Genomic DNA, 55,536 nt, shown 5'->3' with positions numbered 1-55,536 from the left:
CTATTTCGGTCTTAGTGCGTTTTTTTTTTTTTTTTTTTAAATTTTCCTCGAAATTTTAGTTTTTAAATTCTTTGTTTTTATTTTTTCATTTTAATTTTCTTTTTTTATTTTTAATTTCCATTTTTATTTTTTATACACGAAAAAAAAAGATTTACCTGGAACAGGGAAACGTTTCTCTACAGTAGCAAAAGTTTTAATTGTTTCAGTTAAATATTTCGCTATTCTAGTGAAAACTTTCGCTGTTTCAGGTAAATCATTTTTTTTCTGTGTATTTTTAATTACCCTTTTTTTCTATTTTATTTTTATATATTTAATTTTCTTTTCTTAATTTTCTATTTTTAATTTTTTCTTTTTTTAATTTTCTTTTTTCAATTTTTAATTTTCTTTTTTTATTTTTGATTTATCATTTTTTTTTATTACAATTGTACGTTTTTAATTTAATATTAATTCCCAAATATTTTTTGTGAATTTTTGATTTTACAAATTCTTGGGAAATTGAAATTTTAAAAAATGAGAAAAAAAGGAAATTAAAAAAAAAAGAGAAAACTAAAAATAAAAAAAGAAAATTGAAAATAAAATTGAAAATAAAAAAAATAAATTAAAAATAAAAACAGAAAATTAAAAATAACAAAAGAAAAATTAAATTTTGAATTAAAGAAAATATAAATATTTTTTTTCAATTTCCCCCCCCCCCCCCCCAAAAAAAAAAAACTAAAACGCACTGAGACTCGAAAATAAATACTGTCAACATTTAAACATATAAAAAAAAAATATTTATGTCTTGAAAATTAGACACGAAGACAAAGTATTGTATCCCCGTCTTCCTGAGAAAAGCCACGATACATTATATATTTTGACATTTCTTTTTCTTATAAAAAAAGAAAGCCTGTAAAACTAATTGTAAGTGAAAAAAAAAAATCTTCTGAGACGATTAAATTTCTATTTTTTTCCACACAATTTTCACTGATCGTGTTTTTTTTCAAATTTTAAAGTGAAACAGCAGGAAAAAAAAAGTCAAATAATCGTCTCATTGTGTGATTAAATTGAGTTTGGGAGAGGGAGGGGGTGTTGAAAAAAAAAATTCAAAAAGTAGAGAATGCCAAAACTCGTGTATACGTTCTTTGCTAGATTTTACGTTAGTCCTATTAGATTCGTCGTCCTATTTAATATTGTCATCTCTGCTTTTTGAATTACAACAACAGAACCGCCTTTGTGTATACAAATAAAAAAAATAAATAAAATAAATAAATAAATATAAAAACAAAAAATTCCGCCCGACAATAATTTAAATTTTTTTTTTTTTTTTTTTTTAAGCGCAGAAACAACTGTTTGTGAAGAATTATTTTTTTTTGCAACTTGTTGTTTTACACACTGAAATTGTCGACTATTTTTTACTTTTTATTTTTATTTTTTTTTTTTTGAAAGAAAAAAGGGCGCCTGAATTTTTTCTGAATTTTTAAATAAAATAATTTTTATTTTACCAAAAGTTCAATAAATAAAAATAACCATATTTTGGAGATTTTTTATTTCTCCTTTTTACCAATTGTAATAGTTGTTTTTTTTAATTCAATTATTTCAATCTATTCGTTTATTTATATTATAATTTTATTTATTATATTATATTATTTTTTATTTATTTACGTATTTTTTTCATTATTATTATTATTAATGGTTTATTTATTTTAATTTCTAGAGAATTAAATTGATGAATTTTTTTTTTTTATATAAATTACAGACAATTGAATATTTAAAAAAAAAAATTGAATTGAAAATTTTGTAAATTAGAATTGAAAACTTTTTTAAATAATTTTAATCAATAATTATTGAATTTTAGAGAATTTTGAATTAAATAATGTTTTAAAGAAATGAATTTTAAAAAGAATTTAATGAAAATTATTAAAAATAATAATTAAATTTTACAAATAATTTTTAGCTTCAAATTTTACAAATAATTGAATTTTTATATTGAAAATTTAGTAAATTAGGATTGAAAATTTAAAAAAAAAATTGAATCAATACTAATTGAATTTTGGAGAAATTTGAATTGAAAATTATTTTAAATAATTGAATATTTGAAAGAATCTCATGAAAATAATTGATAATAATTAGTTTCAAAAAGACTTTTTAATTTAAAATTTTTAGAATAATTGAATTTTAATTGAAAATTTCATAAATTCGAATTAACGACTTTTTTTTAAAAAGAATTTCATTAAAATTATTAAAAATAATTAATTTTGCAACAAAAAAAATTTCAAATTCAAATTTTCAAAATAATTGAATTTCAAAAGTTTTAAATTGATATTATTGTAAAATTCAATTGCTGAAAATATTATTTAAAAATTACAGACAACAATTATTGAATATTAAAAATTTTTTAATACTAATAATAATAATAATAATAACAAATATTTTTAAACTTCATTAAAAAATTCTTGAAAATAATTAATTTGGCAAAGAATTTATTAAATTCCCACTAGATTTTGTATTGAAAATTTTGTAAATTCGAATTTTGAAAACATTTTTAAAAGAATTTTAGTCAGATAATTGAATTTTAGAGATTTTTGAATTGAAAAATATTTTAAGTAATTGATATTTCAAAAGAACTTTATTAAAATTATTGAAAATAATAATAATAATAATAATAATAATAATAATAATTTCGTAAATTCGAATGAAAGACTTTTTAAAAAAAAGAATTTATGCAATAATTAAATTTTAAAGAATTTTGAATTGAAATATATTTTAAATAATTGAATTTTTAGAATAAAATCATGAAAATTAATGAAAATACTTAATTTTTCAAAAAAAAATTTAGATTTAAATTTTCAAAATAATTGAATTTTCGAAAATAAAAATTATTTCAATTGAAAGAAATTGATTAAAAATATTAAAAATTATTGATTTGTCAAAAGAATTTTCGATCATTTTAAAAATAATTGAATCTTCTTTGAAAGAAAATATTTAAGATTTTTTTTAGAAATAATTGAATTTCCAGAGATTTTGAATTGAAATTTTTGAAAAAATTACCTAAATTTTTTTTTCAAAAAAATTTTATTAAAATTTTTAAAAATAAAATTAATTTCCCAAAAACTTTTTAGATTTAAATTTTCAAAATAATTGAATTTTGAAAGAGCTACCGTTTGTACTTAAAAAAATAAAGTCGTAAATATTTTATTATTAATTTAATAAATTAATTTTTTAATCAAATCAAATTTACAAATAATTATTATAATAATATTATATATTTAAATTTACAAATAAATTTTAAATTTCAAATTTAAATTTATTTATAATATTTAACTATTATTATTTAAATTATTCGAATTTAATTTAAATAATTGAATTTTATTGTTTAATGAATTAATATTTTTTAATAAATGTTGAAATTTTATTTTTTTTAACCTGCCCATGATTACTGGCTTCCCTACATACACGAACGTAAATTAAATAGTCTACCAACAAAATCAACGAGAAACTATACTTTCGATAATATTTCCTCAGTTTTGTAAAAATACCCAAAAGGAATTGAAATTTTCTTTTTCTTTAAAATAATAAATTAATATTTCCGGAAAAAGAATCAAATAGCACACCTGATAATTCAATACATTTTTTTTTAATCATTTTTTTTGGAAAACATAAAAAATTCTATATTTTTCTGAAATAATTTTTGAAATCTACTTTATTGATAAAAATAAAAGTCATGTCTGAGGACAAATGGAGAGGTAAGCAAATAATATTTACGTTTTGAATTTAAATATTATTTTTCTTTAATGTTAGTATTCGTTTCAAAAATTCAAAAATTCTTTTTTCCAACGTTATTTTATTTATATAATTTTTTTTTTTTTTTTTAAAAAAGTGTATTTTCATTCCCCCTTGATCAAAAAATATTAATTTTTGATAAAATAAATAAAATAAATGAATTAATTTTTGTTTTAATTTCTCCTGGCTCCAAAAATATTAATTTTTAGTAAAATAAATAAATAAATTAATTTTTATATAAAAATTTTCAGCAAACAATAACGGGCCACTCAATCAGGATCAAATAAAAAATTTTAAAAAAGAATTAAAATTAATAGAAGACAAAGAAATTAAAACAGGAATAATTAATTGCAAAAAAGCCATTATCACAATTGAAAATCAAGAAATTGATCTCTACAATATCAACATTGAAACAATAAAAAAATTTAATGAATCCTCATCCAACGAAATTTACATCAACAAAGAAAATAATTTTCACGAAATAAAATCCACAATTACAAATTCAAAAATAATTTCAATATCTCTAAAAAATGTCAAAAGTCATTTTTTAAATTTTCTCGGTCATTCAATAATAACAAAACAATTGAATAACAAATATCAAGCAATACCTGATAAATTCTTAATTTATCAAGAAAATGATTTTCAATTACCCTGCGACAATAATATTAATAATCAAGAGGAAAATCTCAGTAAACTATTAATAATTCTCTGTCCAACCAATTGCAATGGAGGTGAAATTAATTTTCCATTAATGAAAAAAAAATTCACCCCTGAATCAACAACCAATGAAACATTGTGTTACATTCTTTTTGGAATTAATACACAGTATGAAATTAAAAAAATTATCAAAAATTTACGTTGTTTATTGGTGTATAAAATTTTTGAAAGTCCATTTAACATTGAATTAATTAATTTGACTGTGAGCGATACAAGAAGATTGAAAAATATATTAAAAAATATAACAGAAACAAATGTTTTAATACCAATAACAAAAGGGAATAATATTAAAAAAATTTGCGATAATATCAAAGTGAAATATCAACAAGTTTATTCAGCTAAGGAATGTCCAAAAATTGTTTACAGTGAATTAGATAGAAATGAAATGGAATTTTACTATAAAGGTTGGGAGGAATGTGATGTTGATTTTTATAGTTTAATTAAAAATTCAAAACGATTTACCGTGGGTTTGTATATTAATTTTTCAAAACCAGAAGTAATTAATGATATTGTTGTGAGATATAGAAAATATGGTACAGGTCCAGAAGAATCAAACTATGAAGTTGATTATTATTCATTTATATTGATAAATCCATGTGAAAATAAAATTTCCGAATCTGATTCTTCATCGCCTGATCCATCAGAATCAGATCCATCGGAAGAGGATCCAGTGGAAGATTTAGAGAATTATCAATAAGAAGACAACGATAACGACAACAGCAGAGAAAAATTTAGCTATGAAATTGTATTTCATTTTTTTTTGCCAAAAAAAGTTTTATCAAATTTTGTTTTTCATTAGAAAGAATGACAATAAAAAAACTGTTTTTTTTAAATTGATTAGCTAATTAATTAATAGTAATTATTATAAGTAATTATTATTATTAATTTTTATTAATTATTATTATAGAATTTTCATTTTATTGAATTTAATTTGCCATAATTATTTTTCAGCCGCATTTTTATTTGTTCGAATTAGAATTTTTGTAGAATTTTCATCAAAACGATTTTCTATATTACACAAATTTTTATATAACCGAAAATTCACTTCACAGAATTTTTATTTCTTCGAATTTTTATTTAACATAATAGGGCAATTTTTAAAGAATTTTTATAATCGGTAGAATTTAATTGCATAGAATTTTCATTTTATTTTTTCAGATGAATTTTCATTTGTCCGAAATTGCAAATGACCGAACAAACAATCGATTTTGGCGCGATTTTTAAAATCAACTAATCACAATTTTATGGATAATTTTTGATTAGTTGATTTTTTAAAATCGCGCCAAAATCGATTGTTTGTTCGGTCATTTGCAATTTCGGATAAATGAAAATTCTATCAAATTAGAAATTCTGTTAAATAATTTTTCAGTTAAGTAAAAATTCTTCAGAAAAATTGATTTTATCGAAATTCAATCAAATAATAATTCGAACAAATGAAAATTCATCTGAAAGAATAAAATAAAAATTCTATGCAATGAAATTCTACCAAATAAAAATTCTTTAAAATGTCCTATTACATAAAATGAAAATTCGAGCAAATAAATATTCTGATAAATAAAAATTCGAAGAAATAAAAATTCTATAAAGTGAATTTTCGATTAATATAAAAATTCAGTAATATAGAAAATCGTTTTGATGAAAATTCTATAAAATACTAATTCGAACAAATAAACAATTCGACTGAAATATAATTATGACAAATGAAATTTCATAAAATGAAAAATCTAACTAATTATTATTATTCTTAGAACATAATCATGCTTCCTTATTTATTTTGCAGAATGAAATGTGACATTTTAGGTTAAAATTAAAAAATTTATCATTATTAAATAACGAATTAAATTTTCGATCACATTCTAGTAGATTTGTGTTTGAAAAAAAAAATTCTTTGGGTTTAATTTTCAATAGCTCAGAAATTCACCCAAGAATACTTATTTTCTGCAATCGGCTGGAAAAATCAAAAGTTTTTAGATATTATATAAAAATTCTGTAATATAGAAAATTGTTTTTTGATGAAAAATTCTGCAAAAATCAATTAATTAAAATTTTTATTTTAAAGAATTTTAATTTTTATTTGATTAAAATAATATGAAAAAAAAATCGAAAAATTCGTACAATCCAAGGCCTGATGTATAAATAATTAGGAAAAATTAATTAGATGGCACCACAAATAAATACAAATTCTATATGTCAAATCCAAATCTATATATGTTTTTCATTATATATGATGGAAAAACAGACACAAAATTATTTACACACGTTTTTCCAAATTTCCAAATGAATTTTTAAATTTTATATTATATTAATCAACAAATAATCATGTCCACAGGAAAAAGAAAAAGTAAGCAAATAATATTTCAATTTTAATACTATTTTTCATTTCTAATTTTTAATTTTTTTTGTACTTTAAATTTCTTTTTTTTTCATTTTCTCTTTCCAAATTTTTTGAGGTTAAGATTTATTTCAGTAATTAATAATTAGTTAAATTGAATAAAAAAATAAAATTAATGAAATAAATAAAAAAAAAATTTTTTTTTTTTAAATTCATTTGAATAGAAATTTTTCTAAATATAAAAATTTATTAAAATCTTGCGCCTAAAATTATTTTTTAAAAAAAATTTTTCCAGCAAACGATCAAGTGTCACCAAATCAAAAACGAGTAAAATATTCCACCGAGGATTTAATTGATGAACTAAAAATACTCGAAAACGAAGAAATAAAAACAGGAATCATAAATTTTAACAGCAAAACAATTATTATGATTGACAATCAAGAAATTGATCTTCACAACATCAATTCTGATTTATCATCAAAATTAAATTTTATCCAATCATCTAATATTTCAACAACAATTGCCAACAATGATGAAATGAAAATTATTACTAATTCAAAAATTTTCCAACCACTCGAAAAACAATTAGAAAATGAAAATAGTCATTTATTAAATTTTCTTGGACAATCAATAACAACTGAACAACTTGGTAATAAATATCAAGCAATTCCTGAAAAATTTGTTATTTATCGTGAAAATGATTTTCGTTTACCTTGTAAAAATATTTCTGAATATAATCAAACAAATTTATTAATTATCATTTGTCCAACTGAATGTCAAGGTGGAAATATTTATTTTCCTCAAGTGAAAAAAAAATTTACACCACGAAAATCAGATAAAAAATTATTAAATTTCGTTCTATTTGGAATGAAGCAAGAATATAAAATTTCCAAAATTACTAAAGGATTACGCATTTTGATTGTGTATAAAATTTTTGAAAATTTTATCGATATTGGATTAGAGGATTTAACAATGATTGATAATGAAAATTTAAGAGAAATATTAAAAAATATTACTGAAAAAAATGTTTTAATTTCAATAGGAGAATGGAAAATAGTAAAAAAATTATGTGACGATATAAAAATTAATTATAAAGAAGTTTATTCAGATGATGATTGTCCAAAAATTGTTTACGATGAATTTGAAGACAATGAATATGAATATTATTTTTTGGGATGGCGTGATTCTGATGTTGATTTTGGAAATTTAATTGAAAATAAAATTGGTTATAATGTGGAAAAATTTATACATATATCAACGCCGAAACAAATATTTAAACCAGTTGTTAGATATTATTATCCTGGTTTTGGACCAAAGGAAACTTATTATGATATTGATTATTATCCATTTATATTAATTAATCCTTATAAAGATGTAGAACAAGAAATTGATAATTATGAAAATAGACAGTCAGATGATGAGGAATTAAATGCTGAAGTTTGGAGAATTAATAAATATTTCTCGACAATTCCGTTTTAAAGCAAAAAAAAAAAAAAAAATCGACGCATTAAAAATAATTATTATTTTGTAAATTTTTCCACATAAATTTGAAATTAATTTTTAAATTTGTCACTTTGTTCAAAAAACGAACAAACATTTTACGATTGTTATAAAGAACTATGTTTTTAAAGTTTAGACATAAGTGCCATATTATTTAACAATTTATTATTATAAAATTAAATGATTATTATTATTATTATTAGAAATTACTATTTATCACAAATATTTGTTACTATAATTTATTATTATTTTATTTAATAAGCATTATTACGACTTATTATTTCTAATTATTATTTGTTATTATAATTTATCATTATCATAAATAATAATTATAATAATAAAAAAAATGAAAATAATAAAAATAATAATAAAAATAATAATAAAAACAATATAATAACAATGATAATAAATATAGTAATAATAATAATTATTATTATTATAAAAACATTTGTACAATCGAAATAAAGATTTTATAATGATTTAAAAAATGAAAATGTATAAAAAAATGTATTGTTTTTTTAATAGAGAAATATGGTTTACATCTTTCTAAAAATAAGGACTCAAAAATTCAATAAAAAAATATTTTTATTAACATTTTTTTTTGTTTTCAATTTTTATCAAAAATCTGAATTGTAAATCTAGGAAAATTCAATAATTTTTAAAACAGGAGATCTAAAATTATTTGATAAATTATTTTCAATTCTGTATTTAATTATTTTCTAAAATTTACTAAAATGTTTTGAAATCCAATTATATACCAAAATTAAAATTTAAAAAAAATTTAATTATTTTTTAAAATTCCAATTGCAATTCAATTATTTTCAAAAATTTCAATTCATAATCAAGTAAAACTCAATTATTTTCCTAAATTTTAATTCAAAATCAACAAAAATTCAATTATTTTAAAAAATTTTAATTTAAAATCAACTAAAGTTCAATTATTTTTCAAAATTTTAATTCAAAATCAACGAAAATTCAATTATTTTATCTACATTCTAATTCAAAATCAACAAAAATTCAATTTTTTTCTAAAATTTCAACTGTAACTTGTTCAAAAGCAATTATATTCTAAAATTTAAATTCAATATTAACAAAAATTCCAATTGAAATTCAATTATTTTCCTAAATTTTAATTCAAAAGCAACTAAAATTCAATTATTTTTCAAAATTTTAATTCAAAATCAACTAAAGTTCAATTATTTTTCTACATTTTAATTCAAAATCAACAAAAATTCAATTATTTTCTAAAATTTCAACTGTAACTTGTTCAAAAGCAATTATTTTCTAAAATTTAAATTGAAAATCAACAAAAATTCCAATATTCAAATTAACAAAAATCTTTTGAAATTCAATTATTTAAAAAAGAAATTTTTATTTAAAAATCTGTAAAACTTGATTATGTATTGCCTGAATTTTTTTTGACCATCAAAATTAAAAACTATGACAAAATTTTAAATTCAAATAATTTGCTTAAATTAGACTTGAAAAAATTATAAAAATGAATTTTTAAGAATTTTTTTTTTAGAAATTTGTTCTACTTAAATAAAATTTTGAAAATTTGTCTTACAATTAGTTCGATTCTGAAATATTCGAAATAAATTTTCTTGATAATATTCATTATAGAATTATGTACTCATTACAGAATTAGTAAAATGAATTTAATATCTTATAACATTAGTTATTTAAATTAAAATATTTATTAACCAATTAAATATTTTGTTAAAATAAAAAAACTCGACTTTTTTCGGAATATAAATCGACTTTTTTTTTAGCCTTTAAGTCGATCCGAGACTTATGCAATATTTTACTTTATTTTTATTTCTCGATTAAATTTCGCGTAAAAAGTTTAAAAAATAATATTTTATTAGTAATTTATTAGTTGTTTTTAATGATTAGCATATATAACAGATATTTATAAATAACTATATTTATATATTTAATAACTTTTTTCTTGTTTATTTATATATTGTATAAATATGTCTCACATATTTTTTTCAATAGGAATAAAAATTAATGAGTTACTTTCGAGAAATAATTAATTATGTTATTTAGAATAAATAATTTATTTTATCAGAATAAATGAAAATAAATGAGTTACTCTCCAGAAATAATTTTTTGTGTTTTTAGAATCTATACATTGAACTCGTTTTCTTTTATTATTATCTTGTTATGCTAAAAATGGCATTAAAAACCATTAAATGTGTTCTTTGTTATTTTGATAAAAGTTCACGATTTTTATTTCTTTTTCTTAAATTTTTTCTTTTCTTTTCTTATAGTGTAAACAAACACTCCCTATATATATTTGCGTCTTTTTCGTTGTTAATAATAACAGAGTCTGTTCGCGTTCCTTCAAACAAACAAATAATAATAATCAATCAGTACTTTATAATACTGAAAGGTAATTAATTTTTTTTTTCATCATTATTTCAAAGTTGAAATTGCTCTAATTTGGTTATTGAAGATCATTTATTTTTATTGATGATTTTTTCATTGATTTATAACTAAAATTTAAATTAAAAAATTAAAATTATTATTTTTAGATGTCTACATTTTTTTATTTCATTTTTTTTATTTTATTTTTTTTCCTGTGAATATTAATTCGTAGGGGGATGAAGAAAAATTTAGATTTAAATTTGAATCGAATAAAAGTCAATTAAATAGCAAAATTTAAAAATTTGAACATATTGAAATTTGAATAAATTTAATTGTGTTAAAAAAAATTCTTTCTAAAGTAATAAATTATTTTTCATCATTTTTGAGATTAAATCAATATTTTTACATTGTAAATTTAATTACTTTTTTAAATATTACATTTCAGGATTGAAAGTTAATTACAAAAAAAAACATGGATCGAATCTCTTTAATTTTGTTAGTGGTAATGACGATTTTTATCGTCGGGGGATTGTCAGCAGTATGTGACATTAATTGTTGGCTAAATAATTGGATGTCTCGCGATGCATTTTGTGGTGATAAACCAAAATATTCTTATCCTGGACCCATACACGGCAGATGTTACTGTTGTGGTCAAATATAAAAAAAAAAGTTTTCTATCAATCAATAATTAAATACTGTATATAATTATAAAATAAAAATTCTTTTTTTTTAAATAAAATTCTAATAATTTATATACAAATTACACAAAGAAATATTTTATTTGAGGCTCAAGAATTTTCCATATAAAATATTTAATTAAAATATTAATTTTAAAGTATTTTATTAGAATTTATTTATTTTTTAGACGAATTTTCAATTTTCGAATTTAAATTTGACAGAATTTCCTTTTAATACAAATTTTTACTTAAAATTTTTAGCTGCCGAATTTTTGCCAGAATTTTTATTTGAGTCATTTTCTTTACATAAGAATTTTTTATTTAACAAAATTTTAATTTAATCGAATTTTAATTTAACAGAATTCTCATTCAATCGAATTTTATGTGATTCAAATTTTTAAATTGACAGAAATTTTAATTCACCGAATTTTAAATTTGTCCGAATTTTTAATTGATAGAATTTTTCAAGACGCCGAATTTTCATTTTGTCCGAAATTACAATTGACCGAACAAAAAATCAGAATGATTTCGGTGCAATTTTTGAAAATTGACCAATTAGTATTGATTTTTTAAAATTTTATTTATTATTCATCATTAATATTAAACAAACCTTGTTTTTTTCAAGAAGCCGAATTTTCACTTTGTCCGAAATTACAATTGACCAAACAATCAGACAGAATGATTTCTGCGCAATTTTTGAAAATTGACGTATTGTTTGTTATTCATCATTAATATTAAACAAACCTTGTTAAAAAAAAATATTATCATTCATTATGATAGATTGCTTTGTTTTTCTACTCTCGCAGTTTTAATTTTAAATAGTTTTTTAAAGGAATAATATGATTATTATTTCAATTAAATTCAATGTCGACTTTTAAATAAATTTCCCTTCATTTATAATAATCAGAGAAATGTAAACAATTGCTTTCTATAAATTTGTATTTTTCCTTCCTTTTCTTTTAATAAAGAATTATAATCGCTTTCAATTCTGTTACAATTTTTCTCATTTCAACAAAAATTGACAATTTTCATTGTAAGTCAAATTATATTATTATTTCAAACATATTATTGTTATTATAATATTTTTTAAGAAATTTCTCTTGTAAATTATTATTTCTATTATTATGGTATTATTATTATTATTTTCAAATTAAAATTTTATTACTGAAAAAATTAATGTATTAAATTAAAATATTCTTTCGTATTAAAATATTAAATAAATTTCTTTTTAATTCCATCTATTTTTAGAGAAAAAAAAATGAAAGGCGCCTATTTTATTGTTTTATTTGTCATGATGATTTTCATCGCAAAAGGAATATCGTCACCCATACAACTTGGATGTGATGTTAATTGTTGGTTAAATGATTGGCAAGCTCGTGATTATTTTTGTGGAAATGGACCAAAATATTCGTATAATGGACCATTACATGGAACTTGTTATTGTTGCAACGTACAACTCACGGGATAATGAATATTAAATTATCAATCATCATTAATTTGGATATTTTTCTTTTTTCAATGTCTATATTGTTGTTTTTAATTCAATCACGATTTGCAAAATAATTAAAAGATAAAATTTAATTAATAATTTGAAAAAATAAATAAAATTTTAAAATAAATATGAAATATCTTCGAAATTATCTTTTAATAGACTTCTCTTCCCTTTTTTTCTTTTTATTATTATTATTATTATTATTATTATTATTATTATTATTATTATTATTATTATTATTATTAAGTGGAGTGGGCAAAATGTTGCTCCCCTATATATTGTGATTTTTATCAATCATCGTCAGAGTGTAGCGAAAATTTGCAACAAACACAATTGAGTATAGAAAAAAAAATTTTATCATACTTTTAATGAGAAACTTTCGTAAGTAAATAGCGAAATCTCTTTTTAATTTGTAATTATTTATAAAAAAAATATATTTTATTCATTTCAATTTCAGGGTTTTTAAAAAATTTTCATTATAATTTTCCCTGACATTTTCCTGACTTCCAGAGACAATATTTTTTTTCTCTGATATTTTCGAATTTTATTATTATTTTTTTTTTTTTTATCAAATATGAATTCTATTTTTAAAAGAATTGCAATAAATGAAAATTCAATCAAATTAAAAAAATTAAATTATTTTTAAAACTTTCAATGAAATTTTAAGAAATTTCAATTACTTTTTAAGAATTGAAATTAAATTTCAATTATTTTAATTCAATATTTTGAAAAATTCAATTATTTTAAAAAATATAATTATAAAATTAAAAATTTCAAATTACAATTACTTTTGATTTAAAAATCTTTAGAAAAATTTCACAAATCGAAAATTTAATTTTTTTAAAACATTTTTCAATTTAAAATTCTCTAAACTTCTCTATAATTCAATTATTTCTAAAAATTGTATTTAAAATTCTTCGCCAAATTCCAAAAAAAAACTCGAACTCTTCCAAAGTCAATTAGTAATTGAATAATTAATTGAATGTAAATTCAATTGAAAATTTTTTTCCCCAAATTTTTATCTATATAATAATTCTTTGTTTAATTAATTATTTCAATAATTTTAATTTCAATTTTTCAAAAATTCAATTATTTAAATAATTTTTTAATTCTGTTTATATTTACAACAAAATTTATAATTTTTGAAATCTCAAAAAATGCAATTATTTCTAAAAATTTTAACTGTAACTCCATAAAAATTTAATTAAATTTATTATTTCAGTTGAAAATTCTCTAAAATTCAATTATTATCTGAAATTTGTAAATCTCCTGAAATTCAATTATTTCTCAAAATTTTAAATCAAATTCTTTCAAATTCAATTATTTTACAAATTTTCATTAAAAATTAATTTTTTTTCAATAATATTTTTTAATCAAATTCTTTGAAAATTTAATTAATTAAAACATTTTCCAAAATTCTGAATTAGAATAATGTGCATAAATCAGATTTGAATTTTCTTTTTTTTTTTTTTTTTTAAATGTAACTTTAAATTATTTTTCAAAAATTTATTCTGAAACTGAATTGAAATCTTGGAAATTTGTCTCAGTTTAATTCGGTGTTAAAAAAAAAAAATATTCTTGAAAATATTTCTGTGAAACATTTTTATTAAGAAATTAAAAAATTTTTTTTTTTAAATTTCTAATAACAAATTGTTGTAAGGATTATTAAATAAAACACTTAATCAACATTATGTAAGTTTATTGGTCGACTTCTTATTTTCGTGGTTCGCGTAAGACTGATCCTCAATCAGTCTCGTACATTTTCGCCAATTATAATCGGACACCTTCGTCATTAATCGTCATACATATACATTCTTACAAACTCGTCCATCCTGACTATTATGTTCGGCGCGAACTAGTCATTACTTTTATAATATTTTTATTATCTTACCATAAAATGTTCACAATACGCGTTACAAATCATATTTACGAAGTCGGTATGCCAAGGTCTCATATTACACGATTCCCAGGTTCCTGAATACGGTTTTTGTGTAAGTTGAAAGTTCTCTACATCTTCTAAAACATATCTATCGTTACGTAATATTTTTTTAACTTCATATGGACCTTTGAACCGTGGTATGAGCTTTTTTGGAGCCCCAGGAGTCGTGTCATAATTTCTTACCATGACATAGTCGCCGGATTGATACTTGCGCGGTTTCCTATGTTTCTTATCGTAATACTCTTTATTATAATTTTGTGATTTACTAATTTTCTCACTCGCTTCCAATCTCATCTCGTCAAGGTCACGAGAGTCATCACTATGCACAGCTTGCTTCAACAATTCCGCAACAGGGTCTAACACTTTACCTTTCTGCTCAATCCCGAATAATAATTTACTGGGGCTTATGCCCGTTGTACTATGTGCGGTATTGTTGAGTGCAAACTCGGCATCAGACAGCATTTTGTACCAGAGCTTACCGGTAACGGGTTCGGAAAGCTTTGCTAGCATTGGACTCAAGACTCGGTTCGTTCTCTCGACTTGCCCATTCGCTTTGGGTGACGCAGTTGCTATAAGAATGTGATTAACACCATTTTCCTCTAAGAAAGTTTTAAACTCTAGAGACGTAAAGCACGTACCGCGGTCGGATACTATATTTCGAGGTCTACTATAGTGCAAGAAGTAATCGTTGAGACAATTTATTGCTTCTTTGCTTTCCGTAGTTTTTACCGCATATAATTTTATAAATTTGGTAAATCCGTCTATTATTAAAAACACGTGTTGTTTACATGAGATACGCTTATCGAGGGGACCAAGGTGGTCAATATGTATTGTTTGAAACGGCAGAGTACCTTTCGGAATAGAATTAAGTTGACCCTCTCCCTTCCCGGTTGAAGGAGAGAACGCTATACACTTTAAACAATTCGCTACGTACAACTTTGCTTTCTCGCGCATTGATGGGAACCAGTAATTTTTTAAGATAGAACTAACAGTTTTTTCAGGGCCAAAATGGCCTAAGTCGTCGTGATATTTACGTAAAACGTGGTTCTCCATTTTTTCAGGCACATAAAATAGGATACCGTTATCGCGTTTTCTATATACTAAGCCATTTCGCATCTCGTATAACTTATCCTGCTCATTCTCGAGATTTCTTCGCAATTCCACTATTTTAGAATCAAGATTCTGACTGACTATTAGATTGTTCTCAAATGAGTTATCTTCCACGATCAAAACATTTGCGGAACGACTAAATGCATCGGCATGCTTCATTTTTTCTCCCGCTCTATGTTCGAATGACTTATCAAAATTTTCCATTTCAAGAGACCAACGCGAAATGCGCGGATTAATATCTTTTTTATCTAATGTCAATTTGAGCGCATTACAGTCAGTGACAATCTTAAATCTTATTCCCTGAAGATAAATTCTAAATCGTCTCAAAGCATATATCACGGCCAGAGCCTCCAATTCGAAACTATGATACTTGCTTTCGGTTTCTGTTGTTCGCTTTGAGAAGTAGAACACTGGATGAAATAGCCCGTCTGATTTTTTCTGTAACAGCACCGCGCCGAATCCGAGTTTGCTGGCGTCACAGTGGAGCTCAGTCTCGTCGTGTGGACTATAGATACTTAAGACCGGAAAGTTTATCAATTTTTCTTTAAGTGTCTCGAATGACTTAAGTTCGTCTGTACCGAATCTAAACAAAACATTTTTTTTCAGAAGGTCATGAAGAGGTTTAGCGAGTACGGAAAATCCCTGAATGAATTTTCGAAAATACGAGCAAAATCCGAGGAAACTTTGAATTTCTCGTATATTCTTCGGAATAGGAAAATTAGTTACAGCTTCTATCCCGCGATTTGTTGGACTAATACCCTGGGCAGAGACATTGTAACCTAAGTATTCGATCTTTGTTTGCAAAAATTTACATTTGTCGGGTCGCAACTCCAACTTATTTTTTACCATTAGTGCAAATACGCGCTTCACTATTTCGAGATGATGTTCCAGCGTTTCCGAAATTATCAAAATGTCATCCAGATAAATAGCTACTTCCCCCTTTCTAATCAATTCTTCGAAAATTTTGTTTATAAATCTTTGAAACCCAGCTGGAGCGGTTTTTAAACCATAAGGGACTTTTAAATACTCGTACTGGCCAATGGGAGTAACGATTGAAGTATATTTGACTGAATCTGCTGCCATATCCATATTGTGAAAACCGTCTTTCAAATCGAGTAGTGTAAAATAATTTTTCCCCCTTAATTTATCCAACAGGTCTTCAATTAAGGGGAGGGGATAATTATCTCTCAAAGTTACTTTATTTATTTTACGGTAATCTGCACATAGTCTATATTCTGAATTTTTTTTCTTTGTCATGACTACTGGCGCGGCATAATCCGAGTTACTTTCCCTAAGAATGCGACGTTTGCGTAAGTTATCGATAATTTTCACCAAGTGCTCTTTCTCCTCAAAGGACAATCGACGCGGCGCAAAATAGATCGGGCGGTCATCTGTCAGGCGCAATCCGAGCTCAAACCTGACGTCGGGAAACTCTGGTCGCTCACAATTTATATATTCTGTCAAAAATATTCTCCTCAATTCACATTGCGTTAGTTCATCAATTTCCGGATTAATTTCAAGAAAATCAATTATATTCTTCCGAGTTATATCTATATTAAAAATTTCTCTAATCGCTTTCGCCTCAATTTTTGACATTGCTTTCAAACCCAAGTTAAACACGCGCAGGGCATCGCGACCCAAAACAACAGAAGATAACATAGTGTGATCTGAAACGACTAACAATTTCAACTCGTGACCAACGCCATCTAAAGTCACTCTCGCGCTCGTCACGCCCACAAAATTTAAAGCACTATTATTTACACCATAATAATCATTACCTTCATATGTAGAAATACTTTCCCTGGGAACGAGGTGCTCCTTGATGAAACTAATTGGGCTTCCAGTATCCAGAAGAGTATCAAAAAATCGTGGTACATTTGCGTATGAGTCGAATTCGTAGGATGCAGTTTTAAAAACTTCGGAATCAAGAGGATTTTTGTTGGAGACGTCTGCAGACGACTGCTGCTCCTCCTGCCCCGACGCCACGTTGCTCACCTGCTGCTTCTCCTCATTTGTGTATTTCTTTTTGGGACAGTCCTTCCACTGATGCCCCACGTCGAAACACTTGAAGCAGCCGCCCTTTGGTCGGGTAGGTTGTCTGCATTCGGATGCAAGATGTCCATATCTGCTGCAGTTGAAACATCTAAGTTGGGTATTTCTCTTAATTATCTTAGAATCTTTCGACTCGCTTTCGGGATTTGATGTCGTTGCTGAAGTATTTTTTCTTTGATCGAAAATACTCTTACAGTCGTCCTTTAGTGTGATCCTCTCAAAAGCTTGTAATAAGTTATTTTTTTCTTTAAAACATTGGATACGGGCTTGATTTCTTAACGTTACTTCCGGTATCCCGTCAATGAGGTAATCAATATGGTCGGTTTCATCGATAGGCACAGAATTTGCTAATATTAGTTTATCGTGGAAGTAGTCACTAAATGACTCAGAAGATTTCCAAGTGCGATTTTCGAACTTCTTCCTCAAAGTCACTCTATCCTGGTGGTGATCAAACATAACTGTCAGTTCCCTAAGTAGATCGTCCACCGTCATCCTAATGAACTCCGGTTTAGAGTGGAACCATCTCAAGGCTTTACCTTTGAGTTTTGCTCCCATTAATAATTGCCCATGGTCGTCATCTAATTTATATGTGCTGCGTATTAACTGAAACTGCTCTTTCCACCTTCGTAGATCTGCGCCCGTGCCTTCAAAATCACTAAGCAAATCCTTAAGTGCGTTGATATTTGTCTGTCGAGTAGGTTGCTGAATTTCGGAATGACTCGGCGTGCGACGCAAAATCTCCACTTCCCTTCGTGCAAGTTCGAGTTCCCTCGCCATCAAGTCTCGTTCACGAAGCAAAAACTCGATCTCTCTCTCGTCAAATCGTCTTGTCTCGTTCACTCGATGATTGTTGGTGCCAGGAGCGTCTTGAGTATTCGAAGTTTCCCCGTTTTCACGGCCTTCAGTTTCTGAATACTCATTACTGGACGACTGAATTTTAATTGCTTCTTCCATCCAAGCATCCGACGGATCAACCTCTTGCAAGCGTCTGATGATTTCGGCCTTACTGCCATAACCTACCACTCCCCGCAATTTGGAGACTTCTTTAAGGGTCAACACTGTGAACTTGGTTGGGTCCATATTATCACACATTTTGCTTGCCAGAATTTCCAAAGGGGTTCACAAATTTTTCTTCCGCTTCCAAAGAAGTTATTAATCTCTCAGAAGATGATGATTATCAGAAGTTCAACACACAGAAATTACAGATTAATTCTCAGAAGTTAATCTGAACACTTCACTTCATCAGTATGGTGTTCTTCGTCTCACACAAGAGGACACATATATTCAACTTAAGTCGGAACCGCGCAATCACCAAAATTTTATTGCTTCACATGTATCTTCGCGAACCACAGCGACACTTAGCGTTCTTCTTACGAGTTATTACACGGCACCTTTGGAATCGCCATATTGCCACTTTCTGAAAGCGTCACTTCACATTTGAGCACATTAAGTTTTAATGACCACTACACATAATTGGGCCCTTTTTCATAGCTCACTGATGTCAACGAATTTTTCCCGAACAAATGATTTCACTTATATTCCACACAAAAGCGTAGTTCATTCAGGATCGTCGATTTTTCGATCGACCGCGTGGCGACTTGCGATCATCTGGTTTTTGCCGCTAAGATAAATCGATAAAATCGTCAAGGACGGTAAAACAATTAAAAAATAAATTTGCAATTCATTTGGGCGGATAATGAGTCAATCCCACTTCTGAATTGTAAGGATTATTAAATAAAACACTTAATCAACATTATGTAAGTTTATTGGTCGACTTCTTATTTTCGTGGTTCGCGTAAGACTGATCCTCAATCAGTCTCGTACATTTTCGCCAATTATAATCGGACACCTTCGTCATTAATCGTCATACATATACATTCTTACATTGTTAATAATAATAAAATATTTATCCAATTATTAAATTTATGGAAAACAAAAAAATTGAGTTTTTAGATTTTTCTTTTTCTAAAATAAATTTTTTTTTGTTTCAAAAGTCGATCCAAGGTCGACAATTATAAAAATATAAGACAATAATTTTTAGAAGCAAAAGTTTGAATTGAAAATTTCAAAAATTATAATTTTAGTAGCATTTTTAGAAATTTGATATTTTTTCCAGTACTTTTTATAAAATTCTCTGAATTTTCCCTAACTTTTCCATGATTTCCCTGAATTTATTAGAATTAAAAATTTTTTCATATTTTTTTCAGTTTTAATAGTCAAAAACAAAAATTTCTAACAATAATTAAGTTTTACTTTCATAACTTGTGGCAACCTTAAATTTCAATACATTATTTCTAATAAATTATAAGTTATTAGAAAATTTAATTTTATATTCGCATAAAATATATCAGATAAAAAATTGATAACCAGAGTCAAAAAATTTGAGAATATTTGAAAAAAAGAACATTTTTTTTTCAAAGCAATATAGGAAATAAAAAATATAACAAATATTATTTTCAGATTTCAAATAAGACGGAAAAAAATGAATCGTACCTGTTTAATTATATTCCTCGTTGCAATTTTCTCCTTATGTGGGATGTCAATTCCTCAGAATCTAGGATGTAATTCCAATTGTTGGCTCAATGATTGGAGAGCACGTGATAATATTTGTGGTAATAAACAAAAATATTCGTACGATGGTCCCATACATGGTAGATGTTACTGTTGTTCATTAGGTCTTGCTTAATTAAATTTAAAAAAAACTAATTAATCACAATAAATTAATTATATGGAATATGTATAAACAAAAAAAAATTTTTTTTTTCATTCCATTAATGCGATTTGATAAAAAAATATATATATGTATACATGTCCTCGATATTGAATTAAGAGATAAATTAAATTTTTTTCATAAATAATCAAAGAAAAATGTTTTACAGTAAATAAAAAATATATCTTTGAATGTGTCTTTAATTAGATATAACCTTTGCCCTTAATATTAATTTTTTTAAAAAAAAGTTCAATTATCTCTGTATATATAAGAATTTTTTTTAAAAACAAAATCATAAAAGATATAATAGTCTTCTTTTTCACTTTAAAATTTCATGACAAACTACTTTTGTAAGTTAATTTTTGTATGTCTATTTTACTTAAATTAATATAATTTTTTTATTTTACATAATTTCTCAAAACTAATTTTTCAATTTATTTGATTTTTGTTTTTTTTTTCTTCAAAATTTGATGCGAATAAGAATATAAAAACCGTTTTTCAAAATGATAAGTAATTTACCTAAATTTTTTGTGTTATTTTCAAAGATTTACAATTTAGATTTTTGTAAACAAGGTTTTTTTTTGATTAAAATTTTTTAATAATTTCTGTTTGCTAAAGATTTTTATTAGAAAATATAGACGTAAATAGAATTTCAAAATTTTTTTAATTGAAAAATATTTTAAATAATTCAATTTTTTGAGAATATTATGAAAATTATAAAAAAATTAATTTTATAAGAATTAAAATTAAAATTTTAAATTAAATTTCAAAAAAAAATTTCTTGAATTTTAGACAATAGTAAAATTAAACTTTACTGAATTGAAACAATTGAAAAAAATTTCTCAAATAATAATTTTAGTACAAATTTTTTAAAATTAATTGAATTTTAAGAGATTTTGTTAAATTTTAAATAATTTAATTAAACTTTACATAATTCCAAATATCAAATAAATATTTACTTGAATCAAATAATTTTTTTTTAATTTAAATTAAATTAATTGTATTTCGAATCAATAATAATTTCTGTATTTGAAACAAATATCATTTAATTTGCCTCAAATAATAATTATTTGATACAAATAAATATTTATTGAATACAAATAAATATTTAATTATTTATTTTTAATATTTATTATAATTAAATTTACTTTTTATTTTAATTCATATTTTCAGATTTCAAATTCCTATAAACAATGAATTATTACTGTTTAATTATTTTCATTGTTCTGACGATTTTTACAATTAAAATAATGTCATATCCAAGTTTCTGTGATATTAGTCGCAATTGTTGGCGTAACAATCAACAAGCAAGAGATTCTACCTGTCTTAATGATCCAGGAAAATATTCCTATCCCCTACCGTTTAATGAGGGCATTTGTTATTGTTGTCCATTAATTCCCACATACCTCAATTTATATAAATTATAACGTCGTATATATGATTGAAAAAATAGAAAAAAAAAAAAAATGACAAAACAAAATATATTTAAGGGGGTAGTCTGGTGTTTAGGCCTTTTTTTTGGGAGCTTATTTCAGAATTTATTTTTATTATAAAATAAAATAAAATCACACTAAACCTTTTTACATCGTTTTATTCTCCTTTTGAGGTGTTGAAAAAAATTATAATCGATTATTTTTTACTAGACATTGTTATTTATATTTAATATTAATGTTTATATCAAAAAAATGCTGGCGCAGGTGATTTACAAAAATCTGTTCGACCGATTGCTCCAATTTTTTTTTAGCTTATTTTACACAAATATGGCTGTGGCCCGTACTAGAATTACGCAATTTTAATGATAACTTTTTTTTATTTTTAACTTTTTGTCAATAAAAAAAGAGACAATTTTTGAATCTTTTTGCTTATATAGTCCGCTATTTTTTGTTATTTATTAACAAAAATGTTTTATTCTAGTACGGGACAGAGCCATGCTTGTGTAGAATAAGCTGTAAAAAAATTTGAGCAATCGGTCGGATAGATTTTTGTAAATCATCTGCGCCAGCATTTTTTTGTTATAAACATTAATATTAAATATAAATAACAAAATCTAGTAAAAAATAATCGATTATAATTTTTTTCAACACTTCGTGATTAGAATTAAAACGAAGTAAAAAGATTTGGTGTGATTATATTTTATTTTATAATAAAAAAAAAAAAAAACCTGAAATAAGCTCCCAAAAAGGCATCGAAACACCAGACTACCCCCTTAAAATTTGTTGATGATTATTATTTTACTCCGTTTTTAATTAACTTTGATTGAAAATTTTTTTTACGAGGCCTATTAAACGGTTATTATATTTGCTGTTTATTGAAAAATTTCTTAAATTATCAATTTTTTTTAATTGCTTGAAAAATTGTTAATTTAATAAATTTTCTTAATTGAATTTGAATATTTTCAAAAAGTAAATAAACACCAAATATAATAACCATTTAATAGGCCTCGTAAAAAATTTTTTCAATCAAAATATATTTTAGATAATTGATAAAAAAAACAAAAAAAAAAAAAAAAAATTAATCCTTTATTAAAAACGATGCTGAAGTAAATTCGTTATTTAACACGAAAAATTATAAAATCGTTTATCTAAAAAAATATATATATATTTTTTTTTATAATTTGTTGATTTTATTAATCAACAGTTTTTTTTTAATTAAACTACAAGAAATATTTTTCAGGCAAAAAATTAAAGAATTATTCATTATAAAAAATTATTTCTTTAAAAATCGTTTATTATAAACGTTATAATTTTCATCTAATTCTGTATAGTCTTCTTTTAAATTTGACTATTGTTAATATTTAGATCAACTTTTATTGAATTATGAAATAATTTGTCTTTCCATGTGAATATTAATTAACAATCATCATAAATTTGAATTTTTTTTTTTTGAATGTATTTTGTTGCTTAATTCCATTATGTACATAATTTTCAAAAAGAAGAGTATTTACAGCCTGATTAAAGATATGTAAATTTTTAAATATGCAATTCAAATGATAATTTGAAGAAAAAAAATAATTATATTTTAAAAGAAATAAGAAATATCTATGAATTAATTTTTAAATAGACTCCCCTTCTTTAGTTATTTTATTATTATTATTATTATTATTATTATTATTATTATTATTATTGTGAAGTGGGCAAAATTTTGCTATATATTGGAATTATTTTTATTAATTATCACTAGAGAGTAGCGGAATTTTGTACAACAATCACATATAATTGAATATAGAAAGAAGTTTTTCATACTCCAAAATTTTAAAAAGAAACTTTTTTGTAAGTAAATAGCAAAAATTTCTCTTAATTTAAATTATATATAATTATTTGCAAAAAAAAAAAAATTAATATTTCATTTCAATTTCTATATATTGTTTTTAGTATAATTTATAAGTTATTAGAAATTACAAATCTCCGAGATAACAATTTTGAGAATATGTTCAAAAAAGGAATTTTTTTTTCAAATAATAAGAAATAAAAAAACACAATATATTGTTTTCAGATTCCAAATAAGATAAGTAAAAAAAAAAAAAATAATGAATCGTACCTTTTTAATTATATTCATTGTTGTTGCAATTTTTTCTATTTATGGAATGTCAGCCCCTCAAGAAGATGATTGTACTTTTAATTGTTGGCTCAACGATTGGAAAGAACGTGATATGAGGTGTAATAATAATCCATTGAAATATTCGTATGGTATACCCAATAAAGGAATGTGTTACTGTTGTCCAACAAGTTATAAAAAATAAAACATTAATTTACCACACGATAGATAATAATAATTTATAAGAGAAAAATTTTATTAAATTTTTTTTTTTTTTTTTTTTTTTTAAATAATCAAATAAAAATATTCTACAGTAAATAAAATATATAACTTTGAATGTGTGTCTTTTAAATAGATATAACCTTTTTCCCAAAAAAAAAAAAAATAATTTTTCAATAAATATTCAAGTATAATGAAAAAAAAAAAAATTTATTTGATTCAAATAATTAGTTCAGGCCTTGGATCGACTTAAAGGCACAAAAAAAAGCCGTTTTAGTCGATTTATATTACGAAAAAGTCGAAAAAGTCGATTTTTTTTTTATTTTAACAAAAATATTTTACAAATTTTTAAATAAATTTTTTTTTTTTTGAAATTAATTGAACAAAAAATACAATAATTTGAAAAACATTTTTAAATGAAAAATAGTTTCAGATAGTTGAATTTTCAAAGAATATTATAAAACTAACTAAAAATAATTGAATTTCCTTAGAGTTATTATAATTGAAATTGTTAAATTTCAAAAAAAATTACGATGGAAAATTTTAGAAATAATTAAATTTTTGAAGCTTTTTAATTCAAAATTTTGGATAATAATTCAATTTTAGTTGATTTTGAATTAAAATTTTGGAAAATAATTGAATTTTCGTTGATTTTGAATTGAAATTTTAGAAAATAATTGAATTTTATTTGATTTTAAATTGAAAATTTGGAAAATAAATTATTTTAAGTTGATTTTGATTTGAAAATTTAAAAAAAAATTCAATTTTCTTAGATTTTGAATTGAAATTTTGGGAAATAATTGAATTTTAATTGAAATTTTGGGTAATAATTAAATTTTATTTGATTTTGGATTAAAATTTTTAAATATAATTGAATTTGAGTTGATTTTGAATTAAAATTTTTAAAAATAATTGAATTTTATTTGATTTTGAATTGATTTATTATTTTGAATTAAAATTTTTTTGGCAATTTTATTTGACATTTTTTGAAAATTATGAACAATTGTTAAATTTTATAAAAATTTTAATTAAATAATAATTTTGAAATAATTCAATTTTAAATGAAATTTTGTATAATAATTCAATTTTAATTGATTTTTGATTGAAAATTTTGATAATAATTAATTTTGAATTGAAATTTTTGTTGATTTGGAATTCAAACTTTGGAAAATAATTAAATTTTGAACAAGTTGCAGTTGAAATTTTAGAAAATAATTTAATTTTCTCTGATTTTGAATAAAATTTTGGAAAATAATTGAATTGCAGTTGATTTTGAATTGAAATTTTAGAAAATATTTTTTATTTTCGTTGATTTTGAATTAAAATTTTGGAAAATAATTGATATTTAGTTGATTTTGAATTGAAATTTTGGAAAATAATTGAACCTCACTTGGAATTTTAGAAATAATTGAATTTTTGTTGATTTGTAATTAAATTTTAGGAAAATAATTGAATTTCAATTAGAATTTTAGAAAGTAATTAATTTTCAATTGGAATTTTAGAAAATAATTCAATTTTATTTGATTTTAAATTGAAAATTTGGAAAATAATTGAAATTTAGTTTATTTTGATTTGAAAATTTTGAAAATAATTGAATTTTCTTTGATTTTGAATTGAAATTTTGGGAAATAATTGAATTTTAATTGAAATATTGGCTAATAATTTAATTTTAGTTGATTTTTGATTAAAAATTTTGATAATAATTAATTTTGAATTGAAATTTTAAATAATTATTTAATTTTTATTGATTTTAAATTGAAATTTTGGGTAATAATTAAATTTTATTTGGTTTGAATTAAAAATTTGGAAAATAATTAAATTTTAAAAGATTTTGAATTGAAATGTTGGGTAATAATTGAATGTTAATTGATTTTGAATTAAAATTTTTGAAAATGATTGAATTTTATTTTATTTTATTTATTTTATTTGTTTTATTTATTTTATTTATTTTATTTATTTTATTTATTTACGGGACTTCAAAAATAAAGTACCCTTTAAATACAAATTGTATAATATATATGTATAACACTGCTATTTAGGAAAGAAAGAAACTAATTGTTATTGTTAAAATTTTCAAAAATTTTAATTGAAAAATAATTTTGAAATAATTGAATTTTTTGATGAATTTTATTAAAGATTTTTAAAAATAATTAATTTTATTAAAGAATTTTAGTTAAAAATTTGTTAAATAATTGAAATAAAGAAGATCTGAAAAAGATTTGCATTTTATTCTAAAAAAAAATTTATTTTATTTAAAATTTTTTTTAAAAAATGTAAAAAAAGTCAAAATAGTCATATTTTATTAAAATAAGTTGAAAAAAGTCGTAATTTTGAAAAAAAAAATAGGAAATAGTCGACAAAGTCGTATAATCCGAGGCCTGTTGCTTACTTGACTATTATCAAATAAATATTTACTTAAATCAAATAATTTTCATTTGTAACAATTAAATCGTATTTACTTCAAATACAAAAGTTATTGGTTCAAATATATACACGTTTACAATTTAGAAAGAAAAAAAAGTTTGGAAATATTTTAATATTGTTTTAGAAAATAATAAAAATTTACAAAATTTTTAATTACGACTTTTAAAATTCATTTTATGAATTTTTAACACTTTTTTCAGACGAATTTCAAATTTTCTGAATTATTATTATTTAACAAAAGAAAAAAAAAATCGATTTAATCTAATTTGAATTTTAAATAATAATTATTTTGTTTTTGTAATTTTATTGCAAAGAATGGTGATTTAAAAAGAATTTTTATAATTTTATAATTTGTCATTTTATTTTTTATTAAAATTTATTTAAATTTATTTTTTATTAAAATTTATTTTTATTCTATTTTTCATTATAATTTATTTTAATTTAATTTTTCTTTTCATTTTTATCATTTGTTTGGAAAAATATATTTGGGAGCAAATTTTTGACTTTATTTTTTCTCGGACAAATAAAAATTGTAAAAAAATAAAAATTTGGCGTTTGAAAAAATTTTTTAATATTCTTTCGATAAAATGAATTTTTTTTAAGCGACTATTCAGTCTATATTAAAAATTAAAATAATAATATTTAAAAAAAACACACACACACATAAAAATCAAGTATAATGGAAATTAGTTTTGAGAAATTATATAAAAAAAAAAAGGTTAAAAAAGAAGTGTTGACAATTAGTTAAACTTAACAATTAATTTTTGCATATTTCACATAAAAGAAATTATAGTTAAACAATTATTAAAAGCAAACAATTTTTTAATTACATACCTTTATAGTTGAAATTATTCCCATCCATTCTCGATAATAAATTATTCTTTATAAAATGATTGCTTTTCACATTTTTTTTTTTTTCGTTTAATTTACTGTGCGAGCATTTTTTTGGTATAACGTACTTTTTTTTCTCCGAAAAAAGGAGGGAAGAAGTTACCAAAGTCCAATAATATCAGGTTACTTAGCAGGGATGAGTCGTTAAAATTTATATAAATTACCATCTCTTAACTAGTTACTTTTTTCCTAAAAAAAAAAAATTTCCCCAAAAAATTTCATTCACTTTCCTGTTTAAATCAAAATTTTGTAAAAAAAAAAAATTTCTTTTACACATCGAAATTATGTAAAAAAAAAATAAATAAATTTTATACCAAAATTATGTTAAAAAGAATTTTTTTCTCAATAGAAAATTATTTATGACAAAAATAATATAAAAATGTAAATAGTATTAAATATAAGGCAGAATAAATATAAATATATAAATTACATTTTTAGGTTATCACATGTAAAAAAAAAATTTCAAATTCTTATAATAATAATAACAAAAGAAAATTAATTAAAAGTTAAAGAAAAAATGAATACGAACCTTGAAAAATACCAAAAACTGAAGATATTTGATGTCAATTGAATAAATCTTTGTCACGTGATTGAAAAAATTGACGCTGTCTTTTTCTCACAACATTCCTGATAATTTAATTGAATTTTTTTGGAAAAAATCTTGATAAATTCTTGAAAATAACTTTATTCACACTATTTCACATAATTATTTTGTTTGTATTTATTTATTTTTACAATTGTTTAATCTTTTTTATCAAACTGAGTGACTGATGTGAATGCGACCATTTTATAACAGGGCGTGGAAGCTAAATTATCGTCTATTGTCACTTTGTTCAGGGTTGGGTTTCTAGTTTCAGTAAAACGTCTACAAATATGTATTACTCTTGTCCGATGTATTTCAATAGATAATTTTACTTATAGATAGATAAATAATAAATAGTTCATTATAATTTTTAATTATTTTTTGAAATCATATAAATTTTTTTAAATAAAAAAAAAATTAATTCTTAAACGGAAACGCAATCGTAAAGGCCAGAGCAGAATCGAAACGTCATCGGAATCATCATCGCAAACGTAATCGGAATCGTAATCGCAAACGCAACCGGAAGAATAAGTTAGAGAAGGATAGAAATATTGGTTGTTCTTCTCTAACTCATTATTCCGGTTGCGGTTACGATTCCGGTTACGTTTCGATTCTACGTTGGCCATGTACGGAATAATAAGTTAGAGAAGGACAAAGATATATGCTATCCTTCTCTAACACATTGTTTGTCTACAGCCAACGCAAAATAAAAAACGTAACCGGAATCGTAACCGCAACAGGAATAAGTTAGAGAAGGACAAACAATATGTCTATCCTTCTCTAATTCATTCTTCTGTTTGCGTTTGCGATTCCGATTACGTTTCTATTCTGCTTAGCCCTTTAGATTTCAATATTACGCCATGAACTAATAAAATTATTATAGAAATATTACGACTTTTTAAAATGCTGTCAAACCGGAAGGACGCAGCATTTATGTAATTGGGGGTATGTGAGTGAAAGAAACAAACATATATCACTATCTCTGTCACTCTTAAGCTGTCTTTACATTGCAAAGATAATAGAAAACACAGACGGTTGAAAAATCCTTGTATTTTCAAGCGCCTTGACGACAATTTGAAAAGTTGTGACACTTCTATAATAATTTTATTAGTTCATGGCCATATGGTGTTCACTCGTGGTCAGATATGCCTACACTTTTTTTGTCCTTTTCTAACGCACATGTTGTCATGGCAACACGTATGTAAGACAAGGACAAAAAAAAGGAAAGGATTCAATGACCTTGTGGTCATGTGTATGACCACTAATATTAGGGTGGTCCTTGTGTATGTATCGGTAACATTTTACGCCATAAAATAATAAAATTATTATAGAAGTGCCACAATTTTTTTAAAATGTTGTGCTAAATCAGAAGGACGCAGCATTTATGTAATTGTGTGTATAAGGCCAAAAGGTTGGATTTACATGTTGCGATGTAAATGCAGAATGCAAAACCGAAAATAATGAGAGTGAAAAGGACAGGGATATATCACTATCCTTTTCACTCACATTATTTTCGGTTTTGCATTCGGCATTTACATCAACATGTAACTCCTCCACTCTGATAATTTCTTAATTGGAACCATAAAGGCCTGAACAGAATAGAAATGAAATAGTAACCGGAATAATGAGTTAGAGAAGGATAAACAATATATCTATCGTTTTCTAACTCATTCCTCCGGTTACGATTATGTTTCTATTCTGCTTTAGATTTAAACGTGAACGTAAAGGACGGACAGATATATATATATATATATCTGTCTTTTTCCAACTAATTAGGTATTTCACTTTCAAATATGGCTGCCCGATCAGCTGGAAGCCTGGAGGGACAACAAATAATTTTACTATAGTCCATCTACAGTTGGTAACGTTGAAAACTTCAAAAACTTAACCTCAAAATCACTTGTTTGACAGTTCTTTATTGTTTTTTTCGTTTGTTGTCCCTCCAGGCTTCGACGTCATCAGCCTCTGACGTCACAAGGTAAAATGCCTAATTCTCAGAATTGCTACCAACTTTAAGCTGTGTTCACAATCAACGCACGTCTAAAGGTTGGTTTCCATTGTCCCACTTGCCATTTGTCATAATTGTGATCAACTACCGCACCCTGCTTTAGTAAAAAATTTAGTGACTTTATTGTAAATATTAAAAGTTACAATAAAATTACTAAATTTTTACTAGAGCAGGGTGCGGTAGTCAACGAGAACTATTATTATTATTAAATTATAATAATTATTATTATAGAAATTACTATTATTATTATTATTATTATTATTATTATTATTATTATTATTATTATTATTATTATTATTATTATTATTATTATTATTATTATTATTGATAGTAAAAATTTAGTGACTTTATTGTTCAAATTAAAAGTTACTAAATTTTCACTAGAACAGGGTGCGGTTGTTAAGGATAATTATGACAAAATAACAAGTGGGGACAATGGAAACCAACCCTAAATGCCTAAGTAGTAAACGCAATCGTAAGAATGAGATAGAAAAGGATGGGCAATTTTTTTGTCCTTCTCTAACTCATTCTTGCAATTACGATTCTAGTTACGTTTCTATTTTGCATTAACGCACACATTACAATAGAAAAACGTATTGTAATGTAAATACGTCATACGTGTGTATAGTTCCACTTTGGACAAACCCTAATATTAACGCATATGTTGTGAAACACATATGAGCTATATACATGGAATAAACCAAGTGCCGCCATCTCTATGTATTCACTTGAAACTCCTTATAAAACAATATGTTTATATCTCAATCGGAGTTGTGTTCTCGGTTTTTTGAAAATATATATTTTAAATAAAAATACAGTGCGTTGTGCCTTAAGTGAATGAGATATGCGGAGAGTGAGGTTTATAAACGAGAGTAGTGTGTTACAAAAGTTAAATTAAAAATGGCTGAAACAGTTGTTGCAAATATTGTGTCAAATGAAGATGAATCATTGGAACCGGAAAATAATCATCACCAACCGTCGGCGTTAGGATTATTGAATCGGAACTGCGAGACGCTTCCGTGCTCCACTGGTACGTAGTACTTCCGGTTTCATCCTTAACACACATACACATGCATATATCTTGCTCTAAATTAATAACCTCTAATAATTGAAATTTTTTTAGTACTCTATATATAAATTACAAAATATACCAAAAACGGGAATTTTTTTTCCTATTTTTCTTTCTTCCCCCCCCCACCCTTAAATTTCGATTTAAAAATAATCGAGAAATTATCTCGATTTATTTGGGATTATTTATGTATAACTGTATAAGTATATATATATATATATATTCATTGAGCACAACCGGTTAATACATGACCTAAAAATGAAGTAATCGACTTCTAATAAGATATTTATCGCAAGATATAAAAAAAAATGTGAGATACTTTTTGATAAGATACATATTATATATATATATATATTTTATTTTTTTTTCTCATAGTAAAATAGAAAATTATCTATTAGTAATTTTTATTATTTTATTAGAAATAATATAAATTCAAAATAAATTTATTTATAAATATTATTTTTAACAAGAAAAATTTTCTTTTTACTCGGGGAAATTTTTTTTTTTATATAATTTCTAAGAACTAGAAAATTGACCAGTGTGAAAACCGGTGAAAATTTTGTGTATTGTAAATTGCAATAATTTCCAACAGATGGCCTCACAGTCGATTTGAATAAAAGAAATTTGTATTTTTATGTTTTTCTTTTTTATTTAGAAAATAAAAATATAAAAAACGAATTTTTATTAATTTTCATAATTATTTATTATTATTATTATTATTATTATTATTATTATTATTATTATTATTATTTTTATTTTTATTTTTATTTTTATTATTATTTTTATTATTATTTTTATTATTATTATTATTATTATTATTATTATTATTAATATTTATTATTATTATTTTATGTTTTTTATTTTTTTTTATAATTTTATTTTTTAATTGCGAAATATTTATTTATTTATTGCGAAATCGAATTAGTTTGTATCGATTTTCAAATTATCTAGGGATATCGAATAATGCAGGGATCTTCCGAACCCTGACGTATCTTCTGAGCAGGGTTTGGAAACTGATGACACTCTACTTTCATGATAGTTACCGACGCAACCCTGCTTTGAAAGTAGAATTTGGCGGTTAGAGATGACGTTATTTTTCTTCGAGTACTTTTTTTCGTAAAAAAAAAAAAAAAAAAAAAATCTGTTTTCCATAACGACGTGTTTTGAGATTTAATTGATATAATAAAAAAGAAATTTTGCTGCTGTTTACCAACATAAAACAGAAATTAGTCATTAAAAGTGATATTAAAATATTATAGGTGAAAGTTTATGGATTTTTCGATACAGATCTGATGACGTTTTTTTTTTTTTTTTTTTTGGTTATAATAATAAATTTTTTTTTTCCATTATGTTGGGAACGCGAGTGGTAAAATGTGAGTTTTTTTTTTAGTTATTATTTATTTTCTTAGGAAATTGTATTAATTGTCAATTAATTAATTAATTGATTTATTAATTTTTAATTGGCAATTAGTAAATATATTTTTATTATTATATATTAAATTGTATTTATTATTTTCAGTTTAAAACCAAAATTAATTATATTTTACTTTTTTTTTTTAATTTTTCTTAATTTTTACTTGTTATTTAAGAAATTAATATTAATAATATTAATATTTGTTTTAATTATCATTTAATTATAATATTTAATTGTAAATTTTGTTTAAATATAATTTTTAAAAATTTTTAATGAAATTTTTCGAAAATTCAATTATTGCACTAAAATTTTATTAAAAAAATCATTAATTCGAAATTGCAAAAGTTTTCAATTCAAAAACAATTTTTTTTTCTTCGTCTAAGTTAATTATTTTTAATAATTTCAATAAAATTGAAAAATAATAAAAATTATTATTATTAATAATTAATTAATAATAATCTATTATTATTTTTATTATTTCTATTATTTATTATTATTAAAAAATATTTTTTAATTATTTAATTAGAATTTTTTTTTTTATTATTTAATTATTGTCAGAAATTTTAATTTCAATAATTTTTAATGAAATTCTTCAAAAATTCAATTTTTTAAAAATAATTTCAATTAAAAATTTATCTAAAATTTAATTATTGCCTCAAATTTTATAAAAAAAAGTCTTTCAATTCTAAATTGCAAAAATTTTCAATTCAAAATCAATTTTTTTTTCTTCGTCTAAGTTAATTATTTTTAATAATTTCAATAAAATTGAAAAATAATAAATAATAATATTAATAACAACAACAGTAATAATAAAAATAGTTAATAATAAGAATAATAATAATAAATAATTTTTTATTATTATTATTGAAAAATATTTTTTAATTATTTAATTAAATTTTTTGTATAATTTAATTTTATTAATAAAATTTTAAATTTACAAAAAAATTTCAATTTGAAATCAATTATTATTTTTTTTTTTAATTCTTTTTCTAATTAATTCTGACAAATGAAAATTAGAAAAAATAAAAATATTATAAAGTGAATTTTCGATTATTTAAAAATTCTGTAATATAGAAAATCGGTTTAATAAAAATTCAGTAAAATATTTATTCGAACAATTAAAATTCGGCTCAATGAAAAAGAAAATTTTTTTTTTTTTTTTAATTAAAATTTTTGAAAGATAATAAAAAATAATAAAAGATAATGAAAATTCTGATAATTGTATAATTAATATTAAAATAAAATTTAATTCAGTAATTAAAAAATATTTTTTCGTAATAATAATAATATTTTTTAACTTCGTTAAAATTATTAAAAATAATTAACTAAGCGAAGAATTTTAATTTAAAATTAAAAAAAAAATAATAATTTTAAAAAGAGCTGCTGTTCAAATTGTTAGAATTAATTTAAATTTCCAAAAATTTTGAATTGAAAACTTTGTAAATTCAAAATGGAGTTTTTTTTTCAAAAAATTTTTGTCAATAATTTGAATTTTAGAGAATTTTTAATTAAAAAATGTTTTAAATAATTTAATATTTGAAAATTTTTTTTTTTAAATTATTGAAAATAATTAATTTCACAAAGACTTTTTAGATTTAAATTTTCAAAATAATTGAATTTTTTTAAGAACTTAATAATAATTATTTGAATTATTTAAGATTTTTATAAATAATTAAATTTCCAGTGAATTTAATTGAAAATTTTTGTACTAAACAAAAATTATTTTGTTTTTAATTTAATAAACTAATATTTAATTCTATTTTTTTTAATTAACTTAATCACAATTTAATGAGTAATTTTTTGATTGGTTAATTTTAAAAATCGCGCCGTAATCTTTTTGTCGATTTTTTTTCGATGTAATTCCAATTTCGGACAAATTAAAATTCTATCAATTAGAAATTTTGTTACATGATTTTTCGGTTAAGTTAAAAATTCTGTTGAAAAAAAAAAATAAATAAAATGAAAATTTTACATTGAAAAAAAATTTATTTCATTCTAATAATCGGTTACTTAACAATAATTATCAAATAAATATTTATTTGTACCAAATAATTATACTTTGAGTCAATTAAAATTTGTTTCAAATACAGAAATTATTGCTTCAAATACAATTTAATTAATTCAAATAAAAATTATGTGGTTCAAGTAAATATATTTATTTATTAATAGTCAAGTAAGTATTTGAATCAAATAAATTTTTTTTTTCAGTGTATGCAATGAAATTCTAATAAAAATTCATTAAAATGGCTATTGTATGTTAAATGAAAATTTGAGCAAATAAAAATTCTGATAAATAAAAATCTGAACAAATAAAATTTCTATTAAGTGAATTTTCGGTTATTGAAAAATTTTCTAATATAGAAAATTCGAAAATTATATCTAATAAAATTTAAATGAAATTTCTAACAATAATTGATTTTTAGAACTTGCGTCTCATGAATTAATTAACTGTAAACAGAAATTAAATATCACTTAAGACAATAATTTAAATTTAAATAGCAATTTGCAATTTAAAAATATATACATTTCCTACGCTAAAAGCCCCACAATAAGTCGATAAACTTTCTCTCCCTTTAATAATTCTTTGAAGACTGCTTGGGATCTCTTTATAAATGACTCCTTTTATTTATATAGTCCACCTGCCATTCTGAAAGGGGTTAAAAGCCATATAATTATTTTTAGTAACAGAGTTGATTTTTAACACAAATTGTGCGAAGGGGAAAGTTGATCTTTTTTTTTTTTTTTTTTTTATTAAATTAATACTCATTTTTTTTTCTGTCAAATCAAGTATGTCTGAAAATAAATTCCAATGCATGTAGGTTAAAAGGCCTTTCTGGTTCGTTAGCTCGCGATCTAATTGATGTCGAACTTGGCCCTGTAAAGTCACTATCACTCTCAAGAGTTAGAGTGAGAGAGGAAAGGGACGCCTGGCACCCTTTCATCCCCCAAGTTTCTCGATGGGATCTTCCAATTCAGAACACGCCTGCATTAATACCCATGTCAGCATGACGTTTACCTAAATATTTTTTTGACAGATTTTTTTAAAATAAAAATCTTGATATGAAAAATATTTTATATATTAAATTTTTTATAACATACAAGTTTTGTCTATTTTTATAAAAAATAATTTTTTTGTTTTAAATTTTGCATCTCAGGAAAAATGATTGAAAGAAAAAAATTTTATTGAAGGAATTTTGCTTTTAATTTAAATGGAGATTTTCATATTTGGAAATTTTGACATTGATTTGTCCAGCAAATATTAATCGGAAAAAAATTATTTGAAAAACATTTTTCTATACATATAACAATTTATATACTGATTTTTATCCTCTGGAACCTCTAAATCAGATAAAAATTTTAACAAATTAAAATTCGAACAAATACAAATTCTGAAAAATGAAAATTTTAACAAAAATACAAAGAATAACTTAAAAGGTGGCATAATTTTATTTCGACCCCTTTCAATTTTCAACCACCTTTGTACGTTTTTAGGGTCAAAATTTAGATAAATAAAAATTCTAACAAATTAAAATTGAAAAAATTTAAATTCTGACAAAATAAAAATTTGGCACTTAAATTTTTAGATGATAATTTTAGTATTTTAATAGGAGAAAATAAACATAATACTAATAAGTGATTTTAAAAGTGAATATAATATAAAAAAAGGGACTTTAGAAAACCAAATCGTAATTACATGGAGATATAAAAGGCATTGAACCTTTTTATTATTAACCATAAACAATGAAAGAAATGAATATAAAAGTGAATATAATCTGATATATAATATAAAGAAATTACAACCAAAAATAATTTTTTTTTTGCAATTTTTACTGTAAATGAGTAGGAATTTTTTTCTTTTTTCAGTAGCATATAGTGTAGGCCTACAATATGTAATTCAAAAAAGAAAAAAATTAAACAAAGAATATGTTAAATATTCGAATTTATTCAAATAAGAAGCATTCCAAATTTTTAGAATTATTCAAAATTTTAAAAAAATTTTGTAAATTCGAATTCAAGAATTTTTTTGAAAAGATTTTTTAGCACTAATTAAATTTTAGAGAATTTTTAATTAAAAAATATTTTAAATAAATTATTTTTTGAGAAATTAAATTATAATTAATTGAAAATAATATTAATCTGTGAAAGAATTTTTAGATTTAAATTTTCAAAATAATTGTGAATTTTGGAAAAACTAAAGTATTGAGAAATAACAGGGCATTGAAACCTTTTTATTATTAGCCATAAACAATGAAAGAAATGAATATAAAAGTGAATATAATCTGATATAATATAAAAAGAAAAAATTACTACTTAGACCAAATAGTAATTTGAAGAAATATAAGGCATTGAACCTTTTTATTATTAACCATAAACAATGAAAGAAATGAATATAAGAATATAATTAATAGAAAAATATCTATTGAAGATGAAATAGTAGTTGCATGAAGAAATTGAATTTTATTTTTATTTCCCTCGGTTAAATTCAGTAGAAATTTATTTTGTATACTCAATTGTCACAATCTAATTGCCATCAGGCATTTTATGAAGCAGATGTAAATTAAAATTCGAATCCAGAAATTTTTACAAAAATTTGAACAAATTCAAATTCTGACAAAAATTCTGTAAAGTAAAAATTTGCTTAAAAATTTTTTTTCAAAAATAAAAATTCGTTTATAAAATAAATTGTAATCCGATAAAATTCTCTTTAAAAAAAGCACGTAGATAAAATTTTATACTAGTAATTTTCAAAATTAAAGGGAAACTGAAAAACTATTAGGTGGATAATTAATTTTTTATTTTGATCTTTAAAAAAAACAACTTAAAGTTGACTTTTAAAGGTATAGTTCATACGTGAAGTTAATATTGACTCTCTCCGTGAAATTGTCTCGTAAAAGGGGTATATATATATATATATATATGTAAATACATGTTATCTAAACTCTAAGGGAATATGTAAGAGATGAAATCCAAAATGTGTGCTCTAATTGTGTCTAGGAAACTAAAGAGAGAGAGAGAGAGAGAGAGGAGTTAGCCTGGCAGGCATATCGTGGTTCAGACACATCTTAAATGGGGTCACACCGAAAGTTGGGCTGGGGTTTTTCCAGGACGACCCTGGCAGAGTTAGAGAGTGGAAGCTCGATTCACATTTTGCTCGCATTCAGTCCGATATGCATTTTCCCAAAGCTAAGCTTGCGCCGTTTTGAGTTTGCCTTCTCTCTCTCTCTGTCTCTCGTTTCTCTCTCTCTCTCTCTCTCTCTCTCTACCTTTCTCTGGAGCAATGTGTAATTTCATCTCGTTTCTCTCTCTTCAATTTCTCTCTTCATCTCTCGTATACACGAGACGTCTCAGTATGCGCATCGAACCCGTCCTGGACGAAAGTCCTTCCCCGGCACGCGCTTTCCCGTTTGTCATTTTCCGCGAATTTTCCTATTTTTTTTTTTTTTTTAAACACCAAATAAAAATCAATTACGTGAAAAAAATTCTGTCTCCTTTTTCTCAAATAATCAAAATTTTCAATAAAATTCAATTTTCTACGATATATAATTTTTATTTTGAAAAAAAAAATAGAAATACAAAATTGTTTATGAATGAATGTTGAGATTTTAACGATTTAGAATGCTTTTACTTTTTTTTTTGATAAGAATGAAATATAATAGTTACTGAAAAGGTAATGGACCAATCCTAAACAACGATGGAACTTTTTGGTTAGAGAGACACTTTTGTGATGCAATATTTTTGAATTTTTGAAATAGAAAGTTTGAAAAAAAGGGTTAGGAGTTGATTCTGACAATCATTTGTAAATTTAAAAAAAAAAGTGTGTGAAGATTTTTTTTTTAGAGAAAAAAAAAAAATTATGGATGGATATTTTAAAAAGGAGAACGGATTTTATGAACTAAGTTTAAAGGGGTTTTTATTGAGTAAATTTAAAGAATTTTATGAACTACGTTTAGAGGATTTTATGAACTAAATTGAAAGTGATTTATGAATTGAATTCAAAGGATTTTACAAATTAAATTCAAAAGATTTTACTAACTGAATTCAAAGGATTTTGGAAACTAAATTCAAAACAATTTTTGAACTTGATTCAAAAAATTTTACGAACTAAATTCAAAGCAATATTTGAACTACATTAAAAGGATTTAATTAACTAAATTCCAAGCAATTTTTGGACTAAATTAAAAAGAATTAACGAATTAAATTCAAAGCAATTTGTAAATTAAAGTTAAAAGGATTTTCTGAACTATATAAATTAAAAAAATTTTACGGAACTAAATTCCTAGCGATTTTTGAATTTGATTCACAGGATTTTAGGAACTAAATTCAAAGGATTTTTATGAATTAAAAAGTAGAAAAGAATTTTATGAACTAAATTAAAAGGATTTTATGAATAAAAAAAAAGAAAAAGATTTTATGAACCCTAGAAAAGAATTTTACCAACAAAATTGAAAACAATTTTTGAACTTGATGCAAAGGATTTTACGAATTAAATTAACAAGGATTTTATGAACTAAAAAAGATAAAAGAAGGATTTTGTGAACTAAATTAAAAGGATTTTATTAATTAGAAACAGAAAAAGATTTTATGAACTAAAAACAGAAAAGGGATTTAACGAAACCCGCAGAAGAGAAATCTCGAGAAGACAATTATATAATTGATACTAGAAATGATTTCATTAATTCAATCCGCAAAAGATGATTAACTTTTTAAAAATTGATTAATTCTGGAAAATAATTTCATTACTCAAAAAGGAAAAAAAAAAAAAATTCTTTTTCCAATAAAGAACGATAATCTTGAAGCAAATTACAACCGGTGAGGATTGGATGCTGAAAAAACGTCGAGGACAATCGATCTTTTTTTTTTTGTAGAATTAAAGCTCCGTATCCTTGATATAATTCATCATTCCATGTGTCTGCAGACGACTTGCGGATGATAATAATCGATACAGACAAAGAAAAATAAAAAAAAAAAAAAAAATAGCAAAACATCAAAAATGGCCGAGGGGTGTTTAGTGTTTACGTCTGGCGAGAAAAACAAAAATCAGGATTTAATGCGAAATAGAAAATTATAGTGAATAAAAAAACAATATAATAAAATATAAATATTAATAATAATAATAATACCTACTACTACTAATAATAATACCTAATAATAATAATAATAATAATAATAATAATAATAATAATAATAATAATAATAATAATAATAATAGTCAAAATATTTAATTGTAGAACCAAAAAAATTTTTCGAAGATGTTTTGATATGACAAAACATTGTATAAATTAAAAGCTTTTCATTATGATGAAAAATGTGAAAAATTGATATTGAAAAAAATTGCCATTGGAAAAAATGAGATTGAAAAAAATTTATTAGTAATTATCAAGGATTATGTGTTGCAAATTTATAGAAAATTTAGAAATTACCTCGGGAGTGAAATTTAAAAATTAAAAAAATTTATGAATACGAGACAAAAATTTTAAATTTGTAATTAGGATATAAATTTTTTCACGAAAATAAAAAAAAAAAAAAAAGAAGCTTTGAAGAAGTGGTTCAAAGTGCCATTCATTCAAGTTAGAAACCAATAGTTGGGCTTAAACGGAGGTCGACAAGATCTTTGTTGAAACGACGGAGGTGAATCGGAAGTCAGCCTTCTGGGAGTTTAATTCTTCTGGAATGTTGACACATAGCCACAGCGATGGTGAATTCCCAATTTACTCCCAAGGTATATGATTATAACAATATATATTTATAAATTTCAGGGAAAAAAATTATTATTTTTTTTTTTTTTACCTAGAACAGCAATAAGTTTTACTGAAATAGCGATATATTTTACTATAAAGTAAGGAAAATTTTTTGTTATTCTAGAGAAATATATCGCTGTTTCAGATATAAAGATTTTTTTTCCGTATTGTCCCCCCCCCCGAAAAAAAATATATATATTTCTATTTGTCAGAATTTTCATTTAACAGAATTTTTGTTAAAATTTTCTTTTAAAAGAATTTTTATTTGTCAGAATTTGTATTTGATTGAATTTTTATTTATTAAAATTTTGTATTTGTTCGAATTATTTTAAATATATATTTGGGATTGCGTCCCTAACATAACCTCAAAACTGAAAAACAGTTTTTAACGCAAACAAAACTTCGATGAAAAATTTATATATTTTTTTTTTCATGTTTTGTTTGCCTTAAAAACCTTTTTTCAATTTTGAGGTTATGTTAGTAGGATTATTTAAATCTATTTGTATTTAATTAATTTAATTTGTTTAATCACTTCACTTTATTTTTTTTTCATTAATTTTTTGTTATTTAATATTTATTTAAATCGAGATTTTCAAATTTTATTTTACATTTTTTATTTGCCCTGCTATATGGTAATTAAACGGTTATATACATTTTTATTTTTTTAAGAGAAAAACTGTAAATTTTTTTTTTTACATTTTCAAATGAAATTTTTTTTATCTTTTTTATTTTATTAAACATTGTTTGATAAAAAAATATTATTTATTTTTTTTTCTTATTGTGGAAAGACATACACGCACATATGTTATGTAGTTGATGCTCAAGGGCTTTGCGTGTAAATGATTTAATGCAATTTCTGAAAGGTATACATATATATATATATATGGTATATCGCTTTGTTTCGACGTCGTCTCTGTTTATTTTACACACAAAAACTCAACTCCACCATATTGAATAATGAATAATTAAAATCTTCTAACGTATTTCCGGTGAGGCGCCGCACATACCATTTAATCACACTGTTCTTTTTATTTCTTACATGTCTATAGGCTATTATGATACTGATTTTTTACAAACAAAGAAAGTACTACTTTCTTTATTGTATTTTTATCAAAACAAGAAACATGTTGTTTTAACATCTTTTAATTAAAATTTCTATTTAGATTAAAATATAAAATTCTTAAAAAAATTATATTTTTTCATTTTTTGTTTCAAAATTATTAAATTTCTATATTTAGTATTTGTAAGTGGTTAAAATTTCAATAAATTATTGACTATTTTGCTATTGAAGTGATAGAAATTGTTAAATAGAATCTAGTATTGGTAATAATTTATGTTAACAAAAAGAAAAATGTTTTCGATAACAAGTATAATTTATTCTTCATCGATCAGTTATGTAATTCTTTCTGAGGTGAATTTATCAAGAGCCTCTTGTATATTTTGTATTGTGTATGATCTTCCTTGACAAAGCTTGAGATTACAATTTTAACCTCTTTAAACGTGGAAAGTGTGCTTTCCTTCTTTGTTAGATTTTTCTTGGATGATCTCTCCCCTTCATTGATATCACGTGCGCGGCTTATAGTCGATTTCAAGAAGCACTTTTAGGATAAAACGATCCATTAAACTAAATTTCATTTCCTCCCTTGGCAGTTTGGTAATTTTTCACATATACTCAATATTCGTTAGAAAATAAGGGCTATGGTCAAATTAAAATTAAGTATCGAGTATACCAAACTTTAAAGTACCAAAACTTTAAAAACAAAGATATTTTAATAGGCTAACAAATAAGGATAATAATAAGTGATTTTAAGTGAATATAATGTGAAAAAAAAATTATGTTAGAAAACCAAATCGTAATTACATGGAGAAATAAAAGGCAATGAACCTTTTTATTATTAACCATAAACAATGAAAGAAATGAATATAAAAGTGAATATAATCTGATATAATATAACAAAAATTACTATACTTAGACCAAATAGTAATTTGGAGAAATATAAGGCATTGAACCTTTTTACTATTAATCATAAACAATGAAAGAAATGAATATAAAAGTGAATTTATAATTAATAGAAAAATATTTGCACGGGGAAAAAAAATTTACCTGGAACAACGAAACGTTTCACTGCAATAGTAAAAATTTTACTTGTTTTCAATTATATTTTTCGCTATTCTAGCGAAACCTTTCGCCGTTTCTGGTAAATATTTTTTTTCGTGTGTGACGCTTATCGCGAAGAAAGATACCTTAGAAGCAAATGAATTATAGGTTATGTTTACGTCAGTTTCTTTTCGTTTCTGCAACATTAAAATCTGTTTTTATTAATTATTTTATATATGTAGAAAAGACTTAAACTTTGCTTAATCCTCATTGTGTATTTTCACTTTAAAATTTCAAAATATAACCTATAATTTTTTGTTTCTAAGGTCCCTTTCTTCGCGACGCGTCACATGAAATAGTAATTGCATATGTAGAAATTAAATTTTGTTTTATTTTATTTTTTTTATTTCCCTCAATTAAATTCAGTACAAATTGATTTTGTATAAATTTCAATTGTCACAATCTAACTGCCACCATCAGGCATTTTATAAGGCAGGTGTGAAGCAAAAAAAAAAGGGTCGCCGAGCCTAAATTTTTTTCTTAAAATAAGTAAAATATTTTTTTTAATATATTTTTTTTTCTATTAATATTAACCTTTTTACTATTTACTTATATATAATTTAAAAAAACAATAAAGATAAAGCAAATAATTTAATTAATATTACATATTCTAATTTCTAAAAATTCGAAAAATAATATAATCCTTAAACGATCCCCTTACGAAAAAGTACTACAGAGTGACTACAGCAAAATACTACAGGATTTACTACAAATGTACTACAGGTATACTATAAGTGTACTACAGGTATACCTGTAGTAAATTTAAAGTATATGTGTAGTATCCAGCTGTAGTATTTTCGTTGTAGACTTAGTGAGGAATAGTATCATGTGATAAATCTAAGAGAAAGTAGTTTTTGAGAAAATTTGATAGATGGCAGCACAAGGGTTTAAAAACAAACAGTCTTATTTTTCCCTTCACCATCAAGATGTACAGTTATGGTTCAGACTGACTGACTGTACATATTATACAATATGACGCGGGCGCTCGGACCCACTTTCGAATGGTAGTCAGGTAGCAGTGAGCAACAACGGCCCACCCACTGCTACTCGACTACCATCAAAACGTGCGTCCAGGCGCTTGACGGGTTATTGCATTGACACGTTCATTTTCATATATATCTCGAATACTAAAAGAGCTAAAGATATACATTTTTTTATAATTGTATAGGATATTTTTTCTTGCTCTCTCCTCTCTCTCTCTTTTTTATTCTCTGTCTCCCATACGTTATATTATATGATAGATAGGTAGCCGGGGAGGTACGAATTCAACACAAATAAACTCTACACAAGAAAATACTGCACCGTTAACTGTACACGAGTCAATTCTCCCCTAGTGAAAAAAATACGTATAATATAATATAATATACTAATAAACAAAAATATATTCCATATTTATATATTCCTAAATATTAAAAATTATAGACACGTATATTTATACGTATAATTCTTTTGTTTCAAATTCGTATGTCTTATTATACGTATAATAATACGTATAAAAGTACGTATTATTATACGTATATTTATACGTAATATTATTCGCATAATTATACGTGTTTTTTCAATAGGATCTACAAAATTAAATAAAAATTCTTCACAATTAAATATTACATCGAAAAACCCTACATAATAAACTATTTACTAGAAAATTATCTTCATAAACTCTACACAAATAAACTCAACACATTAAGATTTAGAATTAGAAAACTGTAAAATTTTTTTTTTATAATTCGACACAATTAAATTTTACACATGAAAATAATATTTTCTTTATTCCCGATTATTAATAAAATTCTACACAATTAAACTCAACATTTATAAATTCTACACAGCAAATAAAAACATTTTAATCCTACACAATAAAACTGTACACAACACATTAAATGAAAATAATTAAATTCAAAACGAGAAAACTCTACACAAGAAAATACTCCACCGCTAACTGTACACGAGTAAATTGTCAATAAGATAAAGTAAAAATATATTCTACACAATTGAATACTACATCAAAAAACCCTACACAATAAACTATTAACTAAAAAATAATCTCCATAAACTCTACACAAATAAACTCAACACATTAAGATTTAGAATTAGAAAAATAAAAATATTTTTTTTTATAATTCCACACAAATAAATATTACATTAGTAAATTCTACACAGCTATAAAAAATAATAAATTAAATTCGACACAAAAGGAAATATTATTTTCATGTGTTGTCAAATGGCTGTCACAATCAGTAAAATACTGTCGATATGTTATGTAAAAAAAAGTTCTTGTTATTTTCGTAATTGGTGAATCTTAGCTGGTGTATTTTTTTTAGTGTTTATTAATTCTCAAAATGAAAATTGCATTCTTGTTTGTTATTTCCGAAAAAATATTTTAAAAGTTTTCGCAAAAAAATATGCCCAAGTAGCATGTAATATTACTGTAATATTAAAATGTCCGCCTCATGGCAATATTACCGGTTAATATTATTGTATAATAATAAAGTAATATTACAGTGGTATTCCTGAAATATTGCAGTAATATTACAAAAAAATTTCAAAAAACACTTATATTTGACTGATTAATTCTTATCTTTTTGTGTTTTATCATATCACTTTGAAATTTTTATATACATATTTCAAATAAGCGTGTAATATTACTGTAATTTTACTGTAATATTGCCCGCTAATATTACCATAAGGCGAACATTTTAAAATTACTGTAATATTGCTACTTGGGTGCTCATATATTTAATTTATCGTCATTAATTCGTTTTCATTATTTTAACTCAAAAGTTTTAGCTGGGGTATTTCTTGACAATAATCAATTATCCTGAAGGGCAAAGCATTTTATTTTCTTCTTTTCATGAAAATACTGTAAAAAATTTTCGGAAAATTCAGTTTCGATAAATTGATGGTGCTACCTTACTAGGACCTACCCTTAATATTTTTCTGCCCATCCTGTTGTAAAAGGGTGTACTTTTAAATGAAAAAGTCGTTTTCAAAAAATTTTTTTCTAAAACATATTTCCTATTATATGAAAAGAATTGTAACATGTGTTGCTTTTCCTATAAGTAAAATCAAGCAAACATATTTAAAATTTGAGGGAACTGTGAGTCAGGTATTCAACTGGCGTTCCGAAGGGTCTTTTATGGTTTTATTAGCGCCTCCAAACTATTCTTTGTCCATTTAATTTAATTTTCAATTTATGTTTCATAATTTATTACAATTATTTTATTAAATATTAAAAAATATTGTTAACAAAATGCAAAAAGGCATGTAATTATAGAGAAAGTTTTAAACAGAAAAATAATAATCTATTTGTAAAATTTGTCTGAAGATAATAATAATTGTTAAATAATTTTTTTTACAAAGTAAAAACACTTTTTTATTCAAGATAATATTATTTTCATAATATTTTAATTCATTACAATTATTTTATTGTAATTTGATAAATTTCATTATTTTAAAAAAGTGCGCGCTATTTTATCTTGGGCCAATCAGGTGATTTCAACTAAATGTTGCAAAGTTCATTTTTTCTTACATTCGATTTTTTCGACCATCGAGATATTTCGATACATTTTCATGTGCTTTGCACGCACATTATATAATTATAATTTGCAAGGTACAGATTAAAACAATTACAACGGTATATGATTTTTTGCTAATACTAAAAAAATTTAAGTATTTACATATTATGTAAATCATGAAATCTAATTTATGAGAGATTAAGGGACCCGGCCTCCCGCGGTGCTAGTTCGCTCCGACACTCGAAGTCAGGCCCCTGTCCGCATAGTAGGGGAAGGTTACTTCCCCTCACGGGAGCGAATGGATGATCCCTTTACGTGCAGGAAACCATAAAAGGAGGCGTATATTATTTTCAGTTTCAGCAAAAGAGCTATCTCTTGCAAAATAAAAAGATATTTAAATCCAAAAAAATCATTTTTTAAATATTAAATTTGCCATTTGCAGATTTTGATGATTCCATAACGATATAAATTTACACGTCTTAACATTAAAATTTTCTTTTGGAGATGTTATATAATTTCATGATTTACATAATATGTAAATACACAAATTTTATAGTATCAGCAAAAAATCATATACCGTTGTAATTGTTTTAACCTGTACCTTGCAAATATAATTATTTAAATCATTATTTTTTCAAATTCACACAATTTTTAATTTTGCAATGAAAAGCTATAAAACTATAAAAGACCCTTCCGAACGCCAGTTGGATACCTGACTCACAGATCCCTCAAATTTTAAATAATTATGTTTGCTTGATTTTAGTTACAGAGTAAAAATTCCTGAAGTGGCCCTTCCTATTTTTATAAAGTTGCAAAATTTAAAATAAGTCTTTGTTTTTTCAAGTATTTGTATCTGGTAATATGTTCACGGAGTATTTTGAAAATATTCAAAATATTTATAATATTTATTGTTACTTGAAGATTTTTTTAACCCTTTTATTAAAATAGTTATAACTATTTGAATTTTTTCATAAATTAAACAAAATTTTATGGACTTTAATAATTTTTTTTAAAAACAATTGAAATTTTAAGTGCTTTCTACATGCGATTTAAAAAATTTTTTTTGCTACGTGTTCTTTAAAATGTAGTTAACCAAGATAAAAGACATTTTAGGGAAAATGAAACGGTTTTTTATAATTTGACTTTTTTCCGAGCACTGCATATTACGCGCAAGTACTCCCGCGGGAGAGCCACGCACGTTCAACGGCGCCCAATGTGTAATATTTAATTTTTATCTGGTATCAGTTAGGTTCGCCCAATTCTCGCAAAAGAGTGTTGATTTTTCTAATTTTTATATCATTATCTACTTTTTAACACTGAAAAGTTGGATCAGATTCGTCCTCCGTTTCATCATTTTCACTAAACTCTTCATCTTTTTCTTTGTCAAAAAGTAGATAATGAAATAAAAATTAGAAAAATCAACACTCTTTTGCGAGAATTGGGCGAACCAAAGATTAAAATGTCTCGATTTTTTTGTCAGGATGATCGGACGAATGTTTCTAATATTATAGAAAATATTATTATATTATATTATAAAATATTATAATAAGTATTAAAATATATTATTATAAAATATTATATAATAAAAATTGTATATTGTAAAAAATCTAACTGATACCAGAAAAAAATTAAATACTAAAGGTTGGGCGCCGTTGAACGTGCGTGGCTCTCGCGCGGCAGTAATTGCGCGTAATATGCAGTGCTCGGAAAAAAGTCAAATTATAAAAAAACCGTTTCATTTGCCCTAAAATGTCTTTCATCTTGGTTAACTACATTTTAAAGAACACGTAACAAAAAAAAATTGAAAAAATCGCGTGTAGAAAGCACTTAAAATTTCAATTGTTTATAAAAAAAATTATTAAAAATTTAAAAAAACAAATTTTTAAAAATTTTTATTTCATTACTTGAAAGTAAATTTTTTAGAAAAAAAGAATCTAGAAAACGCCTTTTTGACTTAAAAGTACATACACCCTTTTGGGGACGCATGATTATGTTCTAAAAATCATTAGTCATAATTTACATTTTATCGAATTTTATTTGTTCTAAATAGTTTTGAGCCGAATTTTTATTTGTTCGAAAAAGCATTTGGCATAATTTACATCAAAGCGATTTTTTATTTGTCAGAATTTTTATTTGCTCGAATTTTCATTTAACATAATAGGCATTTTAAAGAATTTTTATTGGGTAGAATTTCATTGAATAGAATTTTCATTTGTTCGAATTATTATTTGATATAATTTCCATATAATCGATTTTTCATACTACAGAATTTTTACTTAACCGACAAATCATTTAATAGAATTTCTAATTGATAGAATTTTCATTTGTCCGAATTTTCAAATGGCCGAACAAACAATCGACAGAAAGATTTCAGCGCGATTTTTAAAATCAACCAATCACAATTTTATGAATAATTTTTGATTGGTTGATTTTAAAAATCGCGCTGAAATCATTCTGTCGATTGTTTGTTCGGCCATTTGAAAATTCGGACAACTGAAAATTCTATCAATTAGAAATTCTATTAAATGATTTGTCGGTTAAGTAAAAATTCTGTAGTATGAAAAATCGATTATATAGAAATTATATCAAATAATAATTTGAACAAATGAAAATTCATCTGAATGAAAATTCTATTCAATGAAATCCTACCCAATAAAAATTCTTTAAAATGCCTATTATGTTAAATGAAAATTCAAGCAAATAAAAATTCTGACAAATAAAAAATCGCTTTGATGTAAATTATGCCAAATGCTATTTCGAACAAATAAAAATTCGGCTCAAAACTAATTAAGACAAATAAAATTCGATAAAATGTAAAGTATGACAAATGATTTTTAGAACATAATCATGCGTCCCCCCTTTTGTATAGTATAGACCTTTTCGTGCTGATCGTTCTGTCCTTATCTAGCGCATACAATGACGCATGAGTTGAAAGAGAACAGAATGATCAGCGGCAAATTTTCGTCCCCGTATGTTCCCCCACTACCGGCCGTACTGTACCCCTCCGTTCAGTCTGACTGCATGTGTTTTCCACTTCCCCTTCTCCTGCACAATGAATTTTTTATTTAATTTTTAATTTTAATTTAATTTTCTTAGATTTTGAATTAAAATTTTTGATAATAATTTAATTTTAGTTGATTGTTGATTGAAAATTTTGATAATAATTAATTTTGACTCGAAATTTTAGAAAATAATTGAATTTTAGTTGATTTTGAATTGAAATTTTGGGTAACAATTGAATTTTATTTGATTTTAAATTGAAAATTTTTTAAAATAATTGAATTTTCTATGATTTTGAATTGAAATTTTGGATAATAATTGAATTTTAATTGATTTTTAATTGAAATTTTGGGTAATAATTAAATTTTAGTTTATTTTGAATTGGAATTTTTGAAAATAATTCAATTTTATTGTGATATTTTTTTAAAATTATAAACAATTGTTAAATTTCATTAAAATATTATTTAAAAAATAATTTTGAAATAATTGAATTTGTGATGAATTTCATTAAAATTATTAAAAATAATTAATTTAATGAAGAATTATTTTAGTTCAAAATTTGTTAAATAATTGAATTGAAGAAGATCTACATTTTATACTAAAAAACTGTATTTTATTAAAAATTTTTTTTTTAATGTAAAAAAAAGTCGAAAAAGTTGCCGTCTGACTGAACGGAGGGGTGCAGTACGACCGGTAGTGGGGGAACATACGGGGACGAAAATTTGCTGCTGAGCAGGTACACGGGGATGAGTTGGCGGCGAAAAGTGGTCTGCCCGCCTTAAATCATATTTGGTACATACTTTTGGAAAAACCATTCTTGTCTTTCTCTCTCCTACGACAGAGGCATAAGATTGTCTCACTCTGCATTTTCTTACATTTCCCAAAGACGGAAAATGCAGAGTGAGACAAACTTATGCGTCTGTAATAGGAGAGAGAAAGACAAGAATGGTTTTTCAAATAGTCGTGTGACTGTACCCTTAAATATTTTTATAATTTTTCAAGATATTTGCATTGCAAATTTCTCGACACTTTCTTTTTACAACTTCTTTATTTTTCAAAATTTTAAAAATATATTAAGAACCTTTTTTATGTCAAAAACATTGAGGTTTAACAAAAAAAATTCAAAACTATTAATTTCTTAAATAATTTATTTATAAATAAATGTTTATTTTCAATATTTAAACATGTGCGACATCTTATAAAAATTCCATGGTTTTTTAATGAGGTCTCAAAGTTTGTAAAAATATTTTTTTACAACAAAAACTTTTTGCGCAGATATTAAAATATTAAAATTAAATTATTTAAAAATTGATATTTTTCAATTTTTTTATTAAACCTCAATGTTTTTGACATAAAAAATGTTCATAATATATTTTTAAAATTTTGAAAAATAAAGGAGTCGTAAAAAATGTGTCGAGAAATTTGCAATGCAAAAATCTTGAAAAATTATAAAAATATCTCATTCAGATTTGGTACTAGTTATTTAAGACCTAAAGTACTAAAAAATCTGAGACATGACTTTTAACTTTCCTGCAAAACTATTTAGCTCTAGGAGGGCAGCGGCAGTGTCCCAGTTAGCCCCGTGAGGGGAAGCAGTATATCCCCACTCAGGCCCGCGGGGGTCAGTACTACTGTGTGCCTCTTAAAAGTTATTATAATTAGAGCGAGACTGAGAGGTTCAGGCCTCCTCATTCAACGAAAATTATTAAAATTTTAAATATTAAAATTTTTTATTGGAACAACATATGCTCATAATCGTGTAATTCTGAGGAATATGAATATGTTAAAAAAAATATTTTAAATTTTATATTTAAAACTTTATAATTTTTGTGAAAAACTTATTAAGAGTCATAAAATAGAACTGTCATTAGGCCCGAGAATATATTTAAAAATTATATCTTTTTTATGCAATAAAATGAAAGAGAGTAATAAAAGATATTTATTTTCTGTTATTTTTACTCATGGATATATCTGATTTTAGAATTTTAAAACATGCAAAAATATCGTCATAAACATATGGGCTGGGGATCCTACAGCACAGAAAAAAATTCTACAGAAATGTAGGATTATCTCGGGCCCCTACCATAAAAATTTTTCCGTTTTAAAATACTGATTTTATTATTTTCAAATGGGCTCTAGTCGGGTTTCCCCAGAATTTAAAGAATAATATAATACAAACTTCAAAAAAGATGTGAATAAATGCTATAAAGTTTATTGTTAAAATGAATTACCTAAAATTATTGGGCGATGGACATTTTAGTTCCGTGAGAAGAAAGGGTATATTCCCACCACTTAATGTTTCTATTCCTTTTATTTCCAATTTTCAATTGTGTATTCTACCCATAAGTTTTTGCCTCTTGCACTATTTTTATGCTTTTAAATTCTGGGTTTCCAAATTATTTTCTTTTTAATGCACGGAATACATTTTTTAATAAACCGAGTAATAAACAGAGTTAAATTTCAGACATTTTTTTAAAAATACCCATTAATTTTTCATGTTTAATCCTTTATGCCACCTTAAGGAAAAGCACCTCTCCCACTTTTGACCAAGTTAAATATTAAATTTAATAATCATCGAAAGTCGTTCTAATTTTCTTAAGAATTTCTAGTATAAATTTTCAAAAAATTCAAAATTTTTAAATTTAATTTAGAGTCAAATTTTAATGTCAAAAAATTACTATTAAAAAAAATTCTGATTTTAAAGAATTTCTATTTAACTGGACTGTGATAAAGTTAATTTTCTAATATGTATACCCGGATAAAATATGTCGACCGACGCTCGGACGCACGCTCTAATGGTAGTCGGGTAGCAGTGAGCCGCCCACAGGCTGTCACTGCTACTTGACTGGTAATAGAGCGTTCGTCCGAGCGTCGGTCGACATATTTAATCCGGGTATTCATATATACAATTTTCAAATAATACAATTTTCATTTAAAAAAATTGATATCTAGGAAAATTTTCATAAAAAAGAATTTTTATTCATCAGAATTGTTCTTATATCGAATTTCTATTTATCCGAATATTCACTTAAAAGTATTTTTATTAACAGAATTTCGAACTAAAAGAATTTCTATATAACAAAATTCTTCTTTAACAAAAATTTTATTTAAAAAAATTTCTACACAATTTAATTCTTATTTAATAGAATTGTCATTTTTAATGATAGGGTAAGTCCGGGGGAGTTGGCCATAGTTTTTTTAAAGGTCTGTAAAAATAAAAAGAAAGTGATTTGTACATATTAACTTTTATTGATCATTAAACATTGAACATTTAACTTACAAAAAATGATAGAAATGAGAAATTTTTTAAATGCAAACAATCTTAAAATTAATATTGTTTAAAAAACGCGTTTGGCCATCTCTCCCGGAATGTACGGGGGAGATGGCCATAGGCGTACGGGAGAGATGGCCAATACTTTAAAATCAATTTTTAGCTTTTCGCTTTATCAAAATTTTTAATTTAAAGGGATTAAAGTCTTTTTTTCTTGTTCTGACTACATTTCGAACATTTATGATTAAATTCAGTGCAATTTTCATAAGCGCTGTCTGTTTGTCTGTCTCACCAACACAACAAGGCTACAAGGAAATTTTTTGAGATATCAGAGTGGTTTCTAATTTATTTTTGTGTCCTGAACATAATTCCGGGTTCTAAAATTACGTATCACGTCAGGATTTTGAATAAAGTGGGGGTAAAGTCTCCAAAAACCGTGTTTTTGAGTGTTTTCAGTATTTTTTTTTCCTTAACCTGACGTGATAGAGACTTTTATAAAGGCTTAAATTAAAGCTCATGTCTTACACTTTAAGACACATACGTATGCGCAAAATAAAAAAAATTGAAAATTTGAAAAAAATTAGGTTCAAGTCACTTAAAAAGATTTTTGGGGTCATTACCCCCATTTTATCAAAATTTCAAAAAAATTTTTATTTTGCGAATATGGGTCTTAAAATGTATGTTTTAAATTTCAATTTAAGCCTAGATAGAAGTCTCTAGCACGTCAGGTTAAGGAGAAAAAAATACTGAAAACATTCAAAAACATGGTTTTTGAAGACTTTACCCCCACTTTACTCAAAATCCTGACTTCATACGCAATTTTAGAACCCCGGATCGTGTTCAGTACACAAAAATACATTGAAAACCACTCTGCTATATATATATATATATATATATATATAAAAAAGTCTTATTTTGTAGACCTGTGTTATGATTGTTTATAAACATTTTTAAGATTTAATTACACAATAGTGATTATTTTATTTGATCATATTTAAATTTGAAAATCTTTGTTGGAGTGTCTTGTTGTAATATATGTCATAAAAAATGTCATTTGCCACAGAATTAATGTTTATTTTAGCGAACACACGAATCTCAAGGGTGCCAATAACTTAAACAGCATGGCTATCTCACCTCGAAAAAACATGGCCATCTCTCCTAATGTCAGGAGACAAATTGACACAACTAAAATTTAAATAAATAAATAAAATTTTTGAATAAATATAAATTTATGACAAAGCTTGGGTCATGTACTTTACAGAAAAAAATAAAATTCAAAATTATTCTATAAAATAACATAACACCAGTGAGAAACGTAAACTCATCACTTTTTTTCCGAACTAGTCAAAATAACAAATCAGATTTTTAAATACTTTTTCAATATTTTTCGTCAAGTTTTTTCTTTTAATTGTGTTTTGCCACAAAACAAAGCGAACTAATCTTTAATAAGCGATACCTAGCAGCAAATTCTATAAAATATTTGAATTGGCCATCTCTCCCGTATGGCCAACTCCCCCGGACTTACCCTATTATTTATTTGACCGAAGTTTCACTAATCCTAATTTCCATTAAATGCGCACCTGGATATAATAACTCGCGCTACGCTCGGCTGTACGCTCTCAAGACAGTCAAACCTACAAAAAGAGTAAGAAAATTCAAATTCAAAATTTTGATTTTTGAAAAGTACTACCTTGTAGGAAATAAATAGGCGCATCTTTTTTTCCTTTGACATTTTTTAGAAAAATGAATATTTTAAATAATAAATCCAAAAAACTAAGAAATCTTGATTCATAAATTTCATTAAGTTTTAAAACATAAATCATCGTATTTTTTACAATTATTAACGGATTTGATTAAAAATTAGTATACACATGCTCTTGGGTCTACTGAAGATGACAATATAGTGAAAAATTAAAAAATCACTAATTGTTTATTAAATTTTTAATATAAATAGAGACCTGTCGGAAATGACGTTTTCTTACATTCGGCGACAAAAAGTCTGCAGGGAAGTTTACAGTTGAGATAACTTCCAGTGAGACATTTGTTTATTACTATATAAGGAAGTTTTTTGGAAAATTGTAAGCCGATTCATTGAAAACTTTGGAAAATATTGAAGTTTTAAAAAAGCGCGTGCGGCACGCTAGCGCATCATACGGCTCTGTGCATTAAATATAACCAGCTTCCCACAAGTTTAATATTAATTTAATTAAATTATTAATTATTTTACTTGATAATTAATTTATTATTATTAAATATTAAATTAATAATGTTATATTACATAAAATATTTTATACACAAAATAACCAAGTAAACAATTTTTATATATATTATTTTAAATATGTTCTTAAAAATTCATACTTCTATTTTTAGGTATGCAGGTAATTAATAATGAACATAAAATTATAATTGTTTTCAAAATTGCACATTACGTAAATATTTAATATTTTCTTAACATATTGAAAAACATTTGAACATCTTTGAGTACACATATTACTAAAAATTTATTTATAACAAATATAGCTATGTAAACAATCTTTATAATATTTAATATTTATTTTGTGTATAAAATATTTTATGTAATATAACATTATTAATTTAATATTTAATAATAATAAATTAATTATCAAGTAAAATAATTAATAATTTAATTAAATTAATATTAAACTTGTGGGAAGCTGGTTATATTTAATGCACAGAGCCGTATGATGCGCTAGCGTGCCGCACGCGCTTTTTTAAAACTTCAATATTTTCCAAAGTTTTCAATGAATCGGCTTACAATTTTCCAAAAAACTTCCTTATATAGTAATAAACAAATGTCTCACTGGAAGTTATCTCAACTGTAAACTTCCCTGCAGACTTTTTGTCGCCGAATGTAAGAAAACGTCATTTCCGACAGGTCTCTATTTATATTAAAAATTTAATAAACAATTAGTGATTTTTTAATTTTTCACTATATTGTCATCTTCAGTAGACCCAAGAGCATGTGTATACTAATTTTTAATCAAATCCGTTAATAATTGTAAAAAATACGATGATTTATGTTTTAAAAC

General features: G+C 23.9%; 2 protein-coding genes and 1 long non-coding RNA gene across 3 annotated transcripts; all 3 read left to right on the top strand.

Annotated features, from left to right (window-relative positions):
- Positions 1–3,472: 3,472 nt before the first annotated feature.
- Positions 3,473–5,309, top strand: LOC127281014 (uncharacterized). The gene is made up of 2 exons (XM_051304486.1): positions 3,473–3,722; positions 4,011–5,309. The coding sequence occupies exons 1-2, from the start codon at positions 3,701–3,703 to the stop codon at positions 5,171–5,173; spliced, it is 1,185 nt and encodes a 394-aa protein (XP_051160443.1). The 5' UTR covers positions 3,473–3,700; the 3' UTR covers positions 5,174–5,309.
- A 1,358-nt stretch (positions 5,310–6,667) lies between these two features.
- Positions 6,668–8,902, top strand: LOC127281015 (uncharacterized). The gene is made up of 2 exons (XM_051304487.1): positions 6,668–6,817; positions 7,104–8,902. Exons 1-2 carry the CDS (start codon positions 6,796–6,798, stop codon positions 8,285–8,287), a joined length of 1,206 nt encoding a protein of 401 aa, XP_051160444.1. The 5' UTR covers positions 6,668–6,795; the 3' UTR covers positions 8,288–8,902.
- A 14,945-nt stretch (positions 8,903–23,847) lies between these two features.
- LOC127281016 (uncharacterized) lies at positions 23,848–24,532 on the top strand. The gene is made up of 2 exons (XR_007842919.1): positions 23,848–23,930; positions 24,154–24,532. It is a non-coding gene; the product is annotated as an uncharacterized LOC127281016 (long non-coding RNA).
- Positions 24,533–55,536: the final 31,004 nt, after the last annotated feature.

Source organism: Leptopilina boulardi, unplaced genomic scaffold (assembly GCF_019393585.1).
Source record: "Leptopilina boulardi isolate dan_hultmark-lab unplaced genomic scaffold, ZJU_Lbou_2.1 LbouV2_260, whole genome shotgun sequence".
Lineage (NCBI taxonomy): Eukaryota > Metazoa > Arthropoda > Insecta > Hymenoptera > Figitidae > Leptopilina > Leptopilina boulardi.
Note: the sequence above shows the minus strand (reverse complement) of the source record. Positions and strands in the feature narration are given on the sequence as shown.

Bases quoted from the DNA above. Each gene is read 5' to 3' on its own strand.
- LOC127281014 (XM_051304486.1), top strand. From the start codon at position 3,701: ATGTCTGAGGACAAATGGAGAG. The intron at 3,723-4,010 runs GTAAGCAAATAA...AAAAATTTTCAG, and splicing joins GTCTGAGGACAAATGGAGAG to CAAACAATAACGGGCCACTC.
- LOC127281015 (XM_051304487.1), top strand. From the start codon at position 6,796: ATGTCCACAGGAAAAAGAAAAA. The intron at 6,818-7,103 runs GTAAGCAAATAA...AAATTTTTCCAG, and splicing joins GTCCACAGGAAAAAGAAAAA to CAAACGATCAAGTGTCACCA.